The sequence below is a fragment of the Mytilus trossulus genome, chromosome 8 (genome assembly GCF_036588685.1).
Source record: "Mytilus trossulus isolate FHL-02 chromosome 8, PNRI_Mtr1.1.1.hap1, whole genome shotgun sequence".
NCBI classification, from domain to species: Eukaryota; Metazoa; Mollusca; class Bivalvia; order Mytilida; family Mytilidae; genus Mytilus; species Mytilus trossulus.
Window position 1 is genome coordinate 70,162,044 of NC_086380.1, and position 72,089 is coordinate 70,234,132.

General features: G+C 33.1%; 4 protein-coding genes across 4 annotated transcripts in view; 2 read left to right on the forward strand and 2 right to left on the reverse strand.

Moving 5' to 3' along the window:
* LOC134727928 (collagen alpha-1(II) chain-like) overlaps positions 1-125 on the reverse strand; it is a 5,704-nt gene extending 5,579 nt beyond the window's left edge. Inside the window, exon 1 of the mRNA XM_063592325.1 lies at positions 41-125. Within this exon, the coding sequence (XP_063448395.1) occupies positions 41-125 (85 nt within the window). The remainder of the gene's footprint in view (positions 1-40) is intronic.
* Positions 126-25,432: 25,307 nt separating this feature from the next.
* LOC134727929 (uncharacterized) lies at positions 25,433-37,473 on the forward strand. The gene is made up of 5 exons (XM_063592326.1): positions 25,433-25,579; positions 33,620-34,189; positions 35,745-35,842; positions 36,474-36,552; positions 37,034-37,473. Exons 1-5 carry the CDS (start codon positions 25,441-25,443, stop codon positions 37,471-37,473), a joined length of 1,326 nt encoding a protein of 441 aa, XP_063448396.1. The 5' UTR covers positions 25,433-25,440.
* Positions 37,474-41,325: 3,852 nt separating this feature from the next.
* Positions 41,326-51,763, reverse strand: LOC134727930 (uncharacterized). The gene is made up of 4 exons (XM_063592327.1): positions 51,407-51,763; positions 48,931-49,043; positions 43,074-44,362; positions 41,326-43,043 (listed from the first exon to the last, which is right to left on the reverse strand). Exons 1-4 carry the CDS (start codon positions 51,761-51,763, stop codon positions 41,326-41,328), a joined length of 3,477 nt encoding a protein of 1,158 aa, XP_063448397.1.
* A 17,039-nt stretch (positions 51,764-68,802) lies between these two features.
* LOC134727931 (uncharacterized) lies at positions 68,803-70,158 on the forward strand. Its single transcript, XM_063592328.1, has one exon. It carries the CDS (start codon positions 68,803-68,805, stop codon positions 70,156-70,158), a length of 1,356 nt encoding a protein of 451 aa, XP_063448398.1.
* Positions 70,159-72,089: the final 1,931 nt, after the last annotated feature.

The window sequence follows — 72,089 nt, forward strand, 5'->3', positions numbered from 1 at the left end:
TATGTTATAAGAAGTGATATTGTTTACAGTTAGAACTTACCGAGTATCCTTTGCGTAGATTTAGCACCAACCTGAAGAGCAACAAGAGCTGCTAGGCAAAACCATAAACACATGTATATTGACATCTTTTTGTATAATTGCATCCTTTGTAGAATACTTCCAGAGTGATCCGTTTAAATACTTCTTCTAAGCAATAAAATTCTTTTGTCAACCAATTGATCCTTTTGAAAATATCACTTTTAAGTTTTAAGCAACATGCTTCTCTTTGATTATTTATTAAGAATACATTTTTTCAACATATCTTTGATTTTAAAGTATTCAATAATTTTTTAAAGAGCATGTAAACATATCATGTCATAGTACCCGAATTGTACCGATGAGTACTCCAAATTCTTTTGTTAACAAATTTATCCTTTTGAAAAGCAATCACTTTTAAGTTTTTTAGCGACATGCTTCTCTTTGATTATACATTAAAGATCATAGAATGAATTCGCTTTGATATAAGATGTGTCACGGTACTTTTCCATGCCAAATTTTATGTACATGTATTTAGTTTTGATGTTATATTTTCTATTCTCATCGGATTTTGTCAAATGTCTTAATTGTTGTAGTTGTAAATCTTTTTTTCCAGTTGTTTACGTGTGATATGGTAAAGATAAGTAATCATCCAGTTCATTTATTATGTTTGAGTTTCGATTAACGAAATTCATACATGTTATAGGGTATATTTGGTTTAGAGTTTGATTCAGAAGAAACACCGACATAGCTAGATAGTATAATTAATTAATATCTAATAAGTACCACATTTCGATATTATAAGTATTGTTATCTTCATAGTAATTACTAAATGATGTATCAGTCTTGCAAATCTTATCTGAATTATATCCTAATTCTATCTTATGTTTGGACAAAGTTTTTAGAAATTCAAATGTGACGTCAAAAAGTGTGTTGATGACTTATGCTAACTCGGATGATGTGTTAGTTTAAGGTGTTTTATGTAATGAATCCGTTTTTATTCTGTAGTTAGTTCACCACTTCGATTGTATCATGTATACCTATTATATAGTCATTTTATAGAATTTAATGCTTGCAAAAGCAAGAATTAATCTAAATAATAAGGATGTTCTTATCCAAGGCAAAAACCTTACATTATGGCTAAGGACTGAAATTAAAAACTGGCTCTATAAGACTGAAGAGGAATTGTATGCTAAACCTGACAGATGCCACAAGTCGAGTAGGATATACTTTTCTCCCTGGGAATCTGAGATCAGGCATGTGTTGAGGTAAGAAAGGTTGTGTTAAGTCAATAGTTTTATATGTTTCGATGTTTGTTTAATTGTTTGTATATTTGCCGTTTTTAGTTTTATGTCGCCATGATATTGTCAGTATGTTTCCATTAATGAGTTTAAATTTTTGTTTATCTTAATATCCTTTTGGTATCTCTCGCTTTTTGTGTACAATGGTATGTCGAAAATAAACATCAGGTATAGGTAAACTAGCCAAGCGTGTCACCTTAACCATTGTTTTACTTTGAGAACATGAATGCGTTTTACAGATAAGCCACACTCGTATCAATAATGTGCTGACATGTGTATTTTTGGTGAATATATTTTGATGAAATGCATATAAGGTTATTCATTATTCTTGTTTCAAAGACTGATTCAGTGGTCTTTGATATAGGAAATTTTCTGTTGTGATTAAAACATGATTGACATGTGTATTCCCTAGCATGAAAAGGAAGGTATAAGAAGCGAAAATTGAGTGTGTTACTTTTTTTCAAATGCTTGTAAAACAAAATTCATAAAAAAGGCCTAAAAATCATAACAAAAATCTTTTTGCAAAATAAAGGCTAATAATTTCAGTTTGTTATAAGATTTCGTAGAAATCTATCAATAGTAAACAACAAAGAAAGACGGACAGAAAGCTAGACAAACTGACATAAACAAATATACTAGTATATATAACATTCTACGCAGATTATACATGTTATAAAGAACATAGTGACATGGTTTATCAATCTACAAGAATATCATGTTTTATCAGTATACAGAATAACATAATGTATCGATATATAGGCGAGGCATTGTGTATCCGTATACGGGCGAGACATCATACATCAATATACCGGCGAGACCTCATGTATTAATTTACAGGACAGATTTCATGGATGTTTAGTACTGAAAATTGCAATTTTTCTTTTAAATAATTATTGTAGTCATATTGTAGATCAAATTGAAAAGTTCTCTGTTAGGCTATTACACATATTACTATATAGATTGCTTAGCATGCTGATTATTTCATTTAAAACGCCATTACTATAATTCTTTCAATTCAACCTGTTTAATCATTGGAAATTTGTTTGATGAACCATATGGCCACATGCTTTATGTGCAAGTTTTAGTCTAGTACGTTTATATTTAGATTGTCGATGTATGTATTCTAGTGATAAAAGGTGTTAGTCAGCATGTTGTCGTAGATCAAAGGACGGTGTTTCTTTATCGTTTAGTTTCACTAGTTTTAATATATATTTTAAGAGTTTGCCATGCGCTATGATTTTGGCGTTGTTCATATGTGTAAAAACAAGAAAAGAAGCAGAAACAATATCATGAAGACAGCCAAATTCATAAACATATTTTGTATTAATTTAAAGGACGGATGATATGTAGATTACCAGGACTTTTCTTAACGTATATATATATACGTTAAATGCCACTACATATATCATGTATATAGTACTGATCAAAATACAATCAGGCAGAACACGTCTCACCCACGTCTTTTCGGTACATTCAATAATATGTAGAATTCATTACTGATCAGAACAAATTGTTTTCAGTACTCAAAATTGAACTTTTTTTTGCAATACTGAAAGTATGAGTCAGTTATACTGTTATAAGTATTGCAAATTTCATTCATTTCTAGCTCTATAAATTTCAGTAATTTTTTAAATGGTAGTCATATTCAAGATCAAATTGAAAAGTTCTATGTTATCAAATATTATTAGTTTTGGATAAATACAAGTATTTTCATTTAAAACGCCATTACTGTAAAAGAGGGACGAAAGATACCAAAGGGACAGTCAAACTCATAAATTGAAAACAAACTGACAACGCCATAGCTAAAAATGAAAAAGACAAACAGAAAAACAATAGTACACATGACACAACATAGAAAACTAAAGAATAAACAACACGAACCCCACCAAGAACTAGGGGTGATCTCAGGTGCTCCGGAAGGGTAAGCAGATCCTGCTCCACATGTGGCACCCGTCGTAATTCTTTTATTTCAACCCGATCAAAAGCCTTGACGATTTGTTTGATGAATTATGTTTATCGTCGGATTTTTATGTGCCAGTTTAAAGCCAGGACTTTAAGGTTTTTTATTGTCTGAGTATGTTATCTATATATAGCTAGTCATTAAAGGTGTTATACAATTTGTTGCCGTATACCAAACATTGTCAAAGTAAGGTGTTTTTATCGAGTAGTTACACTAGATTTTTAAGTAGATGTTTATAGCTTTCAATGTGCTTTGATTTTTTCGTTTTTAATTTGTCTGAAACAGGTGTAACGTGTAACCAGTTCAGATGTTTTTATCCTCGGGTTCGTACCAGTTTCATGGGATTTGAAAAGTTATTCAAGTTCTTATGTCAATAACAAGTTTACACTTTCACTATCAAATATGAAACTAATACTATACAACATAAAACGAATTTCAACACCTATCAACCTAATCCGAACCTGTTGAATTAAAATTGTTTAAAACCCCTTTAGACTGATACTTTTTAAACCAACTGTTTTAAACTATAGTCTGAATTTATGGAACTGGTTTGAAACCTAAATGTATGGAACGAAATTGAAACTTAAATGTATGGAACTGGTTTGAAACCTAAATGTCTTGAACGGGTTTGAAACCAAAATGTATGAAACTGATCAGACGGTAAGGAACTATGTTCTGAAACCTAAATTTCGGAACTGGTCTGAAACTTGAATGTTTGGAACTGGTCTGAAATTTAAATGTTTGGAACTGGTCTATAACCTAAAAGTTTGAAACTTGTCTGAGACTTTAATGTATGAAACGGGTCTGAAATCTAAATGTATAAAACGGGACTAAACCTTAATGTAGCAAACGGGCTGAAACCTAAATGTATAAAACGGGGCTGAACTGAAATGTATTAAACGGGGAGAAACCTAAATGTATCAAACGGGCTGAAATCTAAATGTATCAAACGGGCTGAAACTTAAATGTATAAAACGGGATTGAACCGAAATGTCTCAAACGGGCTGACACGTATCAAAACGAATGTCTGGAATATATGCCAACTGTTGTAAACTTTTGACGTATGAAACTTTATTATTATATTTGTAAAATTGTTGGAAAGGTGATTGTGACTTAGCAAACAATTGAATTCATCTCAATTGCATTCCACTAAATTTGCTACATGATATTTATTGAAAGTGTACATCTACAAATGATAAATCGTGCATTCATGTTTCATTTATTCAACAATTCAAGTTTCTCATTTAAATACACCTTGCTTGTTATTACATAAAATAATTCATGGAAATTATACAGAAGATGTATGACGTGTTAAATGTCACCCTGTTTTAAGAAAAGAGACATTACGTTATACCGAGAAATCTGCCTTTTTTCGTACAAATGCTAAAATTCGTCTGAAATTTCCCACAATGCAACTCATTGATATAAGGAAATATCGCTCGTTGATAAGTTTTTATCGATCCGCTTCTACCATAGACTGAACATGATTTTATAAAAAACTCATCATCTATACAAAGATTGAAATTTAGCTTTTGCTACTTTTGCTACAGACACACGTGTCGTCTACATTTTGGTTCTGTAAATTTCAGTATTTTTTTAAATGGTAGTCATCTTCAAGATCAAATTGAAAATTGAAAAGTTTTCCTTCTACAAATATCATTAGTTTGAGATAAATACAAGTATTTTTATTTAAACGCCATTACTGTAATTCTTTCATTTCAACCCGATCAAAAGCCTTGGAGATTCGTTTGATGGACTGTTATGTGCCAGTTTAAATCTAGGACTTTTAGGTTTTGATCATCGGTGTATGTAATCTATATATAGCTAGTCAATGTGTTATACAATGTGTTGCCGTAGATCAAACATTGTCAAAGGACGGTCTTTTTATCTATTAGTTTCACTAGTTTTATAAGTATATTGATATAGCTTTCAATGCGCTTTGAATTTTATCATTGTTAATATGTGTAAAACAGAAAAGGAGCAATTTCATGAAGACAGCCAATTTCATATGAGCATCAATTCAAAACTAAAATAGCCTTGAATGTTTGGCATCCCACAACATACAAATAAGCGCTGAATAGCTCTTACAAAAAAAATTAACTAGAAATACTGTCCTTCTGTACAGCAGCATACATAATATCGTTTAGTAAACAAGATCTATAATAGATATAGGGGCTGTGTTGTAAGTGTCAATAAGACAACTATCCGTCCAAATAACAATTTATAAAAGTAAACCATTATAGTTCAATGTAAAGTCTTTAACACGGAGCAAGGTTCACAACTATACTTAGACTTATCAATAATATGAACGTGTCCGACTTTGGTCCGAGATGCTTACAGATCTTGCCAAGTCTAACGTTAACTATAAGGGTTTTGCCTAGTATTCTTGTGTTTTTGGTCATTATTCGGCAATCATACCACATCACCTTGTTTTTATAAAACAATTAGAATTTTACGTAAAAATGTATGCAACCATCATTAAATAATGTAGATTATAAGTAACAATGAGAGGTCACAACTTTTTTGAACCTCTTAAAAAGTAAAATTACAACAATTTTAAACTCCGATGAAAATTTAAAACAGAAAGTCATTTATAAAATGTCAAAATCAAACGCTAAAACACATCAAACGAATGGAAACAAATGGCATATTCTGACATGGTACAGACATTTTCTTATACTTTAAACATGGTTCATTAGTCAGCCAAATCTTTCACTTGCATGTTTGACAGTCGTATAAAAATCCTTATATATAGATATCGTTGAGTAAACAAAACAAACGTACAAAATATGTCAAAATGTCAAAAAGGGTATGTAAGAGTGAACGTTGTGTTATTATCTAAATAAAAAAAAACAGATAGATTGTAACGAAATCTGTCATGTAGTTTATATGATTATACACTAGATACCAATCTTTCTTCTGATACCATGCAAATTTGTATAGATAGTGTTATATCAAGAATCTTGGAGCAGGATCTGCTTACCCTTCCGGAGCACCTGAGATCACCCCTAGTTTTTGGTGGGGTTCGTGTTGTTTATTCTATAGTTTTCTATGTTGTGTCATGTGTACTATTGTTTGTCTGTTTGTCTTTTTCATTTTTAGCCATGGCGTTGTCAGTTTGTTTTAGATTTACGAGTTTGACTGTCCCTTTGGTATCTTTCGTCCCTCTTTTAAACTATTTTAGGATATTACTCTTATCTACGAAACCTAAGTTTTAACATGTTGTATTTTGTAATGGACAATTGGATAAAAATAACTTTTTTTATTTCTGTCTTGACTTTTAAGGTCTTTTCAGGTCACAAAGCTTCTAACTGTCCAGTTTCTAATACACTCTTGGTTTTCAAATAACGTTGAGTGTTCATAATGTTTAATCCAATAAAAGGGTGTTTCAAACCCATAGAATGTATTATGTGTTGTTTTCAGTTTTTAGTAACAAAACACGTTCTTTCTGCAGATCATACCCAAGTTGACACTTTCACTATATTTATTTAGATTTTTTTTTATTATGGATGTATAAATACCCTGTCATGTCTAGTCAATGTTTTTGTTAAGCGTTATTTCTGTTTTGTACCGATTTGATGAGAGAAAACAATCTTTTCAACTGATTTTTATAGTTGTTTAACATTTTACCCCGCCACATTTTTTATTTGCCTGTTCAAAGTCAAGAGCCTGTAGTTGAGTGTTGTTGTTGAATCATGTCTATCATGTTTGTTTTTCTTAAATTGTTTAATCATAAAAGAGGGGCTAGGCCATGAGCTTTCAACTTGAAAAAATTGTAATTTCTATATAAGATAAGATATTTTATTTTTCATATTAGATCCCAAGGAGGAATACAGATAAGAAATAAGCTAGGCCATTTTCTTACTTAAATTACTTCATAATTTTTGTGTTGTGGCCATATTAATATGGAGCTACAAATTGTTAATACACAGATGTTGTATATGTCCCACATGCAATGAACTCAAAAGTTGAAAAATTGAAATTTCTTTATAAGATAAGATATTTAAGTTTCCATATTAGATTCCAAGGTGAAATACACATTAGACATAAAATCGTTACTACATTACATATTATACATGACATTGATATAATTCATCTAAAATATTGATATAATGTTGCAGGCTATTACATGTTAACTAAAAAGAGTATTTAAGAGTTGGTGTTCCAGGGGTACAATGTAGGTTTCCAAAAATATCTTTTGATTAAGATTGGTCGTAAGTCATGAAATATTCAATTAAGAACAATCTTAGTCGTAATTTTTTTTTTCCCTGTGAAACCGACTCCTGAGTTTCGGCAAATGTTCTCTGCCTTGATTTTAATTGCAGTTAAATTTTATTTTATTTTTTAATATTTTGCTGAATAAGTTTCAATTTAATTGATTGTCTACCTGCAACAGGTATAAAAGAACGATGAACTAGGATTGTAAGCTTACTCTAACAAGCCTCCCCATATATAACGCTGATAAACAACCATATATGTAATTAACGTTCAACTTTATTCACAGCAAAAAGAAATATACTGCATTAATAGGTATTAAGAATAGTGTAGATTTCCTTTCGGCAACAGACACCAAGGGGTAATGGTCAAGAAGCTGTGATATTTACATAGTCCTCCCTTGTGTCTTCAGCAGACAAGAAAGTCACATAAATAATAATTGTTGGAAATAAATATACCACCAGCAATGTTCATAATCTATATTAGTTTATATCTTTAGTTTAGATTTGAAATAGGTGAACTCTATTTTAACAAATTGAAATAAAAACTGTTATTCGTACTACATATCTCCGGAGTTACATCGAGTTTAAGGGATCTCATTTAGGCAATGTTTATAAAACAATTAGAACTTTACGTAAAAATGTATGCAACCATCATTAAATAATGTAGATTATAAGTAACAATGAGAGGTCACAACTTTTTTGAACCTCTTAAAAAGTAAAATTACAACAATTTTAAACTCCGATGAAAATTTAAAACAGAAAGTCATTTATAAAATGTCAAAATCAAACGCTAAAACACATCAAACGAATGGAAACAAATGGCATATTCTGACTTGGTACAGACATTTTCTTATACTTTAAACATGGTTCATTAGTCAGCCAAATCTTTCACTTGCATGTTTGACAGTCGTATAAAAATCCTTATATATAGATATCGTTGAGTAAACAAAACAAACGTACAAAATATGTCAAAATGTCAAAAAAGGGTATGTAAGAGTGAACGTTGTGTTATTATCTAAATAAAAAAAACCAGATAGATTGTAACGAAATCTGTCATGTAGTTTATATGATTATACACTAGATACCAATCTTTCTTCTGATACCATGCAAATTTGTATAGATAGTGTTATATCAAGAATCTTGGAGCAGGATCTGCTTACCCTTCCGGAGAACCTGAGATCACCCCTAGTTTTTGGTGGGGTTCGTGTTGTTTATTCTATAGTTTTCTATGTTGTGTCATGTGTACTATTGTTTGTCTGTTTGTCTTTTTCATTTTTAGCCATGGCGTTGTCAGTTTGTTTTAGATTTACGAGTTTGACTGTCCCTTTGGTATCTTTCGTCCCTCTTTTAAACTATTTTAGGATATTACTCTTATCTACGAAACCTAAGTTTTAACATGTTGTATTTTGTAATGGACAATTGGATTAAAAATAACTTTTTTTATTTCTGTCTTGACTTTTAAGGTCTTTTCAGGTCACAAAGCTTCTAACTGTCCAGTTTCTAATACACTCTTGGTTTTCAAATAACGTTGAGTGTTCATAATGTTTAATCCAATAAAAGGGTGTTTCAAACCCATGGAATGTATTATGTGTTGTTTTCAGTTTTTAGTAACAAAACACGTTCTTTCTGCAGATCATACCCAAGTTGACACTTTCACTATATTTATTTAGATTTTTTTTTTATTATGGATGTATAAATACCCTGTCATGTCTAGTCAAGGTTTTTGTTAAGCGTTATTTCTGTTTTGTACCGATTTGATGAGAGAAAACAATCTTTTCAACTGATTTTTATAGTTGTTTAACATTTTACCCCGCCACATTTTTTATTTGCCTGTTCAAAGTCAAGAGCCTGTAGTTGAGTGTTGTTGTTGAATCATGTCTATCATGTTTGTTTTTCTTAAATTGTTTAATCATAAAAGAGGGACTAGGCCATGAGCTTTCAACTTGAAAAAATTGTAATTTCTATATAAGATAAGATATTTTATTTTTCATATTAGATCCCAAGGAGGAATACAGATAAGAAATAAGCTAGGCCATTTTCTTACTTAAATTACTTCATAATTTTTGTGTTGTGGCCATATTAATATGGAGCTACAAATTGTTAATACACAGATGTTGTATATGTCCCACATGCAATGAACTCAAAAGTTGAAAAATTGAAATTTCTTTATAAGATAAGATATTTAAGTTTCCATATTAGATTCCAAGGTGAAATACACATTAGACATAAAATCGTTACTACATTACATATTATAATTGACATTGATATAATTCATCTAAAATATTGATATAATGTTGCAGGCTATTACATGTTAACTAAAAAGAGTATTTAAGAGTTGGTGTTCCAGGGGTACAATGTAGGTTTCCAAAAATATCTTTTGATTAAGATTGGTCGTAAGTCATGAAATATTCAATTAAGAACAATCTTAGTCGTAATTTTTTTTCCCCTGTGAAACCGACTCCTGAGTTTCGGCAAATGTTCTCTGCCTTGATTTTAATTGCAGTTAAATTTTATTTTATTTTTTAATATTTTGCTGAATAAGTTTCAATTTAATTGATTGTCTACCTGCAACAGGTATAAAAGAACGATGAACTAGGATTGTAAGCTTACTCTAACAAGCCTCCCCATATATAACGCTGATAAACAACCATATATGTAATTAACGTTCAACTTTATTCACAGCAAAAAGAAATATACTGCATTAATAGGTATTAAGAATAGTGTAGATTTCCTTTCGGCAACAGACACCAAGGGGTAATGGTCAAGAAGCTGTGATATTTACATAGTCCTCCCTTGTGTCTTCAGCAGACAAGAAAGTCACATAAATAATAATTGTTGGAAATAAATATACCACCAGCAATGTTCATAATCTATATTAGTTTATATCTTTAGTTTAGATTTGAAATAGGTGAACTCTATTTTAACAAATTGAAATAAAAACTGTTATTCGTACTACATATCTCCGGAGTTACATCGAGTTTAAGGGATCTCATTTAGGCAACTAATCTTATATACCTTCCCGGTATACGTTATTCTTAAGTGGTATGATAAAATGCTAAGCTTTGTATCGGTTCATAATAACCAAAAAAAGAATATATGGCATTTCCAAAGGAGTAGGTCCGGTAAGGTCCCCTATTTTAGCGATAATCTCAAATTAGGATTTATTGACCAGTTTCACAATAAATAATAGCTAATACAGGGACCAGATAGGAAATAAGCCATTTTGTTACAAATTTACGTGCCTGTGTTTTATTATGACGTCACAAGTTGTACTCTTATTGATTTACCACGAAAACATCAATAAACATTAATAAATTTCCATACATTATTGGACAGGAAACATAGAACGCATACGTCGACAACAAAGATCTTTTAGAATAATGTTTATTAAGACATTTCACATTTCTAATTTGAATATTTAGTTCGTCGACGCCTGCGCTCTATGTTTTCTGGTCCTTATCTCTTATCTTGACATTTTAGGGATGTAAAAATCAACGTGTTAGAATAAAACTTTGACAAAAATAGTTCTTTTGAACTTTCTCGCATATTTTTAGGTTTTCTGTTTTTTTGTCTTGAAACATTGAACTTTCTAATCGGGGCCAAATATGGCCCTTTCCGAACATACTCCTTTGATTTAAAATAAACATTAGTTTACTATCTGAATACTCAATTAGTTCAGTGAGTCATCTTTCTTTGTGATATGTTCTTTACGTCGTAACTACAATCCCCTTCCCTTTCATTAATGTGACCTACCGAAGAGGACTATTTACCGGATTTGTTATCTCATAAGCAACACGACGGATGCCACGTGTGGAGCAGGATCTGCTTATCCTTTCGGAACAACAGCTGAGATCACCCCTAGTTTGGCGGGGGTTCGTGTTGTTTATTCTTTAGTTTCTGTGTTGTGTCATTTGTAATATTGTTTGTCTGTTTGTCCTTTACATTCAATGGCAAGGACGTTGTCAGTTTATTTTCGATTTATGAGTTTGACTGTCCATCTTTTAAACTGGAATACGAGTAGACTATTTCAAATCATGCAAATGGTAAAGTAAAATCTCTGTGAACCTTGGTGTAAATGAGTTAAAAGTTATCATACTTCACACCAATATAGGATTATTGGTTTTATGGTATGATCAAATACATGTAAACTGCTACTTGTGCTACAATTAAGTGATAACAAATTGATATGCAATTCATAATATAAAAAGATGTGGTATGAGTGCAACTGAGACAACTCTCAACAAAATGATAAATGAACAATGAAACAATGAACAAAGCCCATACTACATAGTCAGCTTTCAAAGGTCCCGAAATGATAAATGCAAAACAATTCGAACGGGGAAAACTAACGGCCTAATTAATGTACAAAATAATGAACGAAAACCATAAATGTAACACATCAATAAACGACAATTAAATTCGTACAAGCTCCTGCCTTGGGACAGGTATAAACAGAATATGGCGGGGTTCCACATATGAGCGGGTGCCCAACCGACCCCCTAACCTGGGTCAGTTGTGGAACAGTACATCATGAATTCGAAATCAGTTGAAAAAGGGTTTACTCATCAGATGGATACAAAAATAAATACATCTACTAAATAACGACAACAGTAGTATACCGCTGTTCAAAACTCGTAAATCTATGGACAAAAAACAAAATTGGGATAACAAATTAAAACTGAGGGAAACGCATTAAATAAAAGAGGAGCACAGAGTGAAGGTGGCCGGTACATACAAAAAACTAACAGATACACAGTACAAATCTGAACAAACTCACAGTTACTGACACCTAGATCTAAACCAATAAAAACTAATGAAAAAAATCGTGCATCTTAGATTAAATTATTAATAAGTATAAAACACTCTACATCCAATCGATTTAATTTTAAGACGTCTTACACAATCAGCAAAGACATGACCTTGACCATTATAAAGATACAGATTGTAGAGCCATGTATTTCCATTGTGCATATACCAATAATATTAAGTTCATTTTTGTCTATTTTACTTTATCTGTAATGTTTATACAGTAATTTAAATATGAATCATATAAAAGTCTGCAAGAGCGTGTGAGTGTAGAAACATAATACGTTGATAACATTTTTTTAATCTAATGAATATACCCTTGTAAGTCTGTTACATTGCAAAAGTGTTAAAAAAAAGTTCTCTCCTGCGTATATTTGCTTTCATCAGTAACCCTGGACTCCTTCTTTCATCTGAATGGCATAATATATCATTGCACTATGTTAAATCGATAATGTTATGCATTACCCGCATCAGACTCTTGGAATACTCGTACAATTGATGTAACAGTTATCTAATAATAAGAAAATATTTTTTTTAAATAATCACCACACTATTACATTGCCAATTAAGTTTCAATAAGGCATGTTTAAAGGTAGATTCACAGTTTTCGCATTTTTTAAACATATAAATGAAAAAACTTACCTAAAAATTCATAGAATACAGAAATGGAGGAACCCCCTTCCCCATCAACGCCTTCATGAATGTACCAAACTGACATATTTGAGGATTTACTTAAGAAAGAAAGAGAGGAAGAACTTAAAATTTACATCGCCATAATTACTTTTCCAGATATTAAGTCTTTAAATCCTTTCTTTTATAAAAATTGGTACATTAAAGTCCTTTATATCTGAGAAACAGTTAATGTATGTTCTCCTTTTAAGATTTATTCATGCATTTTTTAATTATTCAAAATTATCAGTTTAAAGGTGTACCAGGGAGCACCAGTCCGTCACCTTTCATTTGATATATAAAAGAAGTATGAAAGATACCAGATGGACAGTCAAACTCATAAATCGAATAAAAACTGAAAACGCCATTGCTAAAAATGAAAAAGACAAACAGACAAACATGACACAATATAAAAAACTAACGAATAAGCAACACGAACCTCACAAAAACTAGGGGTGATCACATGTACTCCGGAAGGGTAAGTATATCCTGCTTTACGTGTTGTTCATGTTTTAACAAATCCGGTAAATAGTCTTATTCGGTTGGTCTAACTCATGAAAAGGAAGGGGTTGTAGTTATCGCGTGAGGAACATATCCGCTATCATCAGTGAAACGGTTAATTCATAGTAACCCTCTATCAAAAAAATTATGATAGGAAATGCAAGCACGGGAATACCTTATCAATTGGGAGATACCCCGTATGCTGGTGCTGCGTGAATGTTGCTACTTAAAAATGGAAAGTTCACAATTGGAATGCTGAAATCATCTTTTTGGACGTAAAGATTTGTTTTCAACCGACCCTCATTGTCAATTTCCAGATGTAAGCTAAGATTTGAGGCCGACTTAACTGTATCTGTAGTATCCTTTATCTCTAGTTCGATGAGATAGATGCGTTCGACATAGTCAACAAATTACGAATTATTCAGTGAGAGAGAATTATCTTTATAGCGAATTGTAAAGTTGAAGGATATTGCTAGCTTCTTTTTTTCCTTAGAAGTTCCTTTATGAAGTCAGCATCATATTAATAAATAAAAAAAAGAACAAGTCGGGAGGAAGAGGGACACAAGTGGTTCCCATTTGAATGCCGACAGTCCACTGAAAACACTTCCTTTGAACGTAACAAATATGTTGTCAATCAAGAAATCAGGCATCTTGATAATATCGGTTTCAGAGAATTTTTTGTTTGAATCAGATTGATCCTTTACAAAGTAGGTGTTATAGATATAGGAAGATGTGGTGTGAGTGCCAATGAGACAACTCTCCATCCAAATAACAATTTAAAAATTAAACCATTATAGGTTAAAGTACGGCCTTCAACACGGAGCCTCCCTAAGACAAGATACTTGTATCTACGTTGGCCATTCTTTTGTTATGAAACGAAGCAATACCAACTCTTTCAATTTGTCTTTTAGTTTGGAATGTGAAATACTTGTGCAAAGTGTAGAAACTAGTATATTCGATATAAAGTTTGATATCACATTCATGGATGCTCAGGTGGTTTTGGTGCGTATGTTTTGATTTTGTATCATGGATGGATATATTTTATTCTAATCTTTTTTCGATTTTGAAATTCGTTGAAAATGAAATTTAAAACAATAAAAATCTGGTTCGTGCGTCATTAGTTTTAATAACAATAAATTAAGACATGAAAGCGGAATGGCGAGAACGTTATGCACAATAAAAACCCACATTTAATCGATTTCAAAATTGTATTTTAAAGAATTTTACATATGTAAGAACATTTAAAGAAAATAAAAAAAAATGTTTTCGTTTGAGAGACATGTATTTGTTTGAGAGAAATGTCATTATTTTATGTAAGTTTCTGAATCGATAACAATCTTTAAAGATAAATCTCCCATGTAGAGTTATTGGTACCTTCCCTCTTTAGAACCATGACCTTTAACTCTTCATTTGAAATTGATTAATATATTTATATGTTTCATAACGAATGCAAAGGGGATATCGCTTGCTATTATGGAGATGGCTTCTATTAATGCTAGTCAAAAGGAATACGAATATCAAATGTACGGAACCTGTCTGGTAAACTTTTTCCTATGAAACAGGGTAAATTCATAGTAGGGGACACAAATCTAAAACTTTAAAGAAAATCGCGTTTGAAAAAATGAATACAGTCACCCTAGGTGGACCTAGAAAAGTCTTAACTGTGTCTCACGCGTTAAACACAGGCACACAAAAAATCCATCAAACGAATCTCCAAGCATTTTGAATGGGTTGAAATGAAAAAAATTTGTTTATGGCGTTTTAAATGAAAATGCTTGAATTTATCCAAAACTTAAGATATTTGTAATAGGATAACGGAGAATTTTTCGATTTGATCTTGAATATTATTACAATTTAAAATGACTGATATTTACAGTATCAAAATGCAATGTGTTGCCGAAGATTAAACATTGTCAAAGGACGGTGCTTTTATCTTTTAGTTTCACTAGTTTTTTAAGTAGATTTTTTGTAGCTTTCCATGCGCATTGAATTCTTCATTGGCGATATGTGCAAAACAGAAAAGAAGTAATTTCATAAAGAGAGCCAATTTCATATGAGCATCAATTCAAAATTAAACTAGCCTTAAATGTTTGGGATGCCACAGTATACAAATACATGTAATCGCTTAATGGCACATACAAACAATTAAACTAGAAATACTATCCTTTTGAACAGCTGCATACCTAATATCGTTTAGTTAACAAGATAACAAGTATATAACTTTATCGTCCTTCCCTACGCCAATATCACCCTGCTCTGTCGCTCCGTAATTCTCGTATCAAGACTTCAAAACTAGACCAGGCATTGTCAGCGACGTCACAATGCAAGAGGAGAGGTTATCAAGCTTGCTTTGTCGTCAAGCGTAAAACTGTCTTAGGGAGAAAGAAAAGACCAGTAATAGAACGATAAAAAGATAATCGGGGTTTCTTCGTATAGATATCGTTAAATATCAACCGCTCGACACAATGTGAAACTTTTTAGCTCGTTCCCTGCGCTCACTCTCTAAAAAGGTTTCATTGTGGCTCGCAACCGATATTTTACAATACAAATATGAAGAAAAACCGATAATCTATACATACTTAGACATCCCTTATATTGACATCGATGAGTGAGAATGTTATGTATAAGAACCCACATTTAATGTTACATATGTAAGAACATTTAAGAACATAAATGTATTTGTATGAGAGACATGCATTTGTTTGAGAGACATGTATTTGTTTGAGAGACATGTATTTGTTTGAGAGACATGCATTTGTTTCAGAGACATGTATTTGTTTGAAAGACAAGTATTTGTTTGAGAGACATGTATTTGTTTGAGGGACATGTATTTGTTTGAGGGACATGTATTTGTTTGAGGGACATGTATTTGTTTGAGGGACATGTATTTGTTTGAGGGACATGTATTTGTTTGAGGGACATGTATTTGTTTGAGAGACATGTATTTGTTTGAGAGACGTGTATTTGTTTGAGGGACATGTATTTGTTTGAGGGACATGTATTTGTTTGAAAGACATGTATTTGTTTAAGAGACATGTATTTGTTTGAGAGACATGTATTTGTTTGAGAGACATGTATTTGTTTGAGGGACATGTATTTGTTTGAGGGACATGTATTTGTTTGAGGGACATGTATTTGTTTGAGAGACATGTATTTGTTTAAGAGACATGTATTTGTTTGAGGGACATGTATTTGTTTGAGGGACATGCATTTGTTTGAGGGACATGTATTTGTTTGAAAGACATGTATTTGTTTAAGAGACATGTATTTGTTTGAGAGACATGTATTTGTTTGAGGGACATGTATTTGTTTGAGGTACATGTATAAAGTAAAAACACAAAAATACCGAACTTCGAGTATTTGTTTGAAAGACATGTATTTGTTTGAGAGACATGTATTTGCTTGAGAGACATGCATTTGTTTGAGAGACTGTATTTTGTTTGAGAGAAATGTCATTATTTATGTAAGTTTCTGAATCACTGATTTATCTTTAAAGATAAATCTCTAATACAGAGTTATTGGTACTTTCCCTCTATAGTTTCAATCAAAACCTAAAAGTCCTAGCTTTGAACTGGCACACACAAAAATAGCCTTAAATGTTTGGCATGACACACCATACAAATTTACCATTACATAAGGGGGATGGAAGTCCGTAAAAATCAATATACTTTGCTGGTTGTCGTCTTAAACTAACACGTCCAATGGGTTCCAGGTCACATAATGGAAGGGTTAAAAGTTTTGGAAGGGAGGGTAACCCGCATTTATACACCTCGAAAAAGAAATATCTGAAGAGTTTTAACTGGTCTCTCCATCTTTGCGTTTGATAAGGGATGGTTGGGAAGTAGAATGTTGTGTACACGTATCATTTATTTTACTCTCCCTTTGATATGAACTTGTTTGGAAGTGTAATGTTGTGTACACGTTCTTAAGTTTTCGGCCTCCAAACGGGCGCGAAGTTGCAATCGTCCTTCAATAATATCTATATTCTGTTTACATATGATAAATGTTGATGTTCGTTATATAACATGTTTTAATAGGTTTAATGAAGACAATAACAATCAATCGTGTATTTTTTGTTCAATGTTGTAAGGTCCATGTGCCAGGGTATTGATTTCATCTTTTTAAAATGTGTTAATTTCTCCAGTCACTACGTTGTGAAGGTAGTTGCGAATGACGTTCATTTTTCTATGACCTCTTTACTGGGTCATCAGACACATCTTGTAATCGTTTAACGTAATGTTCTGTCAATTGACCTGTTTCTTTGTTCCTTTAGCTTTCCTGTTGTATTGACCATCATCCATTCGGTATTAGTGCTTTTTGCAAGAATCCCAACATACTAAGCCATCATTTAACCACCACATGCATATATACCAATCATGTATTGTTGACGTTGGTCAGAACTCCAAAACGGGTTGTCCATACAATAGTTTGATGTGTCAAACTTGTGTTGAATGTGAGGTAGCATGTCTTTGTAAAAGTCATCGGTTTGAATATGATACTAGTAGGCCAAACTACTAGTATCAGTGTCGGTGAACAGTAGTCAAGCTTTGTTCCCGTAGGTTTTACGCACAAAGTCATAATGAATGTCGTACATTTAAATATTTGAAAATGTGTGCTCCCAAGTACACAGACTTGTCAACTTGAGTTTGGTTTTCTTTGTGATTACGACTACCATGGAATCGTTAAACATAACAAAATGGTCACAGTTGGGTTTAGCTATTAGCTGCTTATCAGTAGTCATTAATACTATATTCACCCGTTAATGTATGTTTTCCATGGTATTTTTAAACATTCAGTTATTCATGAGTTTAAAAGAATGCTTTTCAGACATGGTGGTGGCTATCATTCTAAGGTTAATGTTCAGGTCAATGCAAATTTAAAGCCAACTTGATTGTAAAAATTTTGACACACGATGCACTTTTGTAAATACCAACCCGTGGGAACTTTACACGTTTGTTTTAATTTAAATACGGTACCAACTTATGAACCTTGTTCATTTATATGTTTTCATGTTAAAAGGATTAGTCGTTATGACTATCGTAAAGGTCTGTTAGGTAATCAAAATCACATTCAATTATGTACCCAACCTCATCCTCGTCTTCCCACATTCCAATGTCTTCCACCCATTCAAAACCCCTGTTGGTTACGGGTATGGTCATCAAATATTTATTGTGTGTACCTAAGTATTCCAAGAAAGTTTTAGTTTGTGAAGGGTCGTGGTCACTCATGTATTTGTTGTTGGCTACCCCATGTGGATGGCTTATTATAGCAACCAACCTTTTTCTGTTGCTTAAAACAGTAGTACCATGTTTGTTGGTAAACATCATGTAAGCTTTTACTTGTCAGGTTGGCAAGTGTCTATCTGTTCTAAGTTTCATTAAACGTCAGCATAAATGACATACTAAAATAGTAATTACGTTTGTAGAATTGTAAGATATAGTAAAGGTATCTTCTTCTTGAATCTCGCTTTTCACTCCCTCTATCGATCACATTACACTAAAAAATTAACGGTACCAATTTTCTTGCACCAGATGCGCATTTCGACAATACATGTCTCTTCAGTGATGTTCGTGGCTAAAATATTTGAAATCCAAAGCTTATATAAAAGATGAAGAGCTATAATCCAAACGGTCCGAAAAAGTATAGCCAAATCCGTGAAAGGAATCAGAGCTTTGCATGAGGGAGATACATTCCTTAATTTCTAATAATTTCTTATATTTTGTAACAGCAAATTTTAATAACACAAAAAATGTTCGTCTTCTCTAGAACAGTGGTTCATACACCTTCGACACAAAACACTTTACCATTGTGGATGACACTTGGGAACTTAAAAAGCATGATAAACTTTTTATTCAACAGTAAATAAACTCATCATAGATACCAGGACTAAATGTGTATATAAGCTTGAAGGTCGTTTCGTCTACAAAAGACTCATCAGTGACGCTCAAATCAAAAAAAAAAAAAAAAGCCCAAATAAAGTACTAATTTTGTTTAGTAGAACTGATTTACATACAACATATACGTGTGAATTCTGTCCTTGTCGATATTCTTTGAATTCCTAACGTGTACACTTCAAATTGTCTTAATAGTTGTTGTTTATTTCAACACCACCATACCCAAACACGTAAATATACAAGGTACTATTTTTCGTTTCACATTTGATCAATATGTTCAAGCGACAATAACATGAATAACTAACCTTTTCTTGTTCATCTCGTTTTCCTATTTTGTGTATTGACTCACTCAGTTTGTACGTTTCTGATCCACCTCTTCATGATGTAATTTTGATAGCACAGCTCACGTTAATAATGGCCTTCTTTTGTGCTAGTTTTGATGAATGGTGTATGCAAGACATATGCAAGACTTACAATTTATTCATATGAGGGCGTAATTCTACAATATGGCTAACGTTCATTCACTACCATCAGATGGATCAGATGAGGATACTTAAAAATTCCGAAGATCTTTAAGAGTACATATAATCTAACTCTCTTTCATCTTGCAATAGTATTAGATAAAAAAGGCAACAGTATTATACCGCTGTTCAAAATTCAAAACAAATCCGGGTTGCAAACTAAAACTGAGGGAAACTTATCAAATATGAGAGAACTACGACACAACAGAAACACAACTCCAAAATGTAACACACACAGAAACGAACTTTAATGTAACAATGGCCATTTTCCGGACTTGGTACAAGGCATTTTATGGTGTGTTTTACCTGGTTGTGTGGCATGTCAAACCTCCCGCTTTTATGGCAATGTTAATTAAAACTTTAAAATGACAACATTATACGACAGGGCTATAATAAATAAATGAGAGAAAATATAGGACAGAGAAATAAACGATTAATAGCCATCAAAAGGTACCAGTTCAAAAACATTATACGCCGACGTGCGTTACATCCACACAAAACTATGTTCAGATAAAAAATGTTTGAAAGCCAAAACAAGTGCAAAGTTAAAGATCGCCGAGGACCAAAAGCTCCAAAAATTTCTGACCATTTGTAAAACATTTGACTTTTCTACACTTTACACATGTATTCAACATTCCAAACTAAAAGACAAATTGAAAAATTGGTATTGCTTTGTTTCATAAAAAATAATGGCCAATGTAGATACAAGTATCTTGTCTTAGGGAGGGATAAACCCTACTTTGTAAATAATCACTCTGCTTCAAACAAAAAATTCTCTGAAAATGATATTATCAAGATGCTTGATTTCTTGATTGACAACATAGTTGTACAGTTCGGAGGACGTGTTTTTGAACAAACTGTCGGCATTCAAATGGGAACCAATTGTGTCCCTCTTCTTGTCAACTTGTTTCTTTATTAATATGAGGCTGACTTCATACAGGAACTTCTAAGGAAGAAAGATAAGAAGTTGGCAATATCCTTTAACTCTACTTTCCGCTATATAGATGACGTTCTTTCACTAAATAGTTCAAAATTTGTGATTATGTTGAACGCATCTATCCAATTGAACTAGAGATTAAGGATACAACAGATTCATTTAAGGCGGCCTCATATTTTGACTTACATCAAGAAATTGACAATGAGGGTCGATTGAAAACAAAACTTTACGACAAAAGAGATAATTTCAGCTTTCCAACTTTCCATTTCTAATTAGTAGCGACATTCCTGCAGCTCCTGCCTACGGGGTATATATCTCACAATTTATACAATATTCATGTGCTTGCATTCCCTATCATGATTTTCTTGAAAGAGATTTGCTGCTCACAAGGGAGCTATTAAACCAAAAGTTCCAAATGGTGCTATGCTGTCTTGTACCTTTTCTATCATTACTGTTAGTTCAATGTCTTAGTTGGTTAATTCAGTAATACAAGCTGGAATTGACCTACAATGTTAACGACGGCAGCACTGTCACCTGTTCCAGGGTTTGTACTCGAAACACTTACTGTACCTTCGATGCCTACTTTAACTTTTGTGACATTTTACTTACCAAATGTATGCAAAGTACTTTGACTTGCCTTAAAATGTTCTGACAAATGGTTAAATTATCACTGTAGTACTTTTCTACCATATTTCACCTTAATAACATGTTCCTTATCTAGTATGTCTTGTTGAAGCAGTTTTTCCTTAATTAGATCTATAAGGTATACCACGTTTCTTGCTTTTATTTTATTCATTTTTAGTGAATACTTCTGTACGGATTCACACTTGATGTGTTTTGTCTTCAATAAGCTTTACCACTACTTCTTTTGGGTTTCTACTTTATCCTTTTAACCCCTAAAACGTTGCCCTCTGATGAAATTGCTGAACCGATATTTTTAAATGATCCGTTGGTTTTGTCTTTATAAACCTATAGCTAGCACCACCACTTTATTAAGTATACGTATATTAAATGACATTCTAGATGGACCCGGTACGTTTTCGTTTGTTAATGCCATTGTTTTTAAGAAAGCGGTTTTTAATACCTTATACACACATGTCTTTTATGATGAGTTTTTTTTCAATTTTACACCCCTAACCACCACATGTAATTTTTTAAATCTTAGACAAATGTTTGCTAGATATAAAAAGAAAACAAGTACATGTACTATATGTTCCACTCGGTTTTCTGTCTAATTAGGGTGTAGGCAATTGTTCTTCTGATGAACGGCCCGGCCCTTCCAACGTTTTCTTTTCATAAGGGAGCTATCAATTGTTTTTAATGTGGGAAAAGGGGGAGGGGGGCTCGGATTGAAAATTTTGTTCTGCATTTTGTTAAGTTGCAATCTCTGTCCTACTTTTACTCTTTTCGGTCCTGCCTTTTTTCTTCATAGTTTATTCTGACTCTCTTTTCTACACCACTGGTATTAACCAGGCTATTCGCTACTGTTTGTATGTAATCCTGAGCCGTCTAGCCGTTATCGTGGTTCAGAAATGCATATAACGTTTTTTTACTCACAAACCACATTCGGTACTTTTCAGCATATCCTTAAGGCAAAGTGCCGAGCTATAACATTTTTCTGGGATCCGGTCCCGTCTGGCCACCACAGATGTTCAAAGTTGCCTATTGACGTATTTTCAATACCCATAACACATCTAATTTTATATATTACAAAGTCTATAATAAAGCCGAATTTTGGACATTGTAAGACCAGGGGGTGTCACCGTCATCTGAGCAGTCTCCGTTCTTTCACTATATTTTTTTTTTTTTCCATAGAATTTCTATTTATATTTCTCAATGTTTTTAGAGTGGTCGGTTTTAGTTTAAGTTTAATACTAGTATAATATTAAAGTAAATCTTTGATGAATCTTTGATGTCATTTTATTGATAAAATCTGTATTACATAAAGACAAATATGCAACTTATAATAACGAAGGGTTTATATTCCAACGAGAGAGAATTTACGACAGCTTGAAAGGGTCAAAAAACGACTTCTGGCGTATCATTCCACTCCTCTAAACTATGAAAATCATGCTTTCATGATTTTCAACTATATTTGAATATTGAACCGTCTGCTAGCAGCCGGTTGGATATTGTATATCGAATAATAGTCCGGCAGCTAACTTCACATACATATTTGAAACGTAATGAAATACTTTTAAAATAATTTAATCAGTACAAGCTGTGAAATTACCGAATTCCGCTGTTCATTATTTTACTAACTTTAAGATTTAGCGATTTTAGGAACGTTTGAGTCTCATGCAGATTTTTGGTTTTTAGACATATCATCAAAATTGACTTCTGGAAAAAAGTGGCTGCTATCTGGATTAGCTGCTAAAAGTCGGCTGCCAGATTGAGTCTATTGGTGTGGTCCTGGCATGTCAGTAACTGCTAGTAGTCCTTTTCTGACATCGGACATATACCTAATGCAAAAGCTTATACCGCATAGTCAGCTATAAAAGGCCCCTATATGACAATGTAAAACAATATTCTATTACTGAAAGAGGAAATTGAGAATGGAAATGGAGAATGTGTCAAAGCGACAATAGCCCGACCTTAGAGAAAACAGCCGAATGCCACCAATGGGTCTTCAATGTAGCGAGAAACTCCCCATATGACAAAATTTGTATAGCGGCCATTTTGCCTTATCATGTCGGCAGCCATTACAATAGGATTATATAAGCCCTTTTAATAAAAATGCCAATATGCAAATACCTATGTCGAATGACCAATTTGTTTGCAAATAAGTCAATTGTACATGTTTTTAAGCTTCTGTCCGTGTACAAATGGCCATTGCCTACTCTAAAAATTCTCGGCCTTTTTAGTTTAAAAATCGGAATCGTAACCATTGTGTAATTGCTATATGAGATCAAATTAAATGACAGAAAATCGTAAAATAGCAAGATTTAAAACAGAAATACATATGCAAGAAGATATTGTTCTTGATTTGTTCGCATATAGGGAAACACGCTGTAGGTTGAATTTTAAAGTTCAATAACTTTGAAATTACCTGCTTTCTTAAGTTTTCGGCCAAATTTTTTTATAAACATGATGATTTCAACCATCTCATTTCGTTAAAAGGCAAATTCTAAGCATTTTCCCGTAGAAATACATAGCACTTTTGTATTTATCCGCGAAAGGAAGTTTTGAAAGATATTTTATATCTTAAGCTAAGAAACGTAATTTGATAAAAAGGGAAAAAAGTCATGTGATGCAAATCATTTGAATAAAGTACCTTTGATTTTGTTTGCCATATGATCATCCGGAGCCGAGCCGTCCTTCAGCTGGTTGCTAAACAAATATGCATACTAGTTCCGTGATACTGAACGTCAAACTTAACTCCGAATTAGAAAACAAGAAACTAAAATTAAAATCATACCAGACTAACAAAGGACAGAGGCTCCTGACTTGGGACAGGCACAAAATTTCGGCGGGGTTAAACAAGTTTCTCAACCCTCTCCCTGTACCTCTAGTCAATGTAGAAAAACAAACGCACAACAATACGCACAGTAAAACTCAGTTTAAGAGAAGTCCGAGTCAGGTGTCAGAATATAAAACAAATTAAAGAAAATAAACAAAATGACAATAATAGATAAATAACAACAGACTACTAGCAGTTACGGACATGCCAGCTCCATACCTCATTTAAACTGATTAAAACTGTTAGTGGTTTAGTATTATAGGGAAAACGGTACTATTACATTTTCCCAGCATTAGGTTGGCCTTGTGTGTACCCAAGATAGGTGAAGGAAGTCAACTTAAGAGCGCCGTCCTGGTGATTGGATGTAAGGGTAAAATCTATATTTTTTATTTATCTATGATAACTGCTGCAGTGTTTATATTTACAATACAAATTTTAAAACCTATTGAAATATTTTCTAGAGAATTATTCGAAAAGGCCTTCAAAATTTTATAAATTTGGTGCAGAATGACGGTAGGAATGGATAACATAAAGTTTTTAACAAACTCCGTTGGAAATTGGTCATGATACTATTTGGCTTCAATTTTTAAAATAGAGTAATAAAGTACTAACACCACACATAACTGTTTTATCCAGGTTTTTATTATAAAAAGTGGTAAAATTAGAAAATTTAAGTACTCAGTGGCGGATCCAGAGGGGGGGTTCCGGGGGTCCGCACCCCCCCTTTATTTTGGCCGATCAATGCATTTGAATCGGGATAATTTTGCACCCCCCCTCTGCACCCCCCCTTTGCCCTGGGCTAGCACCCCCCCTTTCGAAAATTCCTGCATCCGCCACTGGTACTGTCGCCAATGGCAAAATAAATAGTACCGTTTTCCCTATACCATCATACAATATATGAGAAGAACAAAACCCGTGTCATGCCAACAACTGATTTTAGAAAAAAATGTGTTTAATTGCAACGCAAAGACCATATAAAAAATCAATATTACACCATTACACCATATAAACATTCCATATACCAATTACACAAAATATTTTTTTTTGTAAAATGATACCATAGAATCACTGATAATGCTGTACAAGAAAATAAAATCTATAAATAGTGTTCGTCTACGTCACGAGTTAGTCACTGCAAATGTAGCAAAATAGCAACAAAATGACGACAAACTTTTATTCTGCACAAGAAGATTTCACTCGTCTTATATCTGCATTACCACCGTTTGATTTGTCAAAGTTTGTTATATGGTTAGATCTGAAGATATCGGAGTACAAAATATTTGGACGTTTTGTTAGCGGTAAGTGCATGATAATGTTAAACTTTATCTTCAGTACACGTGTGTTAAGATACATTTAAAACATAAATAACTGATACGTCCGAGTTGCATTTTCTAACAAAATGCCTATTATATTTATAATATTTTTCAAACACATGGTATACAGCTTCTGTTAAATTAAAGTATTTTAAAATTGTTAATTGATACGATGAAAGATATAAATAGTCATAATATAAAATATACGTCATGGCTAGTCCAAATGATTATGACGTCTTGAAAGGCTATTATATTTTTTTTCTTTGACGCCTTACTTCGACGTTGATGTAAGGCGTCAAAGAAAAAAAAATATGATAGCCTTTCAAGATGTCATAATTATTTGGACTACGTCATGGCATGCTTTGGCAGACCAATGGAGACCACATTTCTGTTTACCAGCCACCCTTTCGGTTTGCCTTTGAATATCTGTTGATACGTGAACCCCACATTTCTTTCGCTCGAGGACAATCTGGTTGAAAATTTTGTTTTAAAAGTCTATTCATATAATTCATTTTCTTTTGTGACAGACAGTATGATTGACATTGAAAATGAATAAAAGTAATACAAATGAAGCAGGAACGTAACATTATACAGGTAAACCAGTGATCTCATGCTGAGTTCACACGTAGTTCAAATTCGATTCGCATTAACTAATTCGAATTAGTTTAATTCGCATTCGAAACGTTTTACGTTCTAAGGTCAATTCTAATTCGAATTGCAATGCGCGTCAAATTTGCTTTACTGTCCTAACGAGGTTAGCTTTTTTTTTAAATTCGTGTTAACAAAAACGTATTTCTAATGTTAATTGACTAATTCGAATTAGCTAATTCGAATCAATTCGAATTAAAAAAGAATAGTGTGTGAACGCGATAAATGTCCGTGTGAACGAGGCATAAGATCGAACTAAGATCATCAACGTTCAATAAAAAGCGTCCATATTATTTTTCAGGCTCGATCTATATATTCTTCGAATATACCGTGCATGCATGTATTTATGAAGACTTTGATCTATGTAATATTATATTCATATGGAATAAGAGAAAATAAAAATCAAATAATTAACAGAAAGTTCAAAACGATAAAATGCATATATATGCAAAAAAAAAAAAAATAACTAGAATCCAAAAATTACAACAACAACAAAACTACAGAAAAAGTTCAATAATAGCTATGTAGTCTATCACGGACGGTGGAATAGCGAATTATTTTTAAAAAGATAAAAAACAAAATATATGTAAGTAAGATTTTTACCGATAAGGCAAAAGATTTGGGCATACTGTAAAACATGGTATGGTACGATGGTATGGTATGTGGTATGGTATGATGGTATGGTACGAATACCATCATACCATGGTATGCATGAATGGTACCATGGTATGGTATGATGGTATGGTACAAATTACTATACCATGGTACGAATTACTATACCATGGTACGAAGTACTATACCATGGTACAAATTATTATATCATGGTATAACTTGATCATGTTGATGGTAATGAAGCATGGTATGGTTTTTTAAAGTAGGAAATTTAGCAAAATCTAAAATATGATAATTTTTTTTATTTGTTGACATTATGTACATATAATCAGGTAACTATTAAGTTAAGGTCAGATAGATAGATATAATATCCTGTTGTGACAAGTTGAAATGGCTGTCAATTATTCTTTGAATTTTTTAGAAGTACTGCATATCTTATGATTATAATCTAGATAATGTAGTTAAAGTTTGATGGCATAACCTTCTGTCAATGGTCAACTTTTATATTATTTTGAAATATGACTCTTTAAACAGTTACTTATTCTGTCTACATCTATGGCCAAGAAATCCAACTAAAAATGTGAATAAAAGATGAATCAATCTCCTGTGTGGAAATTTTAATTAACAACTTTATTTCATATTTTTTTTAATCAATTGCAAAATTTGAATATTTTGTATACTAAATGTAATAATAATAATATAATCATATCCAGTTATGTCTTGAAAGTCAGGATAAACAAAAACAAAGAAAATTGTGTTATTATAAAACACCCATGCAACAATGCATCCCATAGGATCCAACACTATTAAGCTTGAGATGGACATTTTAAGATGCATTATTTTAATATAATCAAATATGGAAATGATTTATGTGTTATTATATTGATATATTGATATTTCAATTCTCTATCAACAGTTCTAGTTATTATTTTTATTAATTTGTTATGGTCACTTGTGTTTCTAATTTGCTGTATTGCTTCACCTTTATTAATACTCGAAATGCATGCTGTGAGTGACAGCTATCTCTGTGCAGATATAGATAAGAATAGGTTTCTTTAAAACATTTTAAAACATGAAAATGTATTTCAAGGTCAATAATGCCATGTATTGTAAATCTTTGACCTTTAATTACATCAACATCGAAGAACAACATTTTTTCGTTTGAGATTTCTTAGTTGAGACTTTACAGGGTTACAATCATTTGCTAGACGAAAAATAGCTATAATTTCATCAGACGTTCCATCGAATATTATGAATACAGATTGTCCCTATATCTGCCATGATAGAATATTTTTTATTCAATTAGTTTATGCATAGATGTAATAACATCTATGGTTTATGGAAATCAGGGTTTTAATTTTATTTTTTTATTTTTTTCATAGTTTTCATTTAGTACTACCGGATATTTTTGTTGTTATATGGACGCCCCCCCCCCCCCCTATGTTTTAAATGGTTTTGTCCTCAAAACAAAACCCCTAGAATGATTTTCTTGACATTTTCAAAAGTGACACGATTTGCTGGCAATGCCATGGTGGTCGAGTAACATAAAAATTTCATGTCAGGCCTGCTACATTGAAATAACGGACAATTAATGACCAATAATCCAATGCTGTCAATTCATGTTGTTCAAAATAATATCCAAGTAAATTGACTAATGTATGATTTATTAAAAACTCCATTTCAGGAATATTAACATAATATACAGTTTACAAAACGTACATTCAAAGATTCATCCGTACATCACTTCCACAAATCACAAATGGATTTCTTTACATTCCACATCAAAATAAGCAACAGTGTCCAATACTGTGCACACACAAAAACCACGCATAGATCAATAATATGTGTGGACAAAACCATGTAACAGTCTGAGCGGACAAAAATATCAAAACTAAATACAGTTCAATAGTAATGTAACACAACTTCCATGAATCTACAAGTTCTCCCAAGATATGCTAAAATCTGTCCAGAATAACAAAATCGTATGGGTCTTTTCTCGCCTTCAATTCTCCTTTACACTTAAACAGAGGGCTCTTATATGCCTTTATCTTCAAATATTCCCCAACTCTTTGTTTACAAAAATAAAACATATAAATCATATATAAGTGAAATAGAGAACATGCTATGTTAATCTTATAGCAGGATAGCCATTTGACTTAATGACTTTAACAGACGATAACCAAAATGTTAAATATGACAAAATTAATTACAGTTGACAAAATAACACTATTACAGCAATAAAAAAGTCCTTTAATTGAACAAAAGTTTTAGTCACGGCAGATTATATTCTTACTTACTACAACTAATCACCAACCACACTGTTTTTCTTCAACATCCTAACTTAAAAGAACTAACTCCGCTTTTGAATGTGTATGGGCAATTCTTTTCTAAATTAATTGTGTTGATTCTAAATGTCTTGAAAAAATTGAACCAATGAATATTTTGTTTACATTGTTTTTTTCAACAAATACTCTTGTTCCTGTTTCTTATTGAATAAAGAAAGAGTTTGTTTTGCATAGGTCAAAAAAGAAAGATAAGAAAACAGATAATTAATAAAAATCCTGTTTAAGAATAGGTTTATAGACTTTTCTAATTTCCCACTTCGAAAAACCATACCATGCTTCATACCATCAAGTTATACCATGGTATAAAAATTTGTACCATGGTATAGTAATTTGTACCATACCATCATACCATACCATGGTACCATTCATGCATACCATGGTATGATGGTATTCGTACCATACCACCATACCATACCACATACCATACCATCGTACCATACCATGTTTTACAGTATGCCAAAGATTTGTAGAGTGGTGAATGAAATTGTTTATGACTTGAATGACCTATAGAAACGTTTTCGTTCAATGAAAATTAGAACATATTTATCATGTTTCTTATCAGCACATTCCCCTTACAATATATATCACTTTACCAGTGTGACATATGACCATAAATATGTCAGATAAACCGCCGTGTGGTAGCAGCTGAAGTAAACCATGTTAACAGTATGCAAAAAATGTTGATCTGTAACTGCACTGATTTGTCAAATATAAATCATTTTGTGTGTCAGGAATAAGTCGTTAAATGAAAGCACTTCATCTTCCAATTAATTAATTGGAAACATTTATTAACAGATTAATTGGAGGAAGAAAACAATTATAAACATACATTGTTCATAATTTTTTCCATAACACCAAATGTCGTCTGATATTTTTCCACTCGGGATGGTACATTTTATAGTTGTGAATTTTTAAATTTATATTTCAAAATGCCTACTGTCTTTATGGCGTATACCTCTCAAAAGTAACACAAGTTACAGCCTGGGATAAAAAAAAAAGAGTATTTTGATATCGGAGCTAAAGAAATTTTAGTTCGATATTATGACAGATTATTGTTGTAGTGATAGATGTAACTCCTCTTCGAAATTATTGTTGAAAAACGACTCGTTTGTTCCGATTTTCTCGGATATACATGTGGCTAGTCCGATAACCAATCCGATTACAGTAAAAGGAACCAACTGAAGGACGACTCCGGGTGTCGGATTTCTAGCTACATTGGTGACCCATTGGTGGACTTCGGTTGTTGTCTGTTCTATGTTCGGATTGTTGTCGCTTTGACACATTCCCCAATTCCATTCTCAATTTTACTCAGCATTTCAAGTTTAAAGAATGCTTTAGTATAAGCTCCTGTTTTTAAGTTGCCAAACTTTTCTGGGTGTTTATTCATAAAACCGATGCTTTGGTAAAGATAAAGTCGCTATACTGCTACAGGATGAAAGTAACAGTATATCGCCTGTATCGTACCCGAGTACTAGTAGAAAGCTGAAAGCTATATATGTAACGAAACTAAAATTGAGAACAAAATTGGCGAATGTATCAAACAGACGACTACCCGACCAAAGTCCAAGGCCACCAATCATTTTTGGTCTTCAATATAGCGAAAAAATCCCGCACCCAGACGCGGGCTGCACCTGTCCCATAAACAAAATGTGTACTAGTTCTGTGAAAATGGTCGTCACAATTAACTTCGAAACATATATATGAACTTATTGAATTAAAAAAAAACAAAAAAAAAACAATAATGACAAAGACGAGGGCCTCCCGAATTCGGACAGTAACTGCTATACACAAATACAGCGGGGTTACATATGATACAAAATCTAAAGATCTTGCTGTCACGAGTTTTCGGAGTGTTCCATGACGTCCTTAGCATTTTTACAATTTCCTAAAATACTTGTAGACTTATTTTTATGCCCCACCTACGATAGTAGAAGGGCATTATGTTTTCTGGACTGTGGCTCCGTTCGTTCGCCCGTCTGTGCGTCCGTTCGTCCGTTCAGGCTACAGTTTTTGGTCAAGGTAGTTTTTGATGAAGCTGAAGTCGAATCAACTTTAAACTTAGTACACTTGTTGCTTATGATATGATCTTTCTAATTTTAAAGCCAAATTAGACTTTTGACTCCAATTTCATGGTCCACTGAACATAGAAAATGAAAGTGGAAGTTTCAGTTTACAGTTTTTGGTCAAGGTAGTTTTTGATGACGCTGAAGTCCAATCAACTTGAAACTTAGTTCATATGTTCCCTATAGTATGATCTTTCTAATTTTAATGCCAAATTAGATTATTACCCAATTTCATGGTCCATGGAACATGGAAAAGGATAGTGGAAGTGGGGCATCCGTGTACTTTGGACACATTCTTGTTATACACTGCAAAACATGTTTGCGTCGTATAATGCTATCATGCCGTTCGAAGGCACATTTAGTTTCCGGACAATAACTTTAGTTTTAGTGAATGGATCTTTATAAATTTTTACCAGAAGGTTCAATACCCTAAAGGAAGGTTGGGATTGATTTTGGGGGTTATGTTCCGAATATTTCTTTAAAAACAATAACTTGTGTTTAATTGTACGAATCTCTCTGAAATTATACCACGAGTTTCCATACCATGAAGGGATAGTTAGTATTGACGTTGGGATGTTATGGCTCAAATTGTTTAGAAATTAGGGGCAAAACAAGGGGAAAACTAGTTTTTTCTGGTCAATGGACAATTAAGACAATTTAAAAGCAGTGTAAGGGAGGTAATTCAAAAAAAAATAACATACAATGTTGAGTATGTTCGGATAAACCTCCCTTACACAACTTGCAAATTATGTATAAAGGAATGTCAGGTTTGAGACTAATTTTTATATTGCAAAAAAGGGGGTGGTAGTAGTTTAAAACAAAATTTCACAAATTTCACAAAATTCAAGTTTTTTAAAAGTTGGAGGAAGAAATCTTTAATTGCACAATATTGTGCAATAGATTTGTAAGATCTAGACTTTTGTTTTGTGTAAGAATCTCATATTATGTCAAACATTGTATCACAAATTCAGAGCTGTATCAAGAGCTTGAATATTGACTGTGTCCATACTTGCCCCAACCGTTCAGGGTTCGACCGCTGCGGTCGTATAAAGCTGCGCCCTGCGGAGTACCTGGTTAAATCTAGGTTTATGAATACACATGTTGGCTCTGGTCACTTGAACTTTCAATAGAAAAATATTGTCTTTTCGAGATTACACATGTAACAATTAAATAGGTCTGTCTGTGTAGGTTTAAAAATTAAAGATGGAATTTTTATTAAATAGTTATCTTTTTATCTCCCACACAATGCGCTGTGAATGACATAGAAATACCGGGCTTATGTCTGTCCGTCCGGTCCTGTAAGCGCTCTCATCTGTACAATGTTTGTCACATTTTTAAGAAGCTTTAAATTGTAGGTTCATATAAACAATGTCTGAACGAGTTCGAGAATCAGTCCCCATCAATATTTTTTTTAAAGAGTTATGGGCCTTTAAAACATTATTTATGTGCAAACATTGCGTTGGTATCATTCTGATTTGTTTCATTCTTGCCAAATTAAATGAAACTTATATCATATATAAAAAAGAAGATGTGGTATGATTGCCAATGAGACAATTGTCCACAAGAGACCAAAATAACACAGAAATTAACATCTATAGGTCACAGTACGGCCTTCAACAATGAGCAAAGCCAATACCGCAGAGACAGCTATATAAGACCCCGAAATGACAATATAGAACAATTCAAACGAGAAAACTAACGACCTTATTTACATAAAAAAAATTAACAAAAAACAAATATGTAACACATAAACAAACGAAAACAACTGAATTATAGGCTCCTGACTTGGGACAGGCACATACATATCTGCATTGTCTTCGAGTTCGAAAATCAGGATGATCTATATATTTTTTTTTTAAAGTTATGCCCCTTGGAAACATTAATGATATGGAAAATCGTTAACGCTCTCAAACGTAACATTCGCCTTTTCAGAATCTAAAGGAATGTGGGTAATCTCATTGTTCGTACACCAAACTGAAAATAATGTTACGTCATTGGTTGATGAAAATAAACTGTAACTTATATTATAGGTTTATTTCAGCAATATTTTGGATGAGTTGGGAAATTGTTGCCGAATTTTGTCCTTAACATAGTATTATCTTGTCTTCAAGTTGATATTCTTACATGTTCCCAATCATATCGAAGAAACGAGAAAATTTGATAGTAGTGGGCAGTAATTGACAAAGACGTTATTGCAGAAAGCGAAATCGCGAAATGAATTTGATTTTCGATTTCACGATTTTGCGGGTTTTTCTCCATTTCCGGTTACCATATTTTTGGCATGCAAGATTGGTTTTATCTTTTTTGGAAAATGTATTAAATTAATGTGTAAATATTATGCCTTATACTTCTTACAGAACCTGAAAAGGAGAAGTCAATATCAGCGATCTGTCCTCAATACCAACAGTCTGATTTCATGAACAACAACCACTGTCGAACCAAATTAATAGCACCACAGAAGTCTCAAAACCACAAAAACATTTGTGCAAAAATTTTCCATGAAGTGGCTCAACAAACAGACGAAAATAAAACTGAAAATGTACGGAAATCACCAGAAGTCCGAAACAACGTTTGTGCCTCAAAAAGCAAGACGCGCTTTATAAATGACGAAGATGAAAACAGTACAACGCAGAAGACTCAAAAGCAAGACACAATTTGTGCAAAAATATTTCATGAAGTTTCACAACAAACAGACGAAAATAAAGCAGAAAAATCGAGAAGATCACTAGAAGTTCCGGAAGACGTTGATATAACTGTAGATAGCCCCAGATCACTACCTTTCCAAATTATAGAATCATATGGCAACGTGAACGAGGCAGAAATTCACGGAAGGATAGACAAGGCTTATGAAAGCAGTAACACTAGTGTTAATAATGATGCTGAGTCTTTAAGAGGGGAAGAGAAAGATGATAATCAAGGTAAAACAGGTAAATCCACTAGCGTCAGCACCTCGTAATAAAAGATTTACTACTGAGGGGATGTAAACGCACAGGCACTTGTCCCGAACCCCTATAAACCTTATTATCGCTATTTTGTGCATTTTTCCAATCTGTTTTTGTGATAATTTTTCATATTATGCTACTCGTCTAAGATGGAAAAGTATCGCTAGAAACTAAGGAGGCACGTTGCATTGCTAAGGAAATTGACATCGTCGTCATAGGTAAAATAGCGATAAACAGATTATCATTGGTCATCTCAACTCGATTGATTTTCTCGCTTTCGCCGTACCGGCTCAAGCGAGAAAACTAGTCAATCTCGTTGAGATGATCAACAATAATCTATAAATATAACAATAAGGTATATGATTTGTTTTCTTAGTTTATAGACATGGACTACTCACGAGGGTCTCGCATGGTCAGCAATGAGAGATTTATATAATTAAGTAGTGCCCTATCAGCATTAAAGAATATATTACTTCAGGAATAGATAACCGTAGCTTTATTTGACAAAACTTTTAGGAATGTTGGTCCTCAATGCTCTTCAACTTTTTACTTTATTTGTACTTATTTTTATTACTTTTTGGGATTCGAGCGTCACTGACGAATCTTTTGTAGACGAAACGCGAGTCTTGTGTATAACAACAAAATTAAATCCTGGTATCTATAATAAGTTTATAATGAATTCGATTTTTCCTAATTTTTAGAAAGTAATGAAAGATACGCTAAAAGATCTATTTTCCGGTTCTCGTAAAAACTGTTGCTCTTTAATGCAGTGGCAAATATTAGAAAGCTGGAAGTTTTGTCTATATACATTTGATTAATATAAAAAAAACAAGAAGATTGGGTATGATTGCCAATGAGACAAATCTCCACAATAACCCAAATTGACACAGAAATTAACAACTATTGGCCACCGTACGGTCTTTTACAATGAGCAAAGGCCCATACCCCATAGTAAGCTATAAAAGGCCCCGTTTGTTTGTTGTTTGATATTTACTATCATTGTTTGCTATTGTAGTGTTTTACTTGACTCTGTGTTCGAGTTGTTGTTGATTTATAGAGTTATCTACTCTTTATGTATTCGCTAAGTGAAACGTTGTGAGGTCACCCATTAAAAGTCCGAATCAGTCCGTTTGTCTAGCACAAAAACTGGATGTGCTTATATCTCAACAATGTGTAACCGTTCAAGCTATAATATTCGCACTGGTCATTATGCAACCACCAATCAATATTTCTAGTTTACATGTCCAAATCAAAAATGAAAAAATACAATGCTTCAATCGGTTGAATCAGGAGTGGATGGGGATCTAGGGTTGGGGATTACTTTTGGGGAAAAATGATTATTGCAATATCTATTTTGTGCCGTGTTGTACGAAAAAAAAATTAGCATTGTATTTCATTACTTATAGTTTAAAAGGTTGAGCAAAATGGTAATATCCAGGTCAGGATACACCCAGTTTACAATAGATTTAATCTAAGTAATAACGTAGTCTTGGTATGTTTTTATTCACCAAAAATTTAATTTATGGCTTGTGCATTTCAGAGAGCGAAATTTATCTAGAAGAAAGTTTTGATGGTGAGATGAAGGAGGTAGTTAACGTTTTAATAGAGGTTGAAAAAACAGGACCATTAGAACAAAAGGTAGTTAACTAAACAGATATGTCTAGTTCCACACGTATTTTAAATGTTATTTTTGTATTTGTTTAAATTGCCTTGTTAGTATATTTGAATCACAGCCGATCGTAGAAATATATCGCACCAGTGTCAGAATTTCTTTTTCTTTTGTGATTATATAAACAATCACTTTCTTACAAATGGTTGTTCATTTTTTTGCTGATCGTCTTCAAAACAAATATGCCCAATTTTTATCAGTGACCAGAGGATTATAGTTATCGAACCACCCGTTGATTAATTGATTGGTCTTTAACGGTCAGAGGTCTTGTCTATATTATGGTGGACAGCTTTTACTGGTGTATGAAGTCGGAGTTACAAGCTAAGGGAGATAAACTGAAGTCGGAGTTACAAGCTAAGGGAGATAAACCGACCAGCAGCAGGAAAGCTGCCCATCCACGTCAGTTAAGTCGACGCACCTGGTACGGGCTCGTTGATAATTAAATATAAAATACATAGGAAAGTATAACTTTTCTTGTTTATCCTCATTCTATTAATATTATTGAAATAAAAAAATACAGTATCGGGATCTTTTAATAATAATGATAAACAAATGTAAAAATATTTATGTGAAACAATGCTAAAATTTGTGTCATTATAGATTTCAAATAAAAGACTAAGTAGTGAAAAGGGAATCAATCCAGACACGATAAGCGAGCACGGGTTGGCCAATACCACTGGTAAGTAATCTTTATACAAGTTATTCCTGATTTTCTGTAAAAAAGGAAGAAAACGAATTTATTTGTAAACGCAACACAAACTATATACACGTTAAAGTAATTCAGACCAATGCAAACTCAGATTGCATTTATCTTTAATTCGCATGACTGATACATGTATCAAAAACCATTGTCACTTGATCAAATTGGTTCCGAACTTTCCCCATTTATTCAAATATGTTTAGAAGATTTAGATGCAGTATCTATAAATCCAAAAGATATTATTTTCAAAATTCGCCTCAATGACATTTTATAATTTTATTAACATGTAATATTAACACTAAACAAAGACATTATATAGATATAGGAAGATGTGGTGTGAGTGCCAAAGACATTATACCTGTTTTCAAAGGCCCTTAGTCTTACTGCCATGGCTTTATTTATCGAAATATACCTTTGAAGAACTTTCCAAAAAAGAAATAGTTGAAGATTAATATTTCAGAACATTCTTCTAAAAGAAAAGAGTGCCAGAATATCTCTGAGCAGTCTAAATTCCAAAGAATGGACAGAGGAATAGACGAAAATCACGATAAGTATTGCGAGATAAATAACACAGCAATGGATGAAAATAAAGACGAGGCTGCGCAGATAAATTACAAAGATGATCTGTTAAAGGTTGGAAATATAGTCGCCGTAAGGCCATATACCAAGAGAGATTATAAACCTGGACGACCATGGATTGCTTCACTCAAGGAGATCGGTACAAGAAATGTTAAAGTCGTATGGTTGAGTGGATCATACGATACAAAGTGGATTGAGGATCCCATATATTTCCCTCATTCAATTCCACGGAAACAAGTGGAATGCAGCTTTGTTTACGACTATCAGCAACCGTTACCGGAAGTTATAATTTCCCGGTTGAAGAAAATATACAAAGACTGAACAAACGCAGATGTTGAGATGCATGAGACTTTTATTTTTACTACTTTTATATAAAATGTATTCAAAGTTAAAAAAATTGCTTGTTTTCTTTACTCGAAAAATTTGAATGTTCTTTTCTTTACCTCAGTTGGTTCTTTTTTGTTACATTTAACTATTGACATTGTAATCATGAACATTGTCTGAAACCAAACGGAAGCCTTTTTATGCGTTTATTGGTATGACGTTGTCGTCGTTGTCTAAAGCCAATGTGTTTCCAGAAAATAACTTGAATATTAATGCATTGAACTCTTTTGAAATATAATACTATAATGTTCCAGTTAAAAAAAGGAAGTTTTGAATTGTTTTCTGGGGTTATGGTCATAGCCCTAGAGAAAACACAGGGAACAAAACATACCTTATTTCTTAACGTTTTATGTTTTTTTTTATCATTTTCAATGGGGTTTAATATAAAATATAAAATATAAAAGATTTTGAGCCCGGTTTTTTTATTTGGTCCGCATTGGTTTATAGCCCTTCGTATGAATTAAACAGACGTGCCGTTTCAATTAAAGCACACAAAAGGAAATTGGTGTTGTTGTTGTTTTTTTTTAATTTATTTCTAACTATTTTAACGGATCTGAGATTCTACACAAACAAACAATTAACCTCACCCTTTTTTCAGTAATGCATTAATGAGTGAATCGTTGTTTAAGTAAAGGCCAGTGGCAAATATTTCTGTCAGTGTGTACGTCCAGTCGATTCGGGAAGACCTTTTCAAATGAAGTATGTGTTCGACAATGATGATGGACGAGTCTTGTCTGTCTTGCTAAGGGGTTAATAAGGCTACGTACAGTGTTTTTGAAACAAATAAATATATCAAGTTTAGACAAATAGAGAACTTTATTAATAAGTGTTTTAGGCATCAATTTTATATAAAAATCGCTTCTTTTTTAAATATACATGGGAAAATAAGAGTTCTGAATGCCTAGTTTTGTGTACACATAACCTACACAAGGCCTACATCGACTACAGCTATCGACTGCATGTAGACAAAACATGATCTTCACTACATGTAAACATTGAGTTTTAGGCCGTGTTCACACCAAACACCGTGTACAGTAAACATGTTTACAATTAGTTTAACGTAATGGACACTGGTTTCACATTACATTTGTTCACATCTATACATCTTGTTTAGCTACCTGTACATAAGTTTTGTTCACACTTGTAAACTATATGTCATTTAAATGTTCATTACGTAGAACAGAATTCAAAGTTTTCTGACAACTTTTCTGGCAGAAAGGGAACGACCATTTGACTTCAAAAAAGGGGATGGAAATATTCCAATCGCCAATTTGATAAAAAAAAAAAAAGATTCTGGTCATACAGATGATAAAAAAAATATTCTGAATCAAGAGTTTCCCGTTACATTATAGTGTTAAATATTGAAAAAAAAGATTTTGATCACCAGCATCGAACAAAAAATCGAGATAAAAACGTACGCGCGAAAAAAATTAACCCTCCCCCTTTTTGAAGTTAAGTGATTTGCTACTTTATGAAAGCCATTTTTATAATTTGCAGTAGTTTGAATATACTAGAGATGTCTCGATATACGCATTAGAAAACGTTAGCTGCAGCAGCATGCTTACAGCCGAAAAAAAGGATTGAGATATAAGGGATAACTACATTTTTATCTTTTCTGTTTGTTTCAAATGGTATTTCTTCTCCAAGGAGTATTTGGTAAGGGAATAGGGTAACGTTTTTTTTTTTATTATTTCAAGTGTAATTTGACGGATCTGAGATACTAGACAAACATCATTTACCTCACACTTTGTTTAGTAATGTATTTATGCGTGAATCGTTGTTTGAGTAAAGACCAGTGGCAAATATTTCTGTGTACGACAAGTCGATTCGGGAAGACCTTTTCAAATGAATCAGGCAGCAACTATTTATTTCATTTGTTTTGAATTTTTTTTTTGGGGGGAAGGGGGTATTAGGCTATAGATTTTTTTCTACAAGTCGAAATCAGTTTTAGCATAAAATAAAGTGGCAGCTGAGGGTGAAAAAAAAAACAGGGACAAAAACTGGAAACAAATTGTTTCTCCAAAAAATAAATCCATAGCCCAACACCCCACCCCTCCCCCTCCTTTATGTTTTTATACTCAACTATAATAGCCATCCCCCCTCCCTGAAAATTAATTGGTTGCTGCCTGATGGGTTCGGCAATGGTGCTTCTTTGGGTCTTGATCAGAAATTGATAAAATTGATAAAATTTAGACAACAATTTCTGTAAAGAACTATACTAATATTTATCAAAGCTATCAATTTTACTCAAAAATAGTTTTCTCCTTAAATATATACACTGTAAAACTAATGTCCTAAATGCATAGTTTTGTGTACACTTAACCTACACAAGGCCTACATTGACTATCGACTGTGTGTAGATAAAACATGATTTACACTACATGTAAACATTGAGTTTAATCAATGGGAACGCAATTGTGTTTAGTTTACGTGTGAGTTACACTAACACAACACCGATTTAGGTCAATGTGAACACGGCCTTAGTCAATGGGAACGTAATTATGTTTAGTTCATGTGTGAGTTACACTAACACAATACCGAGTTTAGGTCAATGTGAACAAGGCCTTAGTCTTCTATGCACGATTTTATCATTTCTAACGCAGATCGATTAAACATTTTTGTATCAACATTGAACGACAAAAATATGTGACATACATTTTCTGACGTCAGACACGCGAATCAATGAATGCGTGGATTTTAGCACGTGTATAACATGTACATGTACAATCATATAATACTTTATTTCAATGACATATCCATGCCAGAAGCGTGTAATTCAGTGGTTATATTTATACATTTTTGTTCACTATTTTATGCATAAATTAGACCGTTAGTTTTCTCGTTTGAAGTGTTTTACATTTGTCATTTCGGTGTGTTTTATAACTGACTATGCGGTATGGGCTTTGCTCATTGTTGAAGGCCGTACGTTGACCTATAGTTGTTCTTTTTTGTGTATTTTGGTATCTTGTGAAGAGTTTCCTAAAAAAAAAATCTTTTTGATATAAACAGCAATCAAAAATAATCAATGGAATATAGGCTTTTGGCCTGAATAACAGAGACGAGTCCAAGGGGGTCATGGATTACAATAGAGTTACATTAAGGCTAAAGAGTATGTGTATACAATGAACATGTAATTTATAGCCACCGTTGATAAGTGATACAGTTTCTTTTACGTGGATATATACAGATGAAAATATAATTCTTAATATTAACTGATTTGCTTTCTTCGATTATGTTTTTTTTAATTATACTTAAGGTATAAATATTATGCTTAATTTCCTCGAACATTTGCAGTCTTTCTACTCTGGTGCCTATATCTAACTAAGTGCTCGGTTTTGTTACATAAAACAGTTTTATACAAATGATATAAATATTTAGGATTCAGAAACAAGCAATTTGCTTTTACAAATCTGTCACATATCTGTTGACATATTTGTTTATTGTTAAAGAGATTAAGATTCTAACACAATCTTGACTGCTGTACCCCTATTTTTGACATGTTTGCCTTTTACGTCTGTTTGATTTGTTCACAGATTGTATATATAGTGTTAAAGATTGTATATTGCCGTCTTAATCATTGTGTTGATGGGAGGCTGACTCATTGATAAAAACTCCATATCAAAATTTTTCCAATATATTACTGAAAACTACGGAAAACAAATTTCTGAATTCATATTTCCTGATATATTTCTACAATAACAATAGGTTAGATTTTTTCAAATAAACATTTTCTTCACACCATTTCTGGAAAAAAATTTACAAAAAATATCGTTAAAGAAATTATTATTTTTAATAAACACAAAGGAATCTGAGGAACGGCGTTATTTCGGAATCAAAAACATCATTATATGAATCAAAGTACATAAGAGGATTATCGGACGTGATCTTTATCAGCCCCGAACATTCCTTATACGTTGATTTTGATACCAGACAGCTAGGTTGACACATTACACCGTTTGAGTCGTACACCCTAACGTATGCTTTTGTTTCAACAGATATTGGCTTCTCGAAGGCAATAAGCGCAATAGATTCAGAGGAACGAGTGCGCTCATCTATAGAAATGTAGTCCAAATGTCTACCGCTATAGGAAAATCCATCAGTTTGAAATGTAATGTTAAATGTTCTTTTGTTTATAATTTCATTTCCTAAGTTTCGATTTCTCTTGTGTTTGCTTATGATTATTATTGGGGTGGTTGCAAAATTGTCGAATTTATATTTAGTACTACTCAAAGAAACAAATTTTCTCATCTCTTGTCTCAGGCGAAGATTTATATCAAATCCAATTTTGACATTATTGCCTGTTAAACTAAAATCAACAGATCTGCGACCCCTTGTTCCAGGATTATCGAAGTGCGTACTAAATCTTCTCGTAATTGTTGGCGCTTTTGAATTTCGAGTTAGTTCACTGTTCTCTTTAGCTCCGAATGCTGATATGTCTGGTAGAGATCCTAGTGCCTGTTCTATATGTGATGCAGCTACAAATCCGCCTCCTATCTGTGGGGCATCTCTATAACTTCCTTCTATTCGCGATGCATCTCCATGTCCACCGCCTATCTGTGTTGAGGCTCCCATTCCATTTCCTATCTGTGATGCCCACTCCTGTCCGCCTCCAATCTGTGTTGAAGCTCCCATTCCACCTCCTATCTGTGATGCCCACTCCTGTCCTCTTCCTGTCTGTGTTGAAGCGCCCATTCCGTCTCCTATCTGTGATGCCAACTCCTGTACGCCTCCTATCTGTGTTGAAGCTTCCAAACCGTCTCCTATCCACAAGGCACTTCTTTGTCTCCCTTCTATCCGTGATGTAACTCCGTGTCCGCCTCCTATCTGTGATACCCACTCTTGTCCTCCTCCTGTCTGTGTTGAAGCTCCCATTCCATCCCCTATCTGTGTCACATCTCCATGTCCTCCGCCTATCCAAAAGTCACTTAATTGTCTCCCTCCTATCTGTGTTGCATCTCGTATTCCGTCTCCTATATGTGATGCATCTCCATATCCTCCTCCTATCCCTAAGCCACCTCTATGTCTCCCTCCTATCTGTGTTGAATCTCCATGTCCTCTTCCTATCCCTAGATCACCTCTATGTCTCCCTCCTTTCTGTGTTGCATCTCCATGTCCTCCTCCTATCCCTAGATCACCTCTATGTCTCCCTCCTATCTGTGTTGCATCTCCATGTCCTCCTCCTATCCCTAGATCACCTCCATGACTCCCTCCTTTCCGTGTTGCATCTCCATTTCCTCCTCCTATCCCTAAGATACCTCTATGTCTTCCTTCCATATTTGATGCATCTCCATATCCTCCTCCTATCCCTAAGCCACCTCTATGTCTCCCTCCTATCTGTGTTGAATCTCCATGTCCTCCTCCTATCCCTAGATCACCTCCATGACTCCCTCCTTTCCGTGTTGCATCTCCATTTCCTCCTCCTATCCCTAAGATACCTCTATGTCTTCCTTCCATATTTGATGCATCTCCATATCCTCCTCCTATCCCTAAGCCACCTCTATGTCTCCCTCCTATCTGTGTTGCATCTCAATGTCCACCTTCTATCTGTGTTGTATCTCCTATTCCGTCTCCTATGTTTGATGCATCTCCATATCCTCCTCCTATCTCTAAGCCACCTCTTTGTCTCCCTCCTTTCTTTGTTGCATCTCCATGTCCTCCTCCTATCCCTAAGTCACCTATATGTGTTGCATCTCCAAGTCCGCCTCCTATCCCTAGATCACCTCTATGTCTTCCTTCTATATGTGTTGCATCTCCAAGTCCGCCTCCTATCCCTAGATCACCTCTATGTCTTCCTTCTATATGTGTTGCATCTCCAACTCCTCCTCTTATCCCTAGATCACCTCTATGTCTTCCTTCTATATGTGTTGCATCTCCAAGTCCTCCTCTTATCCCTAGATCACCTCTATGTCCACCTCCTATCTGTGTTACATCTCCAAGTCCGCCTCCAATCTGTGATGCCCACTCCTGTCTGCCTCCTATCTTGATCAATGATGAAATAGCTTGCTGACCCAAAAGTTGGTTAAGATTCATGAAAAATCTTGGAATTGTGACCCTTTTTCCCTTTTCCTTTGACGGGTACCAATTCCGAACTGTTCTAAATCCTTTAAGACCAATAAACTCATACCGAGATCTGGAAACACATGCCTGTTTACTTATATCACAGAACAAAAAGCCATTAAATGCTCCTCCGCAGTTGTTACGACAAGTTGGGGCAGGTGCATATCTATAAATTTGTTTTGTAAATGAATTACTAAATCCTTGAATGTTTGTTTTTTGAGGTCTCAAATTATCCACAAGTCTATTTGGCATATGCTCTAATATAGTAGTTGGTGGATAGTCTGTTTCTGAATTAATTCCTAATTTGGTTTGGCATTCTCTGAATTTTTCCCATAGGTAGTCTATGAAGCAGTGGTGAAGCCAGAAAATTGGGTCCATAGGACTTAAAGTTATATCTGCCATATGGCCAGTATTTCCTCCAACCCACCTGTGAACATCATCATGGTGTGACTCTAGATTGGCCTGATCACTATTTGGAGCTGTTGGTCTTAGAATTTCCCGGTGGTATCTTTTTCTAAACACTGCTTTTAACCTGTCTGGGTCAATGGGAGAGCCTTTTATTCCTAGTTCACGTCGTAACAACGTACTTGGTTTTGTTGGAGTTGACCAATATGCGAATGGACCTGTATATACAACTCCTTTTGGGTTCCCCAAAAATATTTCAGTAAATAAGATAGAATCCTCTTGATTGTCCATCAAAAAATCTGGTCTTGAATTCCAGTATGGAAGAGTCACTCCGCTATTATATTCCCGAAGAGCCTCCTCGAATCTGTCTCAATAGAAATGTGGATATTAAAGCGAGTCGTCAAAATTAATCAATTCAAAGAATAGAATAAGTAGGTAAAGTCACTTGCATGTATTGATTAAGTACTGCAAAACTAAAAATTCTGCGATGTTTTCCTTATTGCGAAAATTGCGAAGAAATAGGTATCACTTTGTATGCAGCATTTAATGAAATAATCAACATGAGTTCGCTCGCATTTTTGACAATTCTTCAAAAATGTGCATTATGAATATATCCAAATTTATATTATCATGATTAATATTATAAGTACAACATTTTATAAATTTTATAAAAATAAAGAAAACATTAGTACACCGTGCTCAATAGTCATAATTCGATTATGCAAAACAAATCCAGGTAACAAACGGAAACTTCAACAAAAGCAAAGGGCAACATACATGGAAACGGACTGTAGATAACAACTGCTTGGTACAGGACATTTTCAGAAAATATGGGGGGGGGAGGTGTGAACCTGGTTTTATGGCTAACCAAACCTCCAATGGTAGAAACACAATAGCGCTAAAATGAAAACACTACGTGACAGCAATACAGGACAAACAAACGTTTGAACACTCAACACGAATATATACATAAATAAAAGATATAGTCATAGTACATAACAACATGTAAACCGCAGAAAAACAACGGACACTTCCCATGAATTTACGACAGCCCACCATGCAGGACACCAGAAACGAATTAAAACTCAGCGTCATATGAAATGATCAACGCCACAACAAGGTACAATTTTAAAAATTCGGTTATTTTATTTATGGACACTTAACACGAATTTTTAATTGGGAGAGAGTTTTTTATTGTGTCACTTAATTTCTTTTCTAATCATGTCGGTTTTTCTTTTAAATCAAAACTGTGTATCAACACAAAAAAAAATCCTGTGCGTATAGTTGCTTTAAACTTCAAATCATATATAATGAAGTAGCCAATGTTTTTTTTGTATCTTAACTGTCACATACATATAGAAAATAAAAAAAAAACAGATAACTGTAATATATATAATGCAAGATCATGTCTGACCAAACAGTAAACAGTATTATTGTTTCTTACGTAAAAATAAACTCATCATAAGGCCACACCAATTTGATTCCTTGTTCGACGGACCCGCCCGCACCTATTTTTTTCAAAACAGAATTTTTTTTATTTTTATTATTTTCCCGCTTCCCGCATCCGGAAATGAAATCATGTCCATTTCCCGCACCGTTTTTTTGTAAATATTATAAAAAGATCTCAACATTTGTTTATAAAATCACAGTCTAGGCTTTATATAACGATTTTAAACCTATCAGTACCCCACAACACTGTTAATATCTGCGAGAATGTTTGTTTCAGCTTGAAACCAATTTATTTCACCTGGGAGTGCTCCGATATAAATATATAACCGGACCAGTACAGAACAAAACGTTGGTTTCTTTCCCCCTAACTTATATTCCCTATAACAAAATGTTCGTTGTTAAAATAAAGTACAAAGAACTTCTGAAGGATTTGCCTTCAACTGCAATTATAATGTATGATGACGATCATACCTGCTGCAGGTTTGCGCACCTGTCCAGGTTTATTCAGGGACCTGTTGTTCAGCCGTTATCGTTTGTTGATGTGGTTCATTGGTATTTTCCCGTTTGGAAATATAAATTAGATCGTTGGTTTTCCTGTTCGAATTGTGTACAATACTAAGTTGTGGTCCCTTATAGGTTGCTGGTTGGTCTGGATCAAAGCTCTGTGTACTTTGACCTATGTTTGTTATTATCAGGTTGAGAACAACCCTCCCTCAGACAAGGGCCCTGAAGGGGTCATTTTACCATGTTTACTGATGTAAAAAAGAAAATAGAAATACTAAGGATTTGTATAGTGCTACTATACAAAACCTTTGACAACTTAGAATGTTTTTCTCAAAAAGAGGAGAAATACATCATATGTTAAACCACTTTTCTAGAAGAGGGATGGGTCCACTTACATTTTTTTTATTTTGAATATTTAAACTGTTAAAGTAAAGGTGTTAACAAGGTTAAAGTCCAGGAATATTACAAAATTTTTGGACATGTTTTGACCATTTAATACCAAATATTATAGTTCTTTGGGAAAATATTAGCCCTTTTGTACTTGAAGTTTTTTTACAAAAAAAAATATATTATAAATTATACATGTTATATGACCCCTCATAAAAGGGATATTCATTACATTAAAAGGGTTGTTCTGAACCTAATTATGACTTGGATGGAGAATTGTCCTATTGTCAGTCACACATACATAGACCAGATTTAATTATTCAATTATTTCTTGTTGAATGGAAGGGAAAAAATATTTCATAAATTAAAGAAATGTCAAGGTACAAGTGATAAATCAAGTTTTAATATAGTCAAAACCTACTATTTCATATTAACAAAAAAAATTATAATCGCTCGCCTTTACTTTTTAAGCTTCGCCTCAAAAATTTGCAAATTAAATATTTTTTTATTAAAATTTTCAAATCGCTCGCTCGCCCCAATTTTTGAAGTCCAAAAATCCGTAGAACAAGAAATTAAATTGGTGTGGCCTAAGTGTAATCAGTACTTAAACCATATAGAAAGCCAATGGGGTCAAAATTCTTAATTCGTAACTTGTCAATTTGTAACGTGTAGTTGTGTACTTTCATAATTCGTAATGCGTGAATTGTCAGTTTGTAACTTGTATATTTGTAATTTCAAAATTGTTAATTCGTAAGTTGTCAATTTGTACATTGTAACTGTGTGATTTCGACATTCTTTATCAGTAAATTGTCAATATTTGTATTGATGTTTGTAACGTGTAACTTGTCGACTCGTGAAATGTCTATGTGTGAAATGTCAATGTGTTAAATGTTGTCGTTGTACTATGCTAACGATCATTATGACGAAAGATGACGCTCGGTTTCTTCTTCGTGTAGTACAAAATCTATCTGTAAGTAGGAGCACCTTCATATGGAGTATATACCTAGTAATTTAAATCAATTATGTTCAGCAAATACCGCAAACAAAAATATGTTTATGAAGACGACAGGTGGCGTTTCGTACAAGCGGAAACTATATAAAAATTCAATGAGTTGGTAACATATAAATATTTCCCGCCCATATGTCAAGAAATGAGGCTATTGACAAACAATGTTGTATTCCGCCTGTCTCTTCGAACGAGCAGTGAGTCAGGACCCAAGGCTACCCGTTTACGTTTCAAAATAACTCAAGACATAACCCCTCGGGGCCAGACTCTAAATAATGTGCAAATATCATCATGGAGAAATACAATTACAAATTACAAATGCAAATGGCGAGATGGTGAAATCTTTTCTAACAAGTCAAAGAGTAGGGTGTCACTTTGGCTAAAAGTAGATGTAGGTTACAATTTTTGTAAAAAAAAAACAGTTTCTTAGTTTAACGATATTGGTAATTGACAAATTATTCATAAGGTACACCTCCTAGTTTATTTCGATCTATCTAGGAATATGTTGTGGATACCAATACTGGCTGTAATACAGTGGTAAAGAGAGCGCAGTCGATGTATTGACGGTGCACGAGAGCAGTTTCTGATCATGAACCGCTGTCAACGCTCGGTGTGAGCACTGCATTTTTTCAAGGTGGTTCTATTCGATTATAAGTACTGTTTTTAAGACAAATGAGGTAAACTAATGAGGTATTTTGTTCGTTGAGATCTTAAAACACTTTGTGTAGTTCTTGACCTTTCTTTCACAACATTGCTTGACTGATAATTGTTTAATCCCTTGGCATTTGCCATCTGTCGCCACAATGATCGTTAGCATAGTACAACGACAACATTTAACACATCGACATTTCACGAATCGACAAGTTACAAGTTACAACACATCAATATACAAATTGACAATTTACCGATAAATAAATTTGAAATCACACAGTTACAAGTTACAAATTGACAACTTACGAATTAATAATTTCAAATTACAAATATACAAGTTACAAACTGAAAATTTAAGCAATACGAATTATGAAAGTACACAAGTTCAAATTACGAATTGAAAAGTTAAGAATTAAGAATTTTGACTCCGCTGGCTTTTCATAAAACCATAGCCACTAATATTATTCATTTGTGCGCGACACAGCAACAATATAACTCAAACAAAAATTGAAAAAGTGCTTATAAAGGCATTCAGATTTTGAAAACAAATTCCACTGACGTCACAATAAGTTCCAAATCATATATATGAACCGAAGTTATAACAAAAATACTAAATTAACAAAGGCCAGAGATTAATGACTTGTAAAATAGACGCAGAAATATAGCGGGACTAAACATGTTTGTGCAGTCTCAACATCCCCCCTATACTTCATGCCAACGACGAATAAACAACAACAAAACAGTGATACGCAGATATATAAGAACTCCGAGTCCGATGTTAGATTATGTAATAAAAGAAACAAAACGAAATGAAAATAATCAACACAAATTAACAAAGGACAACTAGCAGTTAATGACATGCGAGCTTCAGACCTCAAGAACTCAATTAAACTGATAGATATATTATGTCTTCATCGTATGCAACTTATACTTACAATACGCAATAATATCTGTGCCAGCTGACAAAGTTTGGACCATCATGTGCAGATTTTCCAGCGCCTCCCTGGTGCATAAGTGCGAACGAATCATACTTGTTGGGTGAGACCGACTGAAAAATATTGCATTGGTGATTAAACAAATTACATTCTTAATGACATATGTAACCTATAACTATGACATTGACGATTGAACAAATTAATTCTTAATGACATATGTTACAGTCCTTGGATGGTGTAAACTTCCCACGAACACCATACACCATTACACCATACACCTTGTACCTTTACACCATTCACGTTACACCTTTGCACCATACACATTACACCATACACCATACACCATTCCCCATTCAACATTTGCATCTACACGATTCGAAATTACCCGTAATGGAATTAAATTTCAAATATTAAGATTATTATTATTGTTTATGTTTACAATTCGAAAAATTAAAATAAAAGGAACTTCGTTTTCAACCAATGAAATGTCATACACCGTTCATTTACACCATTCCCAATCGCACGTTACACAATCACACCATTCCTCATACACCATTACACCATTCCCCTTACACCATACACCATAGCACCATACACCTTACACTATTGCACCATATGCCATACACCATTACACCATACACGTTTTTTGGGGAAGTTTACACCATCCAAGGGCTGTAACCAAAGAAAAAGACATTGGCGATTTAACAAATAACATTCTGAATGACATGTGTAACCTAAAAAGTTGATATTGGCGATTGAACAAATTAAATTCTAAATGACATATGTAACCTAAAAAGTTTATATTGGCGATTGAACAAATTAAATTCTATATGACATATGTAACCTATAACTATGACATAGACGATTGCGCAAATTACATTCTGAGTGATATATGTAACCAAAAAAAAATGACATTGGCGACTGAACAAATAACATTCTGAATGACATATGTAACGTAAAAATATGACATTGACGATTGAACAAATTACAATCTGAATGACATATGTAATCTAAAAAGTTGACATTGGCGGTTGAACAAATTACAGTCAGAATGACATATGTAACATAAAAATATGACATTGACGATTGAACAAATTCCATTCTGAATGAAACATGTTACCCCCAAAAAATTACATTAACGATTGAACAAATTATATTCTGAATGACATATGTAACCCAAAAATATGACATTGGCGGTTGAACAAATTACAGTCTGAATGACATATGTAACATAAAAATATGACATTGACAATTGAACAAATTACATTCTTATTGACCGATCTATTAGCCGTATTGGTCACCACTTTTTGGAACTTTTCGTCCTCAGTGCTCTTCAACTTTATAGTTGTTTTGGCTTTCGAACTTTTTTCATCTGAGCGTCACTTGTTAGTCTTGTGAAGACGGAACGCACGTCTGGCGCATTACATTTAAAACCTGGTACCTTTTGTTAGCTATCAGACGTGTATTTCTGTCCTATATTTTTTTCAATTTATATGTATCGTAGTCCTGTCATGTAATGTTGTCCTTTTAATATTAAATTAGACATTGTTATTAAAGCGGGAAGTTTGGCATGCCACTAAACCAAGTTCAACCCACCATTTGTTTTCTTAAAATGTCCTGTACCATGTCAGGCAATTGCCATTGTTATATTATAGTTCGTTTATGTGTGTGTTACATTTCAATTCTGTGTTTTTGTGGTGTCGTAGTTCTCCTGTTATATTTGATGCGATTCCCTCGGTTTAGTTTGTAGCCCGGATTTGTATGTTTTTTCTCAATCGATTTATCAATTTCGAACACCGGTATACTTATGTTGGCTTTATATAACTAGAAAATTTGGCATAGTATGGCGATCGAACAATTTTCATTCTGCCATATATAACCAAATTATATGATTGCGTTAAATAACGAAAAATACGGACTGAAAGCGGAAGCTTCATTTATAAAAAACGAGAAGATATTTGTGTAGTGAAGATGACGGGTAAAAACAAACAGGACGGTTACACCTATATGGATGTATTGAAATTGGTAAAAAGGTTGTAAAATAAAATGTTATTCTATATACATGTTCTTTTTTAATTTAAAAATACTAAATATTTATCTATATACACTGATGAAGACATAACTCGTTACATTAAATGGAATCTCTTAGCAAAAGGACAATATAGATCGTAAAATAAAAAATACATTCAAGGAAATATTGAGTTTACCTTTATGAGTCGGAAGCAGTCTTTAGTTTAGGAATTTGTTATTTCAATCTGGTTAGTTTGTTTAAGATAGACAGACATCGTTGGTTGTTAAACAAAATATTGTTTTCAATATTAGACAGGCGTATGCACAAGTGGTTAACGCTGGATTTTACTTAATGTTTGATTCACCAGAATATATCTAGTTTTGGTAGTTATCAAACAAATTGAACGAAGAAAATTATAGAAAATTCGAACTTTCTGATCGTTACCATGGTTACTTATAAACTTACCGTGTCACTTTTCAAGGCTTTTACTGCGTCGATGAACTTTTGAAATTCATTTTCACTCAATGTCCGTATTTCTTTCCTTACTCGCAATCTGTACCGTGTTTGTCGTCTCATGCGATAATGTAATTTTCTGCCGAGCGAATCGAGCCATTCGAAGGCATCCTTCCTTAAACCTATTGAGCTTTCATTGTTGTACATATGTTCCAAAAAACTTTCTAAACAGTTCTTTTGAACATCATATCGAGTGATGTTCTTATCAGCTTTTTCCAAGTAGCATTCTTCTAACTTTGGTGGAAACACATCTTCCATAATAAGCCCTGACGACGGTATAAGAGCCAGCAAAAGTAAATAAAACGTCATTGTCTGTAAAACATTAACAATACCTAAAAGACGAAGATCCGTTTGGCAGTATTTGTTATTAAAAATGTGGTATAATAATTTAAATGTTTAGGTTAGTTTCGTTACTTATAGTGGACAACTATTTATTACTAAGACTTGATGAAGTTCACTGACAGTAGGTTTTGTTACGCCTAGGCTTGGGAAATTGGAAGACAAATGCTCACAATAATCTTAGCAGATACAGTTTGTTGAATATTCTCTTTTACCTCATACCACATTGTGGTGCATCCAAGAAAGACGGGTACTACAGGTCATACAATCTACAATAACATTCCTAACGACTGCATGTTCAAAATGTAGTATAGAGCAGGGTATATATTCATAGTACATTAAGATATTCTGGAACTCAAATGAAGTGTTATACTTATCATGCTGTTTTGATAATGACTTATAATAAGAACTTTCTTTATACATGATATATTCAAATAATGGGGAAATTAGATTAAGAAGACCCTATATATAATATCAAAATAAGATGATTGCCAATGAGACAACTATCTACCACCATTCTTATAAAGTTGATGTAAGTAATAAGTGGCATCCGTACGGCATTTAACAATTAGACAAACCCATACCATAACGTCTACTATAATTATAGATTATCGTTGATTATCTCAACGAGATTGATTTTCTCGCTTGAGCTTGTACAGCGAAAGTGAGAAAAGCAATCGAGTTGAGATGACCAATGATAATCTGTTTATCGCTATTTTCCCTATGACGACGTTGTCAATTTCACGTCAATTTCGTTTGCAACGCCACGTGGCCTCCTTATATTCTAGCGATAATTTTTCAGCGGGAAGCATGATATGAAAAGTATCACAAAATTAGATCAAAGGAAAAATGCACAAAATAGCGATAATGTATGTTACATTAATTGTGTTTCTATATACATGATTTACAAATAGTCGAGTGTTCTTTTTTTTAGTAATTAAATTGTTGGTAAAGACATTTAAATTGATATTTACCTTATATGTTTAAAACACAAGTAAATGTATTTACAAGTACTTTACCTTACTTCTAGGTTATAAAACTAATGAAGACAACGTTGACTTCCATTTATATACCAAAAGCTAAATAAATGATGGTGGTACATGTGTTATTAATTGACTAAAAAGAGTGAGTAATTCTTGGAAAACATATGTGTTTTGTAACGTAAATTGATTTCGTACTGATACTTAATATACTGAACCGCAAAAGAAACGTCGTATTTTTTTCGAAAACTCAAATTTTCAAATACTGTCGATTCATTATTATTCTTGGATACAAATTTTCGTTGTTTTCGAGGGTAAAAGTGAACCACGAATTCAAATGTTCAACAAATTACAAATTTTCTATAGGCTTTGTGTGCAGAGACCGGTAAAACCACGAAATCAAATATCCTCAATCCACGAAAATTGATACCGTCGAAAATAAATGAGTCGACAGTACACTGAAAAAAAATTACATTTATTTCAGTTAGGTAAATTATCTTCAAATGAATCTAATTAGTTATCAAAAGTACCAGGATTATAATTTTATACGCCAGACGCGCGTTTCGTCTACATAAGACTCATCAGTGACGCTCAGATCAAAATAGTTAAAAAGCCAAAACAAATACAAAGTTGAGGAGCATTGAGGACCCAAATTCCAAAAAGTTGTGCCAAGTACGGCTAAGGTAATCTACTCCTGGGGTAAGAAAATCCTTAGTTTTTCGAAAAATTCAAAGTTTTGTAAACAGAAAATTTATAAAAATGACCATATAATTGATATTCATGTCAACACCGAAGTGCTGACTACTGGGTTGGTGATACCCTCGGGGACGAATTGAATCTCCGTTATTAATTCGGTCGTCCAAATATTAGTTTTGCTGGGTCTGTGGGACACGTTTCGCAGTCAAATTTCATGATGATAAGATGCTCGTTGAATCCGTGCCTCAATAAGGGTAATTGAGAGGTGCGAAGTTTTTGTGTCATCATAATCTGTTGGATGTGGTACTAATGCTACGACTGAACACACGATAAGGAGAACAAGTATAATGACGTTTGAATGCTGGACAGTGACTTCAAGTGGTTGAAAATGCATTTAACTGCAATATACTCACCATCCAACGTCAACCTGAACGCTACAATGTAACAAACAGTACATATGACCGTCCTCGTACGGGTCGTCCCAGTGTAACAACATTGCGTCCGGATAGCTTAATCTTACGACAAAATCTGCAGAACCGGTTCCTCTGTGCAACTCATACTGCTCGTTAGACAATATGAATGAACCAGAGACCACTAGTCGGCGTCGATTAAGATCTCGTACATGAGTTGTCGTCGTCCTGCCAGAGGACCTATTCTCCCACCACTTCAACGTCTAGAACGACTGCAGTGGGCCACCCATCGACAAAATTGGGCACATCAGCAGTGATAAACGGTTATCTTTTCAGACGAAACCCGTTACTGCATTTCAAATGCAGTAAACATGACACGGATCTGAGGAAGACAGGGCAAAAGATATGCAAATACTGTGGATTCATTTATTTTCGAGGGTATCAATTTTCGTGGATAAAGAAAAAAAGACGTTTCGTGGTATACGTAAATTCGTGGATCGCTGATCACAAAATTAAAAAAAATAAGATACATAATTCGTGGATTTCTTTTTGATTTAAGAGATCATATAACCTCCTTGGTTTTATTAATAATAAAACAAACAAAAAAGGAGTTCGTTGAAAAAGTTTTGAATTGTCAAAATCCTCGTTTGATCATTTTAGGTTAAGTGTTCGTTGAAAACTTCTATAACAATAAAATAATGGACAAAGACAACTAATTATTTGTTTGTTTTACAATTTATAAATGCTTGTCGAGATTCTATAAGGCTATCAAAACTTTATGATTGAAAGCTCATTTCCCTCATCATGATATAATAAACAGTCATATAAGTAAAAGGTGTGAAAATAAATGTTTCTGTCATAAACAATATTACCTACGGGCAATATCCCCGTACTTAATCCTATTGATTTTTAATCACTAGTAAACCAAACTTTGACACGGTAATTAACAACTTGCAGTTATTTTCCTTGAACAGTTTTAATCAATTTAAAAAGTAAATTACCACTGATATTTGATATATTTATTATTGATTTAATTAAAATACTTGTATCTTCTTTCAATAAAAAACACGTGTTATGCTACAATGTTTATCGCTAGTCAACACTATACTAGAACCGCATAACATATCCGGAAATAAACATCCGACTCCATACATTTATCGGGATTATTCTTCGTTGAATTCTTAAATTCGTGGTTCGCTGTGACCCACGAAACACACGAAAATTGGTATACCACGAATAAAAATGAATCCACAGTAGCTGTATGATGCAAAGAGAACCATGTAGAGGTCCAAGCATTATGTTATGGGGCGGAATCGGCTTGAACCATAGATTAGGGACTGTTGTCTTTCAGAATTTTTGAGCAGGTGGAGGAAATGGTGTTAATGCAGCCCGGTTTACCGATCAAGTTGTGCGACCACATGTTGTGCAGATTTTGCTCGCTCTCAAAACAACAACTGCTGTGGAACTGCTAGCATCTTTTTCTGCAGGTATGGGCTAGCATTCCTATGCACTTTATCAACCGTCTACCACATTCCATGTACATGAAATGTCGGCCCATAATGTACGCGTTTGTAGGATACACACACTACTGACTGATAACCTGTATTAGTTAATTCTGTGATATGGTGGTGGAAAACTTTAATTTATTTATGAACAGTGAATGAACTGAAATGATGTGAATTGTTTAAATAACAAGGGTATTTATACGCCCATTCAATAATAGAATTACCATTTATTCTTTCATCATCTTTGCATAAAATTCTTCTTCGACGTTTCTTTTGCGGTTCAGTATATATAGTTCTAGTAATAATAAAAAGTACCAGCAACATTATTATGTAACCCGGACACCAAATTGGAAGATAACAAGGTTATGATTTATGATAATAATAACATAAATATTTTTTTTATATACAGTTTTGATCATGGATCCGGTATCTTTCCTATAATCTTGAGCATTTCAATATAAAACCAGTTCCAAGAAAGTAAGGGTTTAACCACAAGACTGAAATAGAATGAAACAAGGATTTCATCAAGGATGTCCAATTATGTGAAAATTTCGTAGAACTTATCACTATGTTTAGAAAACCATGACATGTTTGCATGCAATTTTTTGTATACTTAAAGTTGGTACTCCTCGTAAATATTCGGCATGTTATGATATTCACTGAAATAGTTAAGCAAATTCGAGAAACAATTCCAGAGTTGAATTAGTTTTGTGGGTACCATTTTCACCTTGAAGTCCCTGTTACTTTTATGACCAGTTGTTTTGCTCTACAATTTGGTTATTTTTTCTATATTGCATATAAAACCAGAAATGTTTTACAAAGTAATTAAGGTTTAAAATTACAACTTCATACATCTTTAAAAAATTATATGATTTATGGGGTTAAATCATTTTTACTGTGACTTCTCATGACTTTCTATCATTTTATAATTTTCAAATTATCTTTGAGCTGATTGTTGCAATGCATTAAACAATTTATTTTGATATTCATTAGTAAAGACGACTTCTAATCACTGCATAAATGAAATGATGAAAAAAGACATCGATGTGTGGTTAAGTGGCAAGAGAATTGTCAATTTTAAAGAATTATATTATAGAGATTCGATAGATTAATTATTATTTTTATCACGCAAAGTGACACATATATAATATTCTCTGCAAAAGTAGACACTCGGAATTAATTTTTAGAATTTCTACATGTATTTTTATAGTAAACTTTAATAATTACTACTAATAAAGATATTCACTTAAAACGTGATTGATTGATGAGAGGACAGTCAATTCCTTCGAGATTGATGAAAAAGGTCAATTTGTCATAGTAATTGTAATTCCCGATGCCGTTTATAAAAGTACCGTGTATGAACAACTATCGATGCCTACACACATATCCTCGAAACAGATCTAGATGCTATCAGTTTTCTTATGTTAGTGCGTGGAATCACTCGCCTTTCCAGTGGCAACATTTGTATGAGCTGATCATGGGTCAGATGCTGGGGGAGACGCTAGTGCACACGTTTGTCAAGTTGGTCCCGTATATTCTCAATAGGATTCAAATCCGGTGATTTGGATGGGTAATAAAGCGCATTGGTGTTATTCTGATTAAGGTAGCCCATTGTTAAACCTGAGGCCTAGTATTTTTTTTCTGAAATAATTTCTTGTGTCGGTCAATAACATGCATAATGTTGAAGGTTGAAAATTTTCTCTTTTGTACCTTTGAGCCATTAAATTATACGGAACATGTACCAATTCCATTTCACCGCCGTAACAGTTAGCCTCCAATATCATGACACTTCCAACGATTCCAAAGCTGTCCACTTCATGGACACACGAGGAAGCCAAACGTTTATACATGCACCGAAAACATGAGTTTTCTCATCATGTTTCTGAAGTATAAAAAGGGAACTCATCACTGAACCGAATTTTGTGTCATTTGTAAACAGTTATCAGAGGTACCGAGGTAGTACTTTAATACGCCAGACGTGCGTTTCCTTCTACATAAGACCCATCTGTGACGTTCAGATCAAAATAGTTATAAAGCCAAACAAGTAAAAAGTTGAAGAGCGTTGAAGACCAAAATTTCCAAAGAATGTGCCAAATACGGCTTAGGTAATCTATTCCTGGGATAAGAAAATGTTTTTTTTTTCAAAAAGTTTAAAGTTTTGTAACAGGAAATTTATAATGATTACCATATAATTGATTTTCATGTCAAAATCGGACTTTAGATCGTCTCTGTAACGGCCAAATAATGGTTGCAAAACATGGCCTCCTGTTTCTAATGCCATTTTGTCCTAGTCGAGTGCGGACTGATAGTAAGCTGATTTTTCTCATTTCTGGTATTCCAACTTCAGTGTCTATTGCGGCAATTGTTCTATTCCATAAACTAAAAACCTGCATGTAACGATTTTGTCCAGGAATAGTTAGGAGATAATGTACTCTCCTCGGGCGATCCTCAGCACAGCTAGTCTGCTTGTATTTGTTCCAAAGTCGCGAAATTGTGCTCTGGTTAACAATTTCAGTTCTTGATACCTCACTTTCGGACACTTCGGTCTAGACCGCCGATGTTATTATTTCGAAAAGCGGTGTATAACCTTGAAATTGCAGCGTTTTAACGTGGGGGTCTATAAAATCTTCAAACATGGTGCTGATATGCGCAAATTCAAATAGTGCTATCAATTTTCTAATGTTCGTGCAACAGGTGTCACATAAAATAAAATATAATCCGTTTCTGTATCTTCTTCTTACTGTATGTTAAAAAAACAAGGATGTAGATGTTAGATTTTGTGTTTAACCTTTGTTTCTTTTCAATTTTCCATTTTTGTAACCAGTCGAATTATTCGTCTACACGATTGTTTTTTCTATTCAGTTCTTCTGGTACCTTCTACATGTGCACTAAAATGGATAAGTAGGTATCATAATGAGCCTCTAAGTGTTATTAATCGTGTTTTTTTTATATTTTCAGAAAAACAATCGATTCGTTAAAACTTTTAAGGTGGTATGGGAGTCTAAAATAAAAATGATAGAATTTGTTCATACTTTGCCAACATGTAGTATCTATTGATACATGTTAAAAAATATTATAAAAATGATAGGTCACCGTGCATTTTTTCAAGCTACGGGTCGTGACAAAATGACACATTGTGTATGGATTATACAGGAAAAAACACCATTTTGTGAATAGAAACTAAACGAAATGATAGAATTGTAAAATAAATTAGGAAAATATAGCTTTCAAACAATGCTTTGATAATATCAAAAGAAAAGATAGGGTCACCGTACGTTTTTCCCGGCTAAAATACAAAGTAGGAAAATTCCATGAACAATCCAACAAAAAATGCACTGTTTTAGAGTTACCTCCCCTTAAAATGACAATTTCAAAATCTTTAAAAACAACCAAAAATAATCTACACTTGTACATATATTTATATTTATAAGTTATATTCTTATAAATTGGATCTTTTAAATGTAAAAACACATGAAATATCTGCATTCTTGCATCAAATTTTGCTAATTTGATAGAAAATATGGACCTTAGATTCTCTGTTTTTTACAATCCAAGATGGCGAAAGACACCCATACCACCTTGAAAAACAAATTGTATGCGTGTTTTGTCTACATAAAACTGTAAACCAACTTAATTTCGCGGATAATTTTTTCTCGTTTTTTTCAATTTTAAACCATTTTGTGGCTATGACATTTCGATTTTCTCATTTAAATGATGTAGTTTAATAAGAAAAGATCCAAATTTTACATATTTTTCTACTAGCAAAAGTCGCGAAAATAAATTGATCCGTCTGTTAAAGTTTATAAGTTTATTGGCTATCCTGCAATAAAATATTACATAAACATTTTATTTCTATGTCATGTAGTAGATACTTGTATATGACTTTTATGTATTGTTTCTGAACAAAGAGTTGCATGGAGACTATTTGGGGAATATTCAAGTTAGTATGGAAATGTTTAATCAATTGTTAAATGTTGCAGATGATAGGTTTATTATAAGCATAAGGTAAGGGTTTTTTGGTGTTTATGACAGACCCTTGATAGATTTGAAAAAAGTTGTGTTAAATTACTACTGGTTATTGTTAATGTTTGTGCGCACAAATTGCGGCACTGATGCGTGAATTATGTCAGCAAAACATTTGAAACTGTTGCGGGGGTGTGGGTTTTGTTTTGGCACAGTATTGGACAATTTTGCTTAAATTTGCTATATAACGGAATGTAATAACATTCGTTGTAATGTGTTACGTTATAAAGTACGGTCCATTTTTGGAAGTTATGTGTCTATATATTTTCTCCAACATGCTATTTACATGTTTTGTATTGTAAATTATATATCATGTAATTATTCATCTCGATTGGAAATATGGAAATATGAAACATATTAAGTCATGATACTACGTATCACCAGTAATTCTGTCGTCATATTTTCCGTGAATTATATGTACCCGTACCTGAAAGTTTTTCCATAGTCGACCGTTATGGCAACTCTGTGATTTGACATAGATATAATGTCATTTATTTATTTATAAGTTATCAAAAACACTCAATTATTAAAACTAATAACAGGATAAATACAACATTGCAGGGACCAATTGCAACAATGAAGACGTTTGGAAAGGGTGTAGTGAGTTCAAACACATGTCGTGTATCCCAATCAGAACAAAGGGAACACACAAGCTCCGATAAGTGTACCTTCTGGAACAAATAAACTCGATGCGATTAGTGTTAATTTGAAACATACAATACAAACAAACATGCCAAACGTACGAGGATGTACCTGCCTCCCTTATAGTAAAATGATATTTACAAGTGTTGTTAACAACCAAATAAGCGTTTTAAAGCCAGACGGTTCAGCTGATTTCGATCTGAACACAATAGAACCTGTTTTGGACGTAGTATATATAGGAGATAAGTGTGTTTATCGCTATTTTGTGCATTTTTCCTTTGATCTTTTTTTGTGATAATTTTCATATCATGCTTCTCGCTTGAGATGGAAAAATTATCGCTAGAAACTAAGGAGGCCACGTGGCGTTGCTAACGAAATTGACATTGAAATTGACAATGTCGTCATAGGTAAAATAGCGATAAACAGATAATCATTGGTCATCTCAACTCGATTGCTTTTCTCACTTTCGATGTACCAGCTCAAGCGAGAAAATCAATCTCGTTGAGATAATCAACGATAATCTATAAAGCTTTTACATCAGGTGACATTACAAATTCAAAGAAGATCAATATAATCAATGTCGAAAACAGAAATGTAAAAAAAGTATTGAACTTCACTTCATTAAATGACTGAGTAGCATTCAAAGATGGAAAGTTGATTTATTGTGCCGGAGAGCAGGGACTAAAGATGATCAGTCTCAGTGATGTGCAGGAGAACAGGGACTAAAGATGACCAGTCTCAGTGATGAATCCATAACTAGTATCACCACTACTAAATTGTCAAGTCAGGCAAACGTAGATTCAAAAGGCGACAAGTTGTTCTATACAAACGAAGTCAATCATATTGTCACCTGCTGTGATTTCCATGATAAAACACTCTGGACATTCAGCGAACCCAGTGCTTTGAAATTTCCATGCAGTTTATTTGTCGACAATGATGGGAACGTATTTGTGGCAGGAGCACAATCTCACAATGTGATCGTTATATCTATCGATGGTGAACGCTATAGACAAATATTATCACATAAAGATGGACTTGACTGTCCAACAGCTGTGGAGTACGACCGAATGAACAATAAACTTTTAGTTGCTAATTATAACGAAATCGCTTTCGTGTATGACGTTGTCGGACAATAAGCTTTGTTTAATGCTTTCTTATTTATATAACAGTCCTCGAATCAATGCTGATTGATTCTCTGTCAACAAAGTACATGTATATGTATATGTAATGTAAGGTCTTTTTATATCTTAATTAAATTCATAAAGTATATTTTGTATTTCTTTAAATGCATGAAAAAATTTATCTTGTCTTATTTTGTCATCGCCAAATCGCATAAATGGACAAAAACCTTATATGAATGATGTCATATAAAAATAAGTTAAGGTTCAGTATAAAGTTTTGTTTCAAGAGGTGGTATAGACTTTGTACGAATTCAGCAGTCTTTTTTTTTGCAATTATGCTTAAATTTACAGTAGTCAATATCCATATATTGAATATTGAAAAATAAGGATTATTTTAAATAGCGCTACCAAAAGTACAATAACAAAAATGCCGAACTCAAATAAAAATCAAAAGGATAAGTCTTTTATAAAAATGCAGAATCAAGTACTGAAACACATCAAATATATACACCACAACTGTCATATTCCTGACTTTGCACGTGAATTCCGATCTGTAGCAAATGGTTAATTAACCCTGGTTTTAAAATAAGATGAACATTTCACTTGTATTACAGCCGCAAACAAATCCATTATTGATGATGTTAACTATATAGTGTGAGTAAAACGAACAAAAGTATTAAGTAACAACGTCAAAAATTGTGGAAAAGCAGTCAACATTGTTTAACAATCTTCAACACTTATAACAACTATGTGAACAAAGAAAAAAGTAAAAAGAATAAAAATTATATACACTCTATAGACAAAGCACATATCTGAACAAAAAAAACAAAAATATAATAATTGATCACATTAATTGACACAATAAAGAAATAGCGAAGATGTATAAATACTGAGCCACAATGAAGATTACCAAAAACAAATTGAACAATCAAGGTTAAGAATATAAAAAGACAAATGAAAAGAACATTATGACACGAAATTACGATGATCAACAACGTAGATACCTTTTATCTATATTTCAATACTATCATGTATAATTTGTAAAGTTTATGCTGGATACCTTTCAATAAGGTGTAGGTATCTTCCGATAATTTGTTTTAAAGAAAAACACCTTCTTTTCAAACACTGGTGAAATTTTATACAGTCTGAGGATCAACAGCAAGCTCTTAAATACCGAATGAGATTGGAAATTATAACCCATATCAACAATTGGTGGGGGAATCATTATTTCCAGATGAAAATCGTCTTTTTGCTATAGATCCAGTTCCTGATCTGTACCAGTCTAAAATTGAGGCGAAGGAAGTCGTAAATGGTGTTTCTTTATCTTTTATTTCTGGAGGATATATAAATAAAACCCAATCGGAAAAGTTGGAATTGTAAATGGAAAATTTCTATCATTGTTTCTGAATGTGACATGAAATGATCTTGCTTCTTTGATCTTTGAGTGTCTTGGGAACTTCGACTCATACGAAAATAAGAAGAGAGGTGCACAGTTCAAAAGGTAAAAAATTAACAACAAAATTCAGAAAAGACTGATAAACACAAATGTTACATACAAGTCAACTGAACAAATTAAAAACAAAAATCTCTCCAGTTTTAAAGGTGCTCATTCAGCTTTTATTCTCCGACTTTCATTAGCAATTTCTACTTGTAAATTAAATATGTGAGTCACTGACACACAAAGGGTATATTCATTGCTTTTTGTAAGTTCAATGAAATATACAATGTCAATACGGTCAGCGAACGTTGAATCAATAATTAGGATATCAATCATCTCTATAGTAGAAAATAACGTTAAAGGATAATATTTGCCTCTTTATCTTCTTTCTCAGAAGCTACCATATGAAGTTTATAAAGGAAGAGAAAGGTCGGCAACTAATGTGACATAGCTGGTTCACAAGCAATTGTTTTGTGAAATACGGGTTGCCTTATCCATGATTTTCTTTACGTAGAAGGAATTGAACATTGAACACCCAGAGATTTTATTAGAAAACAGAAAGATCATTTTAATTCCTATTCAGTTCATGGTCAAGCATAATTATTGCCCTGCAATAAAACAATTAATCAAGATGTATTGATTCGGATCGATGGAGCAAAACATATGATAGTGGTATCTTTCTTCTTTTTTATTGTAACAATGTGTCAAAAATGTATTATGAGGTAAAAGTCCCGGGGGATGCAACTTTTAATGGAGACAAAAGGGAAATAGACAAAATGAAAATTAGCTTCAAACCAAGCATTTTCAAAAATGAGGAAAAGCCTTTCAATATAAAAAGCTTATCAATGCTTCGCTTTTACAAATGACTTCTGACAAAGAATAACGTCTGTCCTGTTTATACATCTAATTGCATCATACAAATTTGACCTCAATATAGCAAGGCGAGCGCGATGAACTATCTATAACTGAGGTAGAAGATTTAATCTCTATTTGAAAAATATCAGAGACTGCTAAAACTGCAAAATATCACATATTATTAGTTACATAGTGTGTAAGTGACCTAATATGATATATACAGGGTAAGTAAATTCCATACGGGGTTCGAGCACACTAGCACACTATGTAACGAATCTATCTTACCGACTATCTTTATTTGTTGAATTTAGACTAAAGTTGTCTTATTTGCTATCATAACACATCTTCTTATTTCTGTATAAAAAGTGTTCAAGTGTTCAATTTTAAGAACCTTCTTCAATTGGTCTGCATTAAAAAAAAACTAATGTAAACGACAAATATCTATTATCAACAACCTTGATATAACAATATTAAACAGATCTTTCAAAACTTTTTAATAACCAAACAATGCCTAAGTTGTAAATCCACTACTAACCGTGTATTGAAATAAGCCCCGCCTCCCTACTAACCTAATATTGAATATACACGGTCTCCACTAGGTCGTTATTAACCAATCATATTCCTATAAATGTATATGAGGTCAGATAAAAATCTAACGATTAGTGCAATCGGAAACACTCACACAGGGAAGAATCGAAACCATTTATAAGTTTGAACGTTATTGGACAAGACAATATTCTCCACGGAAATTAAATATGCAAATGTTAATACAATATAAATAGCATTGACTTGCCTTTCAGGGATTTCTAATCAAACAAGCGTTCACCGACAACCACTGGATTACAGGTAGTTTTCGGATAAAATAAAATAAATATGTTATTACAATTTAGATGATTTTTTACTTTGTATCCAAATAATATATTTTTCTTATAGTAAATTCATTGTCATGATTAATTCATAAATAAACTGCATGCTCAGTTTAGTGTTTCTGACTAAATATTTACTTTGCCTGGTCATTCAAATGCAATGCAAATTTACTAATACTTCATATTCTCGTTTTTAAATTCCGTTTAGGTGAAATAAATATAAAGTAGTACGAATGGTCGCAATCAACAGTCAGATAACAAGGAGAATTGACATTTCCTGCTGGAAAAACTGCAGCATGCGAATGTCCAAGGAGTTTGTAATTTACACAGTAATTCTTCTGTTCAGTCTAGTCTATATGAAAAAGGCTATAATGAGCATGCTTTAATGGGATAAAATCTAAATTCCACAAAACACCATGCTAGATCATTTCATTCCTCTAGCTCTACAAATGGATAAAATTATTAGGGAAAAATCTGTTTTGGTGGAACTTGAACATGTTGAATACAAAATACCAGCAAATGGTAGAATAAATTAAATATATGTTATCTACATACACAATTTGTGTTTGTTTACATATATATATGTTTGATATTGATCTTGTATTCAGATTAAATAATCCTATAAAATGTGTCATTACATGTGCATTTCTTGTGTTTTGATTTGATCGTCACTAATGAGTCTTATGTAGATGAAATCCAACGGGCGTCTGGCGTATCACATTATAAGACTGATACCTTTGATAAATACTTAAAAATATAAGCAATAACATAAACGGTACAAATTGTTCTGCACCAAGCACAATATGCAATTGTTGGAATACGTTTTAACTAGAAATGACAAAAAATGACGAGAGACAAAAACAATCAGCATAGATACAAATTAGAACCAGCAAGAAGAAGGTTCAGTAAGACCTCTTTTTAGCCCCAAAATATAGAAATTTATCAAATTTTTAAAATGTATACCTTAAGATATTATTTGAGAAATACAATACTTCTGTTACATACATATAGGTTGATTTGACAAGCAATGCATATATATCGGGAACTAGCAATATTAAGTCATTCTAAACAACAATTCTTCTCACAAGTCTAGCATTTGAGTTAATTATTAGACGGTTTTCGTCTTAAATTGATATATTTGATGATAATACATGACATATATAAAGTTCACGAATGAACACAGATGCGGCGGCCACTTTCATTTTTGAGAACAACCATATGACATGTGACATATTATGGCATATTTGATAGATTTATAACGTTTAAGCTAGAATATGAGCATCTTTAATGACTGAATCAGTTCAAATATGTCACATACATCAATATAATCTACTGAAGAATTCTTCAAAGTGTTTTAAAAGTGTCCAATATCTTTTATCAGATGAACCTGTAATTTGGGGGGAAAATCAGCCCTTACCAGACCTACTCCTTTGATTCTTGTAGATTGTGGCTTGTTAAATCGGAAAATAAGTTTTGAAATTACCTCCACAATATATTAGATATGTAATGTAAATATGATCACATGACGGTTAAAGTCCTTTCTTTATCTAAAGTTTTGTTGTACGCTCATCAGAAAATCTGTGGTTTGTATAGATTTTATCTGTATACTTTACCTTATAATCTGAAGCACTTTTTTCCATGTCTTTCTATTCCTAATACGCACTTATTTTAACCAAAACATTCTATTTTTCAGTTTTACGTTAACAAAAAGTTTAGCCAATAACCAGCTAACGGATCCCCTATTTGAAATAACTATTCATTTCAGTAGATATTTTCGTTTATCCTTCTTTGTCGCTTACGTTGACAGTATAAAATGCATGTATTTCAATTTCTGTTTTTGATTTACTTCTGTTGAGATGCTATTTCAAACGTGTCTAACCATCGAATTTCAATTAGAAATAGATTTGGGTCAAATAAAGGAACTAAACCTGTGTATAATTCCTTCACATGGTTTTTTTTTACCTGTGAGGACTGGAATATTCTTTAATTTCTATCAACATGATCAAAGATTATTTCTTTTAGAATATGTAAATAGAACACGGGTTGTTATAATTTTAATAGTTCTTGTTACAAACATGTTTTTAATTTTCAACAGTATTCGCCAATATGTGGCTGTCACATATCTTTAATGAGTTTTTAAAAGATCATCCTGAAAGGCTGTAGAACGACTGAGAATTTTTGCATTGGGAATTAAATTCCATGAATGATATTTTTCATAAAACTTAATGCAAAGACAGGTTGAAACCATAAATATATGTAAAACATTTTATGGAAGCCTTAAATCAAAACATTTTGTCAAATGAACATTTGGAGTTTTTAGTCTGAACAAGGCCGTTGATTCATGTTAAGTTAGTTTATACTATTATTACATGTACACACTATTTAAATGTATTAATCAAAGAATTTGTTTCCTGACATTTCTTTTGGGGGGAGGGTCATGTTGCATACCGATGTTAAGCACTGTCGAACATGATTTAATTTTCCAGAAGCACGACACTTTGTGATATATTCGGGAGAATTATTTGTAATTGTCAATCATAAGTTAGACGTTAAAAGAATTTTGAGTTGGCTTTTTTCCTTTCAACTTTAATCCATAATAATCGTAATTTTTCTAGAAACTAGGTGTGACACGACTGTACATATTTGCGTGTAGATATGGAAATACGCATTATTTGCACTTTGGAAATTCTTGCCAAAATAGTAAACACAGATATGGACAAATCAAACCACGGATATCCTAAAAAAAAATAGAATTATTTAGCCTGCATGTTACGCTAGACACAGTTAGTATCTTGTGTTTTAGTTTGCTTCCTTATTTGTAGCAAATTCATCTTAGCCTGACATTACAGATAGGTATTTATGCTATATAAGTTGATAAAATTTAAAAGGGATTCTTCTGAACAAAGCATATTGTTTGAAATGTAGTCTATAAGAGAAAACGCCAACTTGTTCATTAAGACTCTACACTCCCATCAGTTTTAGAACGTCAGGCATCAACAATAAAGGACGAAAACAGCCAACTGAATCTCGTTACTCGCATCGATTCACATATTATAATATTGATATGAGATTCGACCAGAGAATACGTTTGTTGTTCTACCAGTAATTCCAATCGAAAAAGTAGGTACAATTTTAATTCGAATTTTGGCCTGAATTGTAACTTGAATTCTTTCAATACATGTGAATGTCAAACAAGGTCGAATATATTATTCGGCTTTATAACGTTTTTAAATTAGCGTCACTGGTGAGTCTAATGTAGATGCGTTTTGCAGATAAATTATAAGTCTGGTTACTTTGATAACAATTATCAAAGTGTGACAAATGTTATATTTTAACCATTAATGGGCCGAATCGGTTTGTCTATCTGAACTGTTATAAAGTTTCATTAATACCATTGATGACAATTATTTTTGAAATATTTTTTTGGTTGCTTTTAGCATCGACTGGTAATATTAATTTAACAATTATACAGAAACTATCATTGGGTAATATCTCAATCTGCCAGATTAGAAAATACAAAAATCATTATTTTCATTCGAAAAAATGTTCCATTATAAATAAATATCAATATGTATACGGCACTCGTTCTATTTGAGCAGTCAAAATGCGTTGACCGTATATTTCTATGTCCTGATATCAATTTTCCTTATGAATATTTCCCCGTTTCTAAGCCTAGTTCTTATATCGTTGATATGTCAAGTCAGTGCACTTTTATTGTCTATGAATACGACAAATAGACATACGGGATGTCTGCGCCTATGTTTGAAAAAGGACGAGCTTTTTAAAAATGATGATATATAATTAACGGCATTTATATAGCAGATATAAAATATAGGTCCTATTAAGTTTGTTAGAGATACAATCATTAAAGATGTGGTGGGGGAATTGATTATTCATACATTTATTAACAAAACATTTATAGATTTTCATAAATGGATTTATACATTTCAATTCATAAAACTTTGGATAGACCAGTCGAGTTCAGTGGGCTATAGTAGTGTTGGCATTACATGGATAAAGATCGAAGATTCTAAAAATCGGTGAAAACAGTAAAAAAAATACTAAAACATGGTAAATTAAAAAAAACAATGATGATACTTTTGTATGGTACTATTGCAGTTTAATATTCACTTACTTTTACATTTCAGAATAATGGCCAGTAACACGTATGTATGTGGTATCTGTGATCATCGTCACGTAACAAAACCTTCAGTAGTCTGGTGTTTTGAATGTGATGAAGGACTTTGTGAAGATTGTAAGGAACATCATAATTTCTCTAAGAGTTCACGAAATCACGAAACAGTTCCAATTACTGAATATATGAAATTACCAGCCAATATTTTGCAAATAGCGCAATTTTGCAACAAACATAACGAGAAATACGAACTTTTCTGTAGAAAACATGACTTTCCATGATGTACGAAATGTGTAGAAGATCATAACGGCTGTAATGATTTAACTGATATCAGAAACATGATACACAATGTAAAATCTTCAACTGCTTTCCTTGAAATCGAACACGCTTTGTCAGGAATCGCCGAGGATATTAAAATATTACGTATAAATTGCGAAGGAAACTTGGCATCAATTGCAGAGAAAAGAAAGATTGGTGAATTGGAAATTCAACAATTTCGAAGAAAAATTGATGCCCATCTTGATAAACTTCAAGACCACATACTGAAGGAAATTAAAGCGGTTGAAGAAAAAAAAAGTAGCCAAATTCGAGAATTATTGACGTCAATAATGCAAAAAGAAACGGAAACTTTGGGAATCAAAATAAACTTTCAAAATACGAAGCGGTATGCCTCAGATCTGCAAACTTTCTTTGCAATAAAACACATCGAAAAAGATATTACCAAAGAGAATAATTATATTCAGTTGATCAGCAAAAGCGAACAAATGCATCAAATCGATATATCGTGTAGAATAAATACAGCATTGAAGGAATTCATCGCTACCGTGACTACTTTTGGGGAGGTTTTAATTAGCTCTAATTCTTTAAATATATCCATTGAGAACAAATGGAATAAACAAGCTCAAATAAGTTTACCTCCTTCAAGAACAATATTTGATAATGTTAGTCTGAAGTTGAAACAAACAATACAAACAAACTGGCAAGCTGTCCGAGGATGTACCTTTCTTCCTGATGGTAAAATGGTGTTTTCTACTATAAGTACACAACTAGCAAGAGTTTTAAAGCCAGACGGTTCATCTGAATTTGATCTGAACAACATTGGACCTGTTTGGGACGTGGTCTATACTGGAGATAATGATGTAGCTACTACTTCAGGAAATAAAAATCAAATCAAGATAATCGATGTCGAAAAAAGAAAAGTGAAAAAAACTTTAAACGTCAATTCCGCCAATAACGGAGTGACAATCAAAAATGAAAAGTTGATTTATTGTGCACGAGATCAAGGACTTAAGATGATAAGTCTTAGTGATGAATCTATAACCACTATCAGCACTAGTAACATGTCATTTCAGGCGTACGTAAATACCCAAGGCGACAAGCTGTTTTATTCAAACGAAGAAAATCACAATGTCACCTGTATAAATTTCCAGGGTAAAACACTTTGGACATTCAACGAAAGCAGTACTCTAAAATATCCCTTCGGTATATCTGTCGACAATGATGGGAACGTATTTGTAGCGGGAACACATTCTCACAATTTGATCGTTATCTCCTCAGATGGTCGACGCTATAGACAACTATTATCGAAGAAAGATGGACTTGACAGTCCAACAGTTGTGGAGTATGACCAATCAAATAATAAACTTCTTGTTGCTAATAATTTTGGTAACACTTTCGTGTATGAAGTTGTATGACAATATGCTTCGTTAATACCATCTCATTCATATTGCACTACGCAAATAATTAATACTTATGGATTTTCTATCAGTCAACTTTATAGTGAATTAAACTTTAACACATATGTCATAATTAAATTGCAAACAGGAAAATCTTTGTTAAGTAAGTTCTAATCAGCAATCATATATCAAGTAAATCATGATAGGAAAAACAAGCTCGGTGAAAAGGACAGGAAAATATATCAACCAGACAGAATAAAAATAAAAATTGTTAACAAAATTTAAAAAATACTGACAGTCAACATAACAAACGAGACAAAACTATGCCTAAAAACAATACAATAATTCAGGTGCCCTGGAATCTGCCATTATCCTACCTTCATTATCAATTATTTAAGTTAAATCAAGATATTGGTTAAACGAACAGTCTATCCAAGTATGTCTTGTAACTTATAGAACTGTGCGTTTATATGTGTGTTGGCATTTGTTTTTGTTGCACTATAGTGTTCCTAATGTTCATAGTGTTCCTAGTGTTCCTAGTGTTCCTCTTATAGTTGATGTATTTTCCTCGGTTATGGTTTGTCCCGATTTATTTGTTCTCTATCGATTTATGACTTTCGAACACCGGTACACTACTGTTGCCTTCATTTAGCATAGCTGGAATACATGTCAACATATGACAGTACGTACAGTTAAATGACAAACTTTCTGTGAAGCTACTGTTTGATGTATTCCGCTTAATAATAGAAAAAAGTCGGCACGTAAAGGTGAATAGTTGGTCAACAAGCTTGTTAAATCTTTTAGTAAAACATTGTTTAATAGAGGTTGTCTCATCTATGATTTTACATTAAAGTATCAGACCTTTATAAAATCAATTAAATTTATTGCCGATTATTTCAAAAACATTTTGACTTTATCTTTTAAAGGATACTCATAAATTTTTCAACCAAGATGATGAAATGTCCTGGTTATCTGATTTGAATCGACTGAGGGGTAAATTTGAATCGATACTGTAAAACATATAAAAATATGTTTTTTTTAAAGGGAACAGTGTGCCAAAAATGTTTTATGCGGAGATACAACTTTCCTTAAGATAAACAGGCCAAAGTGAATATTAACAGAAAACAGTACGGCTTTAAAACAATTAGGACAGGCCTTTCAGTATATAAATTAAAGCTATGCAATGATTCGCTTTAACAAAGCATTTTTTTAAATTAACAATGTCTTACCTGTACAATGTTCTTTCGTTGTATTGGGAAAATATAACAGTAATTTACTTTTAAAGAGGCGTGTTATTGATAAAACTACAGATTACTTAATATCACTGTCTAACCATAAGTGATTTCCAAAGTGCCTACTTAAAATACTTAGTATAGAATTTAACCAATACAAAAGTTTGAACGCCATAAAACTATAACTCTATAGGCCGGGAACATGTTCCGTATAGAACTTAAACATATCAGGCATTAAACACCAGCAAACAGCATCGACTTACCATTAATAATTCCTCAAACAAGAGTCTAATGTTGGTCATTTTGCTAACTTATTTTTCAGATGAGGTCTGTACAAATGAAATGCGATAATTGGAATGTGTTACCTGATAGAACTTAATCTACACAAAATACATCAGTAATTGTTATATTTTATATATTTGTGTCTAACAACTAATAATGTGTTTTTGCTTCGATATGTATGATTGGTATTGGTCTCTTTCTTCAGATTTGATATTCTATGTTGTGTCATAATATCAACAATCAATGTGTTTTGTAAAAACAATAAATAAGCAAAATAGACAAGTGTTTTGATTGACAGAAACTTTCCTGAAAGGATTCAAAATGTTAAAGAAAATCAATAGAATGCAATGATCTAATTGGTTAAGCAAAAAAAGGATGAACCGAGCGACGTACAAAATCAGCAAACATACAATTTTGAAATTATGCATGTACAAC

Bases quoted from the DNA above. Each gene is read 5' to 3' on its own strand.
- LOC134727929 (XM_063592326.1), top strand. From the start codon at position 25,441: ATGACGACAAACTTTTATTCTGCACAAGAAGATTTCACTCGTCTTATA. The intron at 25,580-33,619 runs GTAAGTGCATGA...TACTTCTTACAG, and splicing joins ATTTGGACGTTTTGTTAGCG to AACCTGAAAAGGAGAAGTCA. The intron at 36,553-37,033 runs GTAAGTAATCTT...TTAATATTTCAG, and splicing joins CGGGTTGGCCAATACCACTG to AACATTCTTCTAAAAGAAAA.
- LOC134727931 (XM_063592328.1), top strand. From the start codon at position 68,803: ATGATACACAATGTAAAATCTTCAACTGCTTTCCTTGAAATCGAACAC.
- LOC134727930 (XM_063592327.1), bottom strand. From the start codon at position 51,763: ATGACGTTTTATTTACTTTTGCTGGCTCTTATACCGTCGTCAGGGCTT. The intron at 49,044-51,406 runs GTAAGTTTATAA...AATATTTTTCAG, and splicing joins AAGCCTTGAAAAGTGACACG to TCGGTCTCACCCAACAAGTA. The intron at 43,044-43,073 runs GTGGACATTGAG...CACAGATAGGAG, and splicing joins AGATACAACACAGATAGAAG to GGAGACATAGAGGTGGCTTA.